The following is a 72,089-nucleotide window of genomic DNA, read 5'->3' as shown; positions in this document are numbered from 1 at the left end:
GCTTCAAGGAGTAGTTGATGACAAAGGCTGGTAAGTCAATTTCACAGCATAATTTTAATTACATTTAAATAAACATTTATTTATTTACACTTTTATTTTAAAGTTGTTGCAGTTACAGAAAACTTAAATCAGAGTCTATATTAAGCTAAATACTTAATATTATTATATAGTAACATTATTAGATACACTATGTGTATGTATATTGTAAAAACATCATTCTATTTTTTATGGTTATGACCATAAAATGCAGATCAGTTAATCTTTGTCTCTAAAATCAGTTTTTTTGTCTTTTCTAGCTTCTGGAACATCAGCTGCAAAATGCCTGGAAGCGCACATGATGCCACTGTGCTTCGTCAATCTGAGCTCTTTCAGAAGGCTCACCTCCTGCCCAAGGTAATGTGTTATGTAAGACAGAGCATTCTTAGAGCTTGTTCATAGTTATGCTACATAATATCCATCTTCTTACTTTATAGGGTGTGAAAAACATTGAGGGAGAAGTCCGACTCCTGGTTGTTGGTGACCCTGCTTACAACTTACTTGACTGGTTAATTAAAGGGTACACAAACTCCCCCAACCTGACACCAGAGCAGGAGTCGTTCAATGTTTACCTTAGCTCACTTAGGGTAGGGGTAGAAATGGCTTTTGGCAAGTTAAAATCAAGGTGGCTAGTACTGCTATATAGAAGTGACTTTCACTTCTTATTCACACCTACGATGATTGCCACATGCTGTGCTTTGCACAATTTTTCTGAGAAGCAGAAAGATGGCATCAGTACTAACTGGCTGGAAGAGTTTAGTGAAAGTAATGAAATCTTTCATCAGCCCGTTCAACCAGTTAATGCATCTACCAGCAACAGTGGCCTCAATGCAAGGGAGGTGCTGACCAAGTATCTAGCCAGTCAATTTCCCCTTCGACAGGGTCACTTACACTAAACAATTCAGAGTAACTGCAGATTTTACATCAAAATACTATGTACAGTCATATGCAAATGTTATAACACCCCTTGGTCAAATTGCATGTTCTGTTAAAACTTTAGATTAAAATAACTACACATCATGTGCAGAGAAAAATAAAGGTGAAATATTCACCTTGAAGTTAATATCTTGTGGAAAAAAACTGTCATGTATCAAAGGTAAAGGGACATTGTTTTATTTTTCAATATTTGAAGTTCAGCGACATCACTTGAATGAGGGTTGTCTAAACTTTTGCGTATGACTGTACATACTACTCATTAACATACTCTGGACATACAAAGTATGCAAAAACAAAAACATTTAAGTGAAAGCACATTTTATTTTATAGCATTTTTTGTGCAACATACTATACCTTAATTTGAGCTATTAAGGCACAGTTATGCTCTTTAACTATAGGAGAACAGTGTGGTGAACAATTTTTGTTTTTGAATGTAAAAAATGTCAGCAGCAACAAATAAATAAAAACTGTATATACATTGTGTAAACTTTTAGTTCAGTTTAAGTAATGAGTACTTCAGCATGTTTTAATGCAAAGCAATTTTGTGCAACATAAGTTTACTGTTTGCTATAGATCTTAGTTCAATCTATTAAGTCACAGTTATGCTAACCACAGTACAACGTGGCAAACAAAATTTGTTTTTGATTTTTTTTTCAACTAAAGACATAAATAAAACTGTAAATGCATTCTGCACGAACAACTCAAATTTAGTTCTTTAAATGTAGAGCAAAAACTTCAGTTACATGAATGTAACAAATACCAGCAGCAAATAAAGACAAAATAAAACAAATAGCAATGCAACCAAAACCTCAGTAGTTTGCTTTAAGAACTGTACAGAACAATATTCTTAGTGTTATTGCCACTGTTGTTTAGAACATTTTTTACTAACCTAACAAATCTGAATGTAAACGTGTGAAATTACTTACTGAAATAAACAAGTATTATGCAGTACCAAAAGGGTGTGTGTTTTTTTTGTTTGTTTTTTTTTACCTATATGTTCATGAAAGTGTAACTGTCAGTGTCGCTGTAGGATGGGTTGTTCTGTGAGCGGTGAACATTTTGGCTGTCAGGGTATGGATGACGTGGCTGGAGATGGGAGTACTGGAATTGTGCAGTTCCTCCCTGGGTAAATGGTGGTGTGCTCATTGTTTGGGAAAAGATGCTACTAAGACCTGATAGTAGTTACCCTACAAGACGCTCATTTGATCGAGAAGTTTCTTTAACTAGTTTACCAAGGAGCCTCTCTTCACGTTGTTGGCTTCTCTCCAGTTGTTTTTCCATCCAAACATTTTGTGCCTCCTGCATCTTTTCCAGAAATGATTGCTGCTCAGTTGACCAAGTGCGCATGGCCTTGTCATTATGAGAGGAAACTCTTGTTCCAGGTCCTGCAAAGACATGTAGTGGACTATAAGCAATTTTGTAAGATAGAAAGTACAAATCCATTACCAGCAGCTTTTACTTTAACTACATATAAACACCCTAAACACTATTCTCTTTTTTTCATGAGATTAAGACTTTTATTTTGTGTTTTATTACAGGGAAATTCTAAAATACATGTGAATGTGCTTAAATGAGCTATAACAGCCACCTAGAATCACTAAGTGTTTCCCACATATTACTGGTCAAAAAGACACTATTACCAAAAGGACAAAATACAAATAAAATTTAAAAGTAATAATTGTTATAAGTTTTTCCCTCTCTACTTTAACATATTTTAAAAACTAAGCTTAACATGGCTTAAAGTACTAAAACCCCAAACTATAAACACAACTTCTCTCATTGCTATGTTTGGCATGTGACAGTGCTTATAACCAGATGTGTCAAACCATGTGTCATGGTTGCTTTAACTTGTTAAATTTAAGCTCTTTCTTTATACACTCACTGAGCACTTAGGAACACTAATACTAATACTGGGCAGGGCATCCTTTTGCTCTAAAAACCGAATTGCTTTCTTCCACAAGATGTTTTTCCTTTGAGATTATAGACCATGTTGATGTGACTGCATGGAATTCCTGCAGATTTTTCAAGTGCACTTTGTTGTTCCTGTTTTACCACATCCCACGGTGTTCTATTGGATTCAGATCTGGTGACTGGGAAGGTCACTTAAGAACACTAAGCTCACTGTCATGTTTATGAAACCGGTTTTAGATGACTTTTGCTTTGTGATTTGGTGCTTTATCATGCTGGAAGTAGCCATTAGAAGATTGTAAAGTGTGGCCAAGAAGGGATGCACACAATCAACAACAACACTCATACATGCTGTGGCATTCAAGTGATGACTGATTGGTATTACAAGTCCCAAAGTGTCCCAAGAAAACATTCCCCCACACCATTACACCACCATCTGAATGAGGAGATACCTAGGTGGTTGTTTTGGTACATTAAGCCATGTTAAGCTTTTTTTCTTATAATGGGTACAACTAGGGAATGAAGCTTAACATAAACATATTATTATATTATTTTTAGATTACAGGTTTGTGTCTTTGACAGTAGAAAGTACTCATAACCAGTGAGTTATGAGAAATTTGATTAGATCTTTGTTTGAGTCCATTAAGCCAGGTTAGTTTTAGAATGTTCCATGGAAGCCTAAACCTAAAGTAATGCTGGAATAATTAAGAAATTAATGTACCTTTTCGTGAAGACCCATTGGTCTGCTCGCTGCCATCATCAGACTGGACGTTGGAGCTGGTTCCACTTGCAAATGTAGATTCCTGGGCAGCGGTATCAGAGTTATCAGAGGTGATCTGGTCCGCATACTCTTCAGAGCTAGAATCTTTAAAAAGATAAAAAACCCCACTATAATCAGGTTCAGTTAAACAGAAGTTAAAGCTAGCTAACTAGACAACTATGCTCATTATGGCTAGTTAATCATATAGGTTACCTAGAGATGCACTTACCCTCGTTAACGTTTTCCAGCGTATCCTCCTCGGTGGGCAAATCTTCAGCAAACCCAACATCAACACCACTTTCATCCATGTTAGCAAGGGGTCGATCTCCCATGAATTCGTCCATAATATCGTAAAACGGAAAATTTGATGGATCGGAGCCACTTTTACCATTCTGGCTTTTAGCTTTGTGATACGCCGATTTGAGAGACTTCTATCTGTTTTTAATTTGCTCTATAGTTCGTGTAAACCCGCTGTCGTTCATTTGCTCATATACTTGTCTGAACAGCTCGTTATTACGAGCTTTACGGCCATCCGTCCTGCTGACAATTTTTAAATCTTTTAAAGTTTGAAGCATAAACTTCGTCTCTCCTGAAGACCAGTTTCTAGCTCCCGCCATGTTAAAACTTTCGCTATGATGCAAGTGCACATGCGCAGAACGTACTTACACGTTCCGATTGGGAATGTAATCGGATACAGGCATTTACATGGCTATTATTCTTCTATTTAACGGATTATTTAGAGGTTTACCCACCTCGCTCAATCGGATAGAAATTGTATTCCGAATGGCCTCAATCGGACTAGACTATTCCGATTGAAGTGTTTACATGGACGTATTCTATTCCAATTGAGCTATTAGTCGGATTATTAACGGATTATCAGGCTGCAGGTAAACATGGCTATTGATTGAAAAAACTGTTCATCCAAATTATTTATTTAGCTTGAATAAAATTAGTTAGTGCTTTGTTCAGAACTTGTAACTAATATTCTTCAGTACAATGTGGACGAAAGTCTGCCAACTTTTAAGGATTGAGACAACGCTGTAAGATGATGAGCTTCTTTCTTTGAAACTGGAAAACACTCTTAAGGTGTGTGAGTGTGTGTGTGTGTGTGTGTGTGTGTTGCCCACAAAGATTGTGCCCATGCCTTGTTTTTAGGTAATAAAACTTTATTGTTTGACTGAACCACTTGTTTTTTTCCTTTCCTGTAGTTTAATCTGATGTGCACCAGAATTTTTCATTTTCATTTTAAAATCACTAAAACTCTGACTGGTGAGGATGCCTCTGATCCGACCTACAGCGGATTGGGTTTTCTCAACTTGTCTTTTTTTTTATTTATTCCTCTCGAATTTTCATGACTAATATATCTGCTTCCGTAGTGTATCCCCATCTTGTACAACCAAAGTTTATAATTTGAATTTTACTCAAGTCCTGTTTCAGTATCTCTTTTTCCATTACTTCTAGACCCCTCCCATCCACCACTGCAGCTACAGGAACCTTCTCGCCAGGAGTGAACAAAGTACAAAACTTCTGTACACTAAGTACGCTAATTGAGGACCCCTGTTTCTAACATTTGTTGAGTGTTAACTAGCAGCCATGGTGCTGGCTAGACTTGTAAATTTAGAATTTCAATGTCCAGAACATAATAATTTATGTTAGATGGAAATCAGCCTCAAAATGGTGGATGAAAATCCAAGCAACGAAAAACCCCTGCAGAATTGCTCCGTAGACCCCGTTCAACTAAGAAGTCAAAATGAGCAAGCGCAAAGTAGTTGGCCCGGTCTCAACTAGGGTTCAGCTACAATTTGTATATTTTGCCAGCATAGGTTATACAGTGAGGCCAACTTTTAACAATAAACTTAATAAAATTGAGGCAATTACTTTGATATAGCTTATGATGCAATTGAAAATGCTGATGTGTTCAGACAGAGAGAGACAATACCAACAGACACAAAGGAAATATGACGATAATCTGACACCTTTATTCAGCTTCAAACATATTAATGTAAAGAGCACTGTTGTTATCAGCTGCTAAATATGCCTCCCAGAAACTGAGGAAACTTTTTCACAACTCAAACCTTTAACTTGATGACTACAGTTAGCTTAAGTCAGTTTGTGAAATTTCTGTCCTGCTAGATCTGCACTTTTGTCAACTGTAAGTGCTATTTTTGTGAAAAGCAAGCACTTTGGAGCAACAACAGCTCAGCCACAAAGTGGTAGAACGCGCAGACTCACAGAATGGGGTAGCCGAGTGCTGAAGCACACAGTGCCTATCCTCTGTTGAATCATTCACTAATGAGTTTCAAACTGCCTCTGAAAGCGACATCAGCAAAAGAACTACATGTTATGAGCTTCATGTAAGTAGTTTCCATGGTCGAGCAGCTACATAGAAGCCTAAGATTAAAATGTACAATGCCGTGCGTCGGGGTGTGCGGACTTTGGAGCAGTGGAAACATACTCTGTGGAGTGAATAATCACGCTTCTCTATCTGGCAGTGTGATGGACGAGTCTGGGTTTGATGAATGTCAGGAGAATGTTACCTGCCTGACTGTATTGTACCAGCTGTCATGTTTGGTGGAGGAGGGATGATGCTATGGGGTTGTTTTTCAGGGGTTGGTCTAGAAACCTTAGTTCCAGTGTAGGGAAATCTTAATGCCTCAGCATAACAAGACATTTGGACGATTATATGCTTCTTATTTTGTGGGAACAGTTTGGGGAAGAACCTTTTCTGTTCCAGCATGACTGAACCCCAGTGCACAAAGCAAGGTCGATAAAGGCATGACTGGGTGAGTTTGGTGTGGAAGAGCTTGACTGGCCCACACAGAACCCTGACCTCAACCCCATCGAAACACCTTTGGGATGAGCTAGAATGGAGACTGCGAGCCAGGCCCTCTCTTCCAACATCAGTGTCTGACCTCACAAACGCTCTTCTTGATGAATGGGTGAAAATTCCCACAGACACACTCCAAAATCTTGCACAGAGCTTCCCAGAAGAAGGGAATCTTACAACCCCATTTCCAAAAAAAGTTAGGACAATGTGCAAAATGTAAATAAAAACAAAATGCAATGATGTGCAAATCATTTAAACCCTATATTTAATTTATAATAGTACAAAGACAACATATCAAATGTTGAAACTGAGAGATTTTATGTGCCCATTTTGAACTTGATGCCAACAACATGTTAAAAAAAAGTTGGGATGGGGGCAACAAAAGGTTTGATTGGCAGCAGGTCAGTAACAAGATTGGGTATAAAAAAGCATCCCAGAGAGGCTGAGTCTTTCAGAAGTAAATATGAGGAGGGGTTCACTACTCTGTGAAAGACTGAATGATCAAATAGTCCAACAATTCAAGAATAACGTTTTTCAACATAAAATAGCAAAGAACTTTTGCTTTTCATGATTTACAGTACATAATAACATTTAAAAGATTCAGAGAATCTGGAGGAAATCTCTGTATGTAAGGGACGAGGCCAAAAACCAGTATTTGCTGGCCGTGATCTTTGGGCCCTCAGGCAGCACTGCATTAAAAACAGATATGATTCTATAGTGGATATCACTGCATGGGCTCAGAAACACTTCTGAAAACCACTGTCTGTGAAAACAGTTTGTCACTGCATCCAAAAATGCAAGTTAAATCTCTAAATCACAAAGAAGAAACCATATAAACAGGATTCAGAAACACTGCCACCTTCTCTGGGCCCAAGCTCATTTAAGATGGCCTGAGGCAAAGGGGAAAAGTGTGCTGTGATCTGATGAATCAGCATTTGAAATTCTTTATGGAAATCATGGACACTGTGTCCTCTGGGCTAAATACCATTTGGCTTGTTATTAGTGCACAGTTTAAAAGCCAGTATTCATGATGGTTCAGGGGTGCATTAGTGCACATGGCATGGGTGATGTGCACATCTGTGAAGGCACCATTAATGCTGAATGATATATACATGTTTTGGCAACGTGTTGCTGTCCAGACGACGTCTTTTTCAGGGAAGGCCTTGTTTATTTCAGCAAGACAATGTCAAACCACATTCTGCATGACTCAACAGCATTACTCCGTATTAAAAGAGTCCGGGTGCTGTCACCACTGAAAACATTTGGTGCATTATGTAAGAAAAAATATGACAAATGAAACCCTGAACATTTAAGCAGCTGAAATCCTGTATCAAACAAGAACGGAAGAACATTTCACTTTCAAAACTACAGCAATTAGTCTCCTCAGTACCCAAATGCTAACAAAGTTTTTTTTTAAAGAAGAGGTGATGAAACACATGCCCCCGTCCCAACTTTTTTGGAATGTGTTGTTGGCATCAAATTGAAAATGGGCATATATTTGTCAAAAAAACATTAAAATTTCTCAGTTTCAACATCTGATATGTTGTCTTTGTAGTACATACCTATCAGCATTAAAATGGGTTGTACAATAGCAGTGAATAAGAGTGTTCAATTTAACAGCAATTTAGTAGGAGCTATTAGTATTTTCAATTTGTCACATTTGTCACATTTGACACCAGTCACAGGTTTATATGTATATATATATATATATATGTATATATATATATATATATATATATATATATATATATATATGTGTGTGTGTGTGTGTGTGTGTGTAAAGGCAAGGCAAATTTAAGGCCAAATTAAATTAGAATTAATAATACTAATAATAATAATAATAATACTAATAATAATAATAATAATAATAATAATAATTTTGTTTTAGTTTTGAATTCAGTTTTTAGGTCCTCTTTTACTCTGTCATTCAGAGCACTGATGCGGTACAGGCGAGAAAACAATGACGGAGGCGCTGTGTTTATTACCAGTCAGTGCGTGAGAAAGAGGCTTTGCGGTTGATGTCTCGAGACGTGTTTCTTCTGAGCATGAGGTCGCCGTCTCTTCTCAAGAAGGATGGAGTTTTCCGAGCACATTAAAACGGCCAATGTGGAAGATGTGGTGCTCAAACTGCCTTTCCAGCCGCTCCTGAGGGGAACGCTGTGCGTTACCGGCCACCACCTCCTGTTCTCGGACAGAGCAGAGGAGAGAGAATGGCAGCTACTGCTGCTCCTCATGAACATAGATGCCGTCGAGAAGAGGTGAGACAATAACGGCACCTCCTTTCAAATTTTGTGGTTTTGGGTCTAACAAAGTCATACAGGTCTGGTTTTGTGGTTTTGGGTCTAAAAAAGGTAATGAAAGTCTAGTTTTGTGGTTTTGGGTCTAACAAAGTCATACAGGTCTAGTTTTGTGATTTTGCCTTACTAGTTGAACAGTTATATTCCTTCCGTGTTAAATGTAGTTTGGCTTGTGCTGGACCTAGTTACTCATTTCTCAAACCGAAGAAAAGTTGTGTAAGATCTCAGTTAATGTGAGTAAGAGCGCATTACCGAACTAGAAAGGAGCATTTCCAAAAGAGGAATTATTAAACCAAACATTCTGTTGCCATTAAAGCAAGCATCAGAACCGCTATGGCGAGTGAGGTAGCAGCCAGCCAAATGGGGGGTATTTCGCACACTGTCAGTTTCAGGAGTTTTGATTTATGGTAGGTCCTGCTGCCGGAGAGAATTCTGAAGAATCTTCCTCACTGCAGCAGTTAATGTTTTTTGTTCAGGCAATCTATAGAACTTTAGTAAGTATTTTATTTTTTTTGGTAGAAATGAGATCTGCTGCTTTTTCCTGAAAATCGGGAATCAGGATCTTACAGATTCTACAGCAGCAGAATGATCTGATCTGATCTGATCTGATCTGACAGGAAAGTCTTTATTCGCCTTTGTTGCTACATAAAATTCTACACTTTGACTGGAAATAAATGAAACATTTGAAAATCTGACAGGTTTTGACTAACAGTCTGAAAGGTGAACAAAGAGGGAAGTCTTGTCAGTTTTATTTTCACTTATATGTCTTCTTTCTTTAGCAGTTTTCGAATGATGAGTGCAAAATGTTTTTATGTGTAAATTATCATTATTTGTAAGTAGATCCATCAGATCCATCTCTAAATTAATGCCTGTTTTAACTCTAAGTACACGTTGAGTTCTGTGGACTGAACCGCTAAGAGCCGATTAAGGAGCGTCTACATATTACGACCATCAAACTCTAAGTACGACGCACCAACATAGAATCTTATGAGCCATTACCGCCTTTCAGCAGAGAGAACATACATGACGGCCAGTCAGATTTTTTTTAGAATATCCTCTGTTTATTATTGTTGAAGAGGGCTCTCTAAAGAAGGCTGACCAATCTTTTTTAACAAATAAGGAAAATAAAGGAAAGTACCAGGAGAGCAGTAAATGTATTGCATTTGATCCTATGCACTGGATTACTCTACATCAATTACGTTTCTTTAATTTTAGAAAGTAAAAGGATGTATTTCACTAAAAAACAAAGAAATCTTACCGATATATTTCCTTTTTTCTACAGCAAACGGGTTTAGGGCAGCAGAAGGCAGGCATTACTGCTAGAGCGTGATGATTGATTGGCGAGCGGAGCAGCTCATTGGCTGTTCGCTCACTGACGTCATGGACCTACATGAGGGGCCGTTTTAAACTCTTATAACTCGAGTTTAAAAGCTCTTAAAATATAACAGCAGTGTTAAAATGTTTTATGCTGTTCTGTGTTCAGGAAATTATTATTATTATTATTATTATTATTTTACATTAAAAATGTTTAAGCATTTATAAACTATGATTTTGCTCAAATGCTCCATCAACCCATTCATTTTGGACTCGCTCGGGAGCGCCCTTTAGCGTTTGACAAACCCGGAACACATTGCAGAGTGGGAATTCCAGAGAACTTGTAGAGAGGAGCATTCCCACTCTGCAATGTCGCGGGCGCCCTCTGCTGTTTAGCAGTCCTGTTTTTGATATAACGGGGAGAATAGGAAGTGGCCAGGCTCCTCATAAACCGGCTCTGGTAATTCTCTTCTCTACAAGTTCTCTGCCACTGTCAAGGGAGACGCAGCTCACGCGGGTGATGACGACGGCACGTAGGTGTGTCCTGCCTAGTTCTTCAGCGCGCTCGCTACAATGCAATGTAGAGCCAAAAGTAATCGGATCGTATTTATATACTGCAACAAAAACTTCAACATTGGTTTGGACATTGATCCGGACTTTCAGCTGTGAAAACGCTCTAGTCTAAGAACTTTTAGTCTCAGTGTACCAATTTTAGAAAAAATCCTGTTTAAATCGCTCGTTTTCCTGAGGAGCAAAGCTTGTTTTCTGAACTTCAAAGTTTGCGTATACATGTCTAAATTATACTGTTATACAAATCTGTCATAAATATTTTCAGATATTGTTCATATATTGCAAATTTCATATACACAGATCCAGTATCCTGGCAATGGTTCTTAATTTTAGAGTATTCTTCAATCACCTGATCTTTTAAAATGATTCCTTATTACAAATACAACAGAATAAAAAAAGCTAAAAAGACATCTCTTCTGTTGAATGAAATTATTAAAACATGGGTTGTGGTACACCGTCGTCACCATATGTAGGGGGACTTGATATCACCAGTAGTGTGAGTGGGACAGAAGCTTTGGGTTCCCCTTCAAGTAACGTTGCACACACGTCCAGGTAAGTTCAAGTGCTCTTAGTCGTTTATTAAGTGTCGATCGCCAAGTAAAAAAGATATTTACATAATTACTGCAGTGTTAGAGGTTTAAAAAGTTCTCAAGGTGTCTCCATTAACTTCCCATTTAATATCCGTTGAGCCTATTGTATATGGATGGATGGACTTCATTATGCTATGACTTCGTTCATAAGTAATGCTTTGATAAGTTATTTAAAATCTTACAGGCCGCCGTGCCAGCTGATTTTATTCTGTCCGCCGCTAACACTGTTTGTATAACGTGAAGGTTTATTTGGGAAAATGGCCATTATGCAGAATTAGTGGTCATTTTGCTGACGCTGATGTGTCTGACTCTATTACCTGTGTACACGCTGTAGTGATGTGTAGGCTTGTCTGAAATGTTGTTGGTTGTGTGGTAGGAGGGCGGGACTCATGCGTTTTGAACCCTGGCCTCTCCATATTTCTCTGAAGTGCACACAGAGCTTGTATGATGATGCGATTATTTGCTAGGAGGATTTGCATTTTGCTTAAGAAATTTTGTTGAGGTGACAACCCTCTCTCTGCTATTTGCTCGTTGCATTTCTAGGGCTGAACTGTCGTCTTAATTTTCGTTTCTTAATTTTTGCAGTACTTTAGGAGGGGACACAGTAAAGTAGGCTGTTTTTTCAGACGTGGGAAAAAGATCAGAGGGCCGAGCTTTAAGAGTCACGGTTTGCTTCTGAGCTGCAAAACAGTCTTGGTGATGTGTCCTGGCCACTGACATCACCACAACATCGCACTGAGTAACACAGATCATATCCATGGTCAAATGTATTATTATTATTATTATTATTATTATACATTTAATTAGTGATGGCCGTTACGAAGCTTTTCGAAGCATCAACTCAGTTGAACTAATTGTGTAGCAAAGTGATTCAGTGTTTTGAAGCATTTGACACCTGGCCCATGCTGCCATCTACTGTCCAGTTCAATTTGCTACAATGAGTGTTTCCTACTGATCGTCCTATATTTCCATTGAAGCTTATTTGCACACACACAAAAAAACTTTATTACAACACAAATGTGGTAGTTAGATCACTGAAGCATATAAATACACCCCTGACATGATTTATCATCTTATATTAACTATGGAGAAAAAACTAACTTTATTTGCCCATTTCATTGGCTTCTCATAGTGCACACACCACTTGGTGACCACCGTTTGGTCACATATCATACATCTCGCTGTATTTTGGCTCTCTAAATGATTCTAAATGAAAAGTGATTCCGTACTTGAGACATATATCTCTGTCCTGAGCCTTCCACGATAGATCTGTTTAATTAATGGACTTGTGATGTTTTCTGTCTAAGTACGTGTCACTCAGTCTTTCTCTTTCGAGCTAGCTATGGGATTCAGTCCCTATGGCATTTGTAAAGCATGTTAACAACAAACTAACGGTGTGTGCGTTCACTTTCTTATACAGTGAGGTTAATATTGTACAGCTCTAGCTTAAACACTGAGTTTTGGAACTTGACATGGATGTAACATGTGCCCCCCCCCCTTGCTGGTGAAGGGGATACAGCGACACATGCATGTAACTAATTTTAATTTTGCATTGCAGTGAATTATTTTATTAATGAGCCATTTATCCTGCTAGTTTTTGAAAGGAACATGATTGAAAGAAGTAAAAACTGATGTTTTATCTTCTTCATTTCCTAATATGTGTGCATATATGTAATATTCAGAAAACAGAAAAGTCACATATTTTAAAATATAATTGTTTACAAGTAATTACACACTTCTCACACCCGAACACATTTTACAATGATAACACATTTTGAACAGGTGAAGTGTGTAAAAAACATTTTTATTCATATGTGACTTTTCTGTAAGTGGTGGGCATTGTGGATTACAATAATACACTGCCGTGAGCATGTAGACTCGTTAGCATACAGATTTGTACTGCATTTTAATTTGAATTACAGTGACTGTCCGGTAACTCTGGTGTTTAATTTGGTATTTCTTGTATGTTTATGGGCTGATTTTCTGTTTTCTTATCTCACTCCTGCCTCTTGTTTTCTCTCTCCTGTCAATAGAGAACGATTCTAAATTCATAAATAGGGCATGTGACAAGTACTGTTAATTTTAAGAAATATGAATCTGGAGCTAATATCGCAGCACATTATTACTGCTGAACCACCTTCCTCTTATCATTACGAGCATTATTGTGACAGTTTAAAAGGTACATTAAAATATTCTTTTAATGAACCAAACGAAATCATCCTGAGCCTGAACTAACGCAGGTTTTCAACTTGAGAACAATAGCAGAACATAGACCAATAATATCAGTCATTAGTATATTTGTTGGAGAGCACACCAAAAAACAAACAAACAAACAAACAAAAAAAAAAACCCAAAGGCCATATGTCACTTTATTTGGAAGGTTCAAAAACGTTATCACTCAAGTAATTAACACAAGCCCAGGCCGCCTCCTGAATCAGCTTCTGAAACGAGTATCTCTTGTTTTAGGTGGTAGCTTGCAGATGTCGGAACGTGTGGAAGAACATTTTATAACGTGCCCTGTGCTTCGGACCCCTTTCCCTACATTCCCTCAACAGATAAATCTGATGGCTATTAGTGCGTCAAAGATATTCAAAAAGAACTCAGCCAAAACTTGGTTTCTCTGTTCACATTATCACATTATATTATATTATAGTGACCTATATGCGACATCAATCTGAATCAGCTCTTAAACTGACCCGCGTGCACAAAAGAACAGCGCTTCATGTTGCTTCACGTGGCGTGAAGGTAACCAATCGTAACTGCCGGCGAACGCCAGTCAGTCCCAAAGGGTTCAGTTTGATCTTCGCTAGGATCACAGGAGCGATCATGAAGTTCCAGTGGTTGGCAGCTGGGCTCATCACCCACAATGTGTTCGAGTTCGCAGTAAAGAGAGCACGTTATTACACTTCTTTGGTTCGTGTCCTCGGATTCTTTATTAACTTTTTTTCGACACTGCAGCGTCGGTCTCCTCCGCATTCGGCCGTTTCGTTCGAAAAAAATCTTCGAACTCGGAGCGGTTTGATGAGTCTCTTCTAATTTTTTAGTACAGAAACATCAGACTAAATGTTTATGAGTCTCAGCAGTGCGAAATTATGACGAATGTCGAGTTGGACTGACGTAAAAGTTGCATGAATTCCGATCTGGCTGTTCAGACTGAGTCGTATTGCCGCAGTTCGGATACGTATCGGATTTCAGTACCACATACGAAAGCGTCTCAAATCGGAATTGAAAATGTCGGATTCAATGCGTTTTTTTTCTGATCGCACTGACACACAGACACACATCGGTGTCACATATGAAGAAAAAGATCAGGTTTGGGTCGCTTTAACCTGCTGTGTGAACAAAGCCTTAGTGAGACTGTCCAAGACCTGCTCAAACAGATGATGCAGATGCTACTGAAGCAATTCTAGAGAAATAAATGATCATGTTTTTTCTTTTTTTAACACCCCTGTAAACATGAGCAAAACAGGCTGTAAAGGGCATTCTTTATTGCTTAACCATTTGAAATTTCATTCAAAATATTAACAAAAATCTGACCTTTATTTGAAGCACAGTGATTGCAAGAAAATGTCTTGTGAAATAAACATTTTTTCTCAAATCTATATTTACCATAATTGTTGGAACAACAATTTTTTTTTGTATTTATCCAATCATAGTTAATGATTAGATTTATCCAATCATAGTTAATGTTTTAAAGTGCACCTGAGCACTTAGGAACACTTACATCATCAGCCATGACTTCCTGTTTAATTGGGGCTTAACTATGAGGTTACACATAGGCTAAATTCCCTCGAGTTATCGATCACTATGAGAAACACTAGAGAATTTTTTTTGTATTTTGCTCCTTGCTCATGGCTGTTTTTCTTCCAAAGGCCCTGGAAATTTGTTTGTATACATAGTATCACAGACATTATCAAGTACCAGCAGAAGTAAAAATCCAAATCTCACTGTTTCAGCCAAGAAGCTCAAACTAGTTTGGATCTTTCAGCAGGACAATGATCCAAAGCACACCTGAAAATCAACACAAAAATTAGTCACTGGCCACAGAAGTAAGGTTTTACCTTGCCTAAACCCCATAGAAGATCTATGGGATGAGCTGATGAGGAGAGTCCACAGTGTGAATCTCAGAATATGAAGAATCTGGAGAGGTTCTGTATGGAGGAATAGTCTCAGATCCTTTGCCCTGTGTTCTCCAGTCTCATTAAGCATTAAAAGCTGTTGTGTTTGCAAAGGGAGGCTGCACAAAGTATTAAATGAAGTGGTGGCAATAATTGTGGCCACACAGATTTGAGAAAAAATATTTATTTCATGTTAAAATTGTGTTTCCCTCTTTTAATCATCATACTTCAAATAAAGGTTAATTACTTATTAATGTTTTGAATAAAAGTTCAAAAGGATAAGCGTAGAAGAGTTTTTACAACCTATTTTGTTCATGTTTATCAGGCGTGCCAATATTTGTGGAGAGTTCACCATCTGCAATGCCAATTGCCATATCTGTTATGTGATCCCTGTTGAAAAAAGACCATCAAAACCATTGGCAATAAAATGGTTTTGCTTTCTAATGGAATTTGGCTTAATGGTTACCATTAGAGATCACTAGATTCCTGCATAGTAGATCTTTAGATCCAATTTGGAAACCATCACTGGCACCTGAAATCAGTCCTGGGTCACCTGTTAAGCTGTTAGGATCCTTTACAAGGTGATATTAACCCTTTAAGTAAAGCCAAAACACATTACAGAACCACCAGGAATGTTTCAGTGAAAGGATTTCATTTAAATAATTGTTTTAGGCCTATTTCCAACAATAAAATGCTGCTTTCAATGCTCCTAATTTAATTAATATACAAGGATTATAAGCTTTTAAACTGTTTAACAGTACAATGTGTTTATGCTTATGAAGAATTTCTCCCAAGAGATGTTTTTTTTTTGGAAATGTATTTTAAAATAAATAAAAGATTAGAATTTTCCATTATTTGGTCTGTTGGCTTTGTATAGTGTTATAACATCACACCAGAAGGTGGCGGTAAAACACCACAGTTCACAAAGGTTTCCCAACAGCAGCAAAGTCCAAATACATCAACTTTACTTGTTAACACACAAGTATTTGGTGTTAGTAACTTGGTAAATATTTACGAAATTGTGTTTTACGTGTTAACACAGAGGTTACCATGTGTTTTGGGGCACCCAAACACTGTAAACCAAAAAGTGATATGAAGGCCGCATGTTACAGTGATTTTCTCATGGTTAAGATACAATGCAAAACTAATAAAATTAAGCACCGCCTTGTGTTATGAAACTGCTTAATTTAATACTGATAAAATCGCCTTAATGCACAGTGTCTAGTGGATTAGTCCATTTTACACCAAACAGTGTATAAAACCATAACATATAAATAGATCACTGATGCTTTAGTTATTCATTGACTTTGTAAACAGTGCATAACACACTTCTCTGTATTCAGCTAAAATAAGGCTTCCCTTCACTTCTAAAGAGAACAGCTACATTTAAGCTACTACAAATCCCAGTTAAAGGAAGACACTCTCCACTACAAGTAATTTAATGTTTTTCCCTCTTTTAGCAAATGAAAAAAATATGAAAAATAAAACGATGTTCAGTGACGGACAGTTTAAAATATGGCTGTAGTTTGTTTTCTGCCCTCAATGGAGAAAGAAAAAAGGCTAAATTGTTTATGTGAATGTTAGTATAAACCACCATAAACCAATTGTTTATGTGAATGTTAGTATAAACCACCTTTACTGCGCTGCATCACTGGCTCATCCACTTATTCCATTAAATTTACATTAGATTAAAACAAATACTGTTTTCTTTTTTTTTCTTTTTGGAGAGAAATAAAATAATGAATAATAATTGTTCATGTTCTCATCTTAAGATGGATGGATTGTGTGCTGAACTGGAAAAAGAAAACAGAAAAAAGCTCATTTCCCTTTTGTCAGTGTCAGGGAACTAGGCTAAGCTTCGCATCTGACAACACCCTGACAGAGAGCTAACCTCTCACACAGTGAAAGGAAGTGTGTGTGTGTGTGTGTGAGTGTACGTGCATGTATGCATGCATGTGCGCGAGTGTGTGTGGTGGGGGTGGGGGATGGGTTAAGGAAGGGTCTCAAAGTTGCCTTTGTATTTCACATTCACATTGTATTTCACATGGCACCAAATGTGCTGCAAGGAAACATTGCTATTTTGCAGATCTGCAGAGAAACAGCTATTTTACAGATTATTCCTGAATTATTACAAACACCTTTAAAAAACAAAGTTCTGCAGGGAAACAGCTATTTTACAGATTGTTCCTGAATTATTACAAACACCTTTAAAAAACAAAGTTCTGCAGGGAAACAGCTATTTTACAGATTGTTCCTGAATTATTACAAACACTTTTAAAAAACAAATTTCTGCAGGGAAACAGCTATTTTACAGATTGTTCCTGAATTATTACACACAGCTTTAAAAATCAATAAAGTTCTGCAGGGAAATTTTACAGCTATTTTACAGTTTTTACAGTTTTTTGCAAAGACTAACTGGACAGAGGCAGAATATATCATGTCTATCAAATTCCTTTGTTCTACTTATTTATAGATACAAGTGAGAAAATCTGTCTCAGGTACATTTATAGACATCAACAATAACAATCAAGCAGTGAAAAAGTTTCACATTTATTTTACCCACTTAAAAAATGGGACAAATTTGTGCCCCCACCAAATAAAGCACTTTAGAACTAGATGAGACATAATGGACCAGAGGTCATAACTTAAACAACCTGTCAGTGTTTGTTGTTAGTTGATGAACAGTCTCTCTCTCTGCACACACACACACACACACACACACACACACACACACACACACACATATACATATACATATATATATATAGATATAGATATATAATGTCTTAATACAAACTTACACTATATTTCCAAAAGTATTCACTCGTCTGCCTTCACACGCATTTGAGGTCAGACACTGATGTTGGATGAGAAGGCCTGGCTCGCAGTCTCTGCTCTAATTCATCCCAAAGGTGTTCTATTGGGTTGAGGTCAGGACTCTGTGCAGGCCAGTCAGGTTCTTCCACACCAAACTCGCTCACCCATATCTTTATTGACCTTGCTTTGTGCACTGGTGCGCAATCATATTGGAACAGAAACGGGCCGTCCCCAAACTGTTCCCACAAAGTTGGGAGCACGAAATTGTCCAACATCTCTTGGTCTGCTGAAGCATTAAGAATTCCTTTCACTGGATCTAAGGGGCCAAGCCCAACTCCTGAAAAACAACCCCACACCATAATCCCCCCTCCACTAAACTTTACACTTGGCACAATGCAGTCAGACAAGTACCGTTCTGGAAACCGCCAAACCCAGACTCGTCCATCAGATTGCCAGACGGAGAAGCGTGATTGGTCACTCCAGAGAACACGTCTCCACTGCTCTAGAGTCCAGTGGCGGCACTTTACACCACTGCATTCGACGCTTTGCGTTGCGCTTGGTGATGTAAGGCTTGGATGCAGCTGCTCGGCCATGGAAACCCATTCCATGAAGCTCTCTACACTGTTCTTGAGCTAATCTGAAGGCCACATGAAGTTTGGAGGTTTGTATTGATTGACTCTGTAGAAAGTTGCCGACCTCTGCGCACTATGCGCCTCAGCATCCGCTGACCCTGCTCTGTCATTTTACGTGGCCGACCACTTCGTGGCTGATTTGCTGTCGTTCCCAGTCACTTCCACTTTGTTATAATACCACTGACAGTTGACTGTGGAATATTTAGTAGCGAGGAAATTTCACGACTGGACTTGTTGCTCAGATGACATCCTATCACGGTACCACGCTGGAATTCACTGAGCTCCTGAGAGCGATCCATTCTTTCACTAATGTTTGTAGAAGCAGTCTGCATGCCTAGGTGCTTGGTTTTATACACCTGTGGCCACGGAAGTGATTGGAATACCTGAATTCAATGATTTGGATGGGTGACTGAATATTTTTGGCAATATAATGTATCCCACCCTAAGTGTAGAAGAATTTACAGTGGAAAACCAACTCCTTTAAAATGCTATTTCAAATATCAACATGAAGACAACTAAAATTTCAAAAATAAACATAAGCATAAAGACTCAACACTGTCACACTGGACCATCCAAAGAAACTCCCTCATCAAAGTATTCTGGACAAATTCGATTGTGTATTTCAAATGATCAGAATGCTCAGAAACAGGGTATAAATGAGCCCATGATGAATGCACTTTCAAGATTGTTGAGCACCTTAATGACCTCTATCACAATGCCAATGTCCCATGGCTCACCATCATTCTGATTACAGTCTCTTCAAATTGCGTAAATCACCATGATTCTGTACTCACATGTCCTTCACTGCATCACCTATGACAGAGGCCTGATCATAAATACCAACACATAATCACCGACAGGTCAGTGAAGTGGACAAGCAGAAATCTGCCTTCTCAAGGCTTGTGTTTTTCCACTTAGCTATTCACCATCATTAGCTCAAATTCAATCAAAATCAGATGTTAGCTGTTGGTAATTTTGAGCCAATAATATTAACAATATATTAAAGTGCTACTTTACTGATGTAATTGCCCAAAATGATCCATCTTTCACTTGGTTAGACTCTGAATCAACTACAGGAAGAATGGCTAATGTTGAAAAACATCTCAAATTTCAATGGGACTTTGATAAGATGAACATGCGGCCACTCCATCAAATGATCCTTTTTAATGCACACTTTCATCAAGTCCTGGCATGTTAGCCTTGTCTGAGTCCCTCTGAAAACCCACAGAGCTTCATTAAAGGGGAACTCCATCGATTTTGCAAAATTAATTAATCATTAATAGTTTAGATGTGAACAAAATCATTCAGAGTAGTTCGGTGTGAAATGCACTTTTCTAGAGAAATTGTACACCATTGTAGTACTAAGAACCAGACGTCCATATGTCTATATTACAAATATCGCCAATTTATCTGCCATCCAAAATGACCCGTGAACTTACATGTGTCTGTAAGTTTTTCTATGTCACGCTGATAATAGTAAAATACTGCAAAATTAAAAAAAAAACCTTTTCTTTGGGCACTATTTTTTCCTTACAACGAAAAGATTCACACCCGCAGTTTCACTCCATCAGAAACTGGAATCCATTTAAGAAACGTTCGTGAGCAAAATATATTAGTCGTCATTAGACACCGTGCAAATATCACTGTTAGCCGTTAGCTTAGAACATACTGTCTAACGTGGGCCACGCCAGACAACAAAAACTATCTACCTCGCTATCCTACCTCATAAACTGGTGTGTGGAGTAGCAAGTAGTTTGTTGTCGCCCTGGGTTGCTCTGCGTCGGAGCTTTTAGTACAAGAGCTCGGGGTCAGCCATTCATAAAAAACGCTCATCTGTACTCACACTCTAAAAAATAAAGCATTGGGTCAACAAAAAAATTAAGGCAACATTTTACATTAGTCTTTTTGAGTTATGGCAACTGCTGGTAGAATTACATTGATCCAACACAATATTTTAAGTTTGGTGGATTAGCTTTTCAGTCATAGTAAAAAGCATTTTTAAGCAACATGAACTTAGTCATTGTCAACATGAACAGATATTAAGTTGAATTAATACAAAAAAAATAAAGTTATCAATGTAAAAACTATGTAGATATAAATTATATTATACAATTTGGTTGTTTACAATTTTGGATTTTGGTTCCCTCAACCACAATGATGGCAATCTTCATCACGTCTTTTGCTACACAAACATTGCAGGGTAGACAAGACAGAAAACAAGGTTTTATTAGCTTACCAGGGAAATTCAAAGCCAATGCAAATCCAAATATTTTCAGATATAAAATTATTCCTTTTTACTCAAGATATAACATCTATTGGTATGTCGGTCCATGCCAGTAAAGATAACACTATGGCTGGCTGGCTAGCTAGCTAGCTAATCTGCCTTGTTTCTCTCTGCCCCTTTAGTAGTTCATGTCAGAAAAGCAAAATACCCAACTATATGGATTATAAATGTTTGTAACGGGTAGAACACTCACCATGCTTATGAAAAACTTTCTCCTTTTTTGTGCTGTTTGTGCCGCACTCAAAAAAACGACTCTTTGAATTTACTTAATTGTTTTTCGTCAAAGTGTTGCAAGAAATTAAATGATCTACATTCAGATATATAATTTGAGTAACATTTACTCATTACCTATAAGCAATGTCAACTTAACTATATTTTGCAGGATTTACTTCAATAACTTCAGTAACTGTAACTAAAATGAATCATGTTCTTTCTACTTAAGCAAATTATGTAGATAACTTTTTTAGTTAAAACAACTCAAATTTGATGCCTTTCTGATGAGATTTACTCATTGCTTGTACGTTTTGTCAGCTTAATTATATTTTGTAAAATTTCCTTGGTGTAATTTTAACTAAATTTAATCATGTTCATGCTATTTCATTAAATTAGTAGATTAAATTATGTAGATTGTTAAATAACGTTTTAGTAAAACTAGTAAATTTTGATGTATTTCCAAATAGTTACTCATTGTTTATTATGTACAACAGCTTAATTATATCACAGAGCATTTATTAATGTACAATTTTAAATGTTAATTTTCACAAATTAAACTACACTTAATAACGTTCCGTCTATTTAAACACCTGGTCAAGACAATGACTATCATGACAATAAAAAAAATTACAGTGACTTTATTAAGATACATCAAATGCACATGCATATTAGGATCAACTAAAATACACATTTGCTTTAGCACTATAGAAAAACACTGAATATTAAGTAGTAAAACAAGACTGTAGACAAAATAAAGCAGAGTAGTAAAAAAACAGACTAAATACTTCTCTAAAAGTGCACTGCTATCAATACATTATTGCTTGTCTTGCAGGCAACACAAGCTAAAATGCAACTTTACGTACAACAATAAGCTTCAAACAGAATACTGCAATTATGAACGCATTCACCTAAATGTGAGTGCCTTTTATTACAATTAATTAAGTCTTCAGTAATGGCCCAGAATTTGTGAAACAATGAAGTAACATTCAGGAATTATGTAATGATAACACCAACCTTAAGTTCAACTTTACAACAGATATTTAAAACAGAACAGCACAATAACACAGTATTAATGTTATACAACTTTATACAATATCCAATTGTCATCAATGATCAAAATAATGCCCCAGAAATAGTGCCTACAGAGTACAGCCTTCTTGTCAAACCTCTAGTTAGCACAAACTTATTTTGCTTGTTAGACTTTGCAAATTTGGGGTGAAAATTTATAGAGCTCAAAGTGTTCAAAAGGCTACTTTGCACAGTGTTAGCAAAAAAGACTCAAAAATTTAACTGCATGCTGTTTTAAGACAAATTGTTCTTAAACATGGCCAGGATCTTGACATGTTGTACAGAAAATCATTGAAATGTCATTGAATTTTAAAAGAGATGTTGACAAATACAGCCATTCTTGTTTCATGTGGCTTAAGTGTTGTTCAAAAGTTCATTGCTTTTCAGTCAAAGCAGAAGCTAGTGTGAAAAGTTCCATATATTTCCAGAATGGACAGCCTACTTTGACTATCCCAAGATTTTGTTTTTCAAACCAAGCACTTTAGGGGAGAGCCTTGCACCATCCTTTGGCATGAGGCATGTACAAATTCATAGCAGCACTACTGCCCATTGTGGTGAGCCATATTCAGGACATAGATTACTCCAAGCATTACTGCAGTCTGGTGCAACTGATTTGATGTTTCCTACAATGTTTCCATCAGCATCAATGTCTTCCTATTCTCCAAGAGCTCCACCCTCTTCTGATGACATAAATGTCCATTTCAGTACTGTGCTGGTCTCTCAAGATGTCTTCACCATGAATGTCCTACAAATTAAATCTTGTTATTAATACTATAAATAAGTTCAGTTTATTTCTCATTTGAGCTCTTCTAAATACTTCCAGGCACCTCCGACAGTTTTTTTTAATATCAAATACTTATTTTATGATGAATCTAAATAAAATCAGCCCCCATCTCCACAAAACTCCATTCAGTGGTAAACTACACATTACAAAACGGATAGTTCTAGTTCACCCTTCTCACACTAGCACCGACAATCTATGGTTAGTGCTAACATACTAACACACCAATGCCGCGTTTCGATTTGGATTTACTATACAGATGAGAGGGGCTGATTTTATTAAGCAAATGTTATTAGCAATTGATATAAGAAATGAGGTGCCTGGAAGACACACACAGTATTTAAAAGAGCACAAATATGAAATGAGATGAATTTACCTTAGTTAGAAATTAGAAGTGAATTAGAATGATGGTGATGTGCTCAGGTCACATACTGACTTACCCTGTACTCCTTGATAAGAAATCCATCATCATCATTCAGGTGTGGACAAAGCTTTTATGATGGCTTCTCTTTTACGGTGGACATTCTTCACCTGCACATATTGATTGCATATTCTTGTTAGAATATACCTTCAACTGTTTAAAATAAAAAAATAAAAAAAATGATACATTAACTTGACAAGCATACAAGGAACAGATAAAAGAAACATATGAACATCAAAATCCCGATCATCTTAGAGACTGAAAAATGATCACTAATTTGAAAAATAAAATAAATAAATAAAAAGTAGCTTTACAAAACAAATAGCCTCATAGTTAAATATCAAATCTGGATCATAAAAATGCACTTACCAGAGACTTAGAACATGCCACAGAATCCTTTAAAACATGGCACTCAACAACCTTGTTAAGCCTTAACCTATAAACAAAGAGGACATTTACATAAAATTTAATAAAAGCCCATGTTAACATTTTATCTTAAACATAAGCTTTACTTTAATGTTTTATTGCTTTACCTTAATGTTTTATCTCACCATGTGGAAGAACATAACTATGCATTATTTTGGCTGAAATTTAATAGTCTTACAATAATATACATTATTTTACTCATATTTTGTTTTAATCTTGTTTTTGCACAGATTTAGTGAAAAATGCTTATTTTGGTAAATGATTAATTTCTCAAATTACATAGCATTTAACAATTTTGACCACTAATTTGTAAATAACACTTGGTGTAATTTTCACGGGTATCTTATTTATGAGGTACTATACAACAGTTAGTTCCGGTCACGCAAGCTGATTGGTTGAGAAGCGTTCTAACCGTTATTTCGCCATAACAGCGCGTTTTTTTCACAAATACTGTATCGCTCCGCTGAGACGCCGTTGCTAAGCAACGACTTTAATAGCTGTAGCTGTCAAGCAATTTGAATATTTTTACTTCTTACTTTACGCACAAACAGAAAATGGACACTTTTAAGATCACATTTGATCGACAGCCGATTTGGTCAGACTCTGAAGATCAGACGACACTAAATTCCCAAACTGTCACAACATTGTGTTCATAAGAAGCTCTTTGTGTATATGTGTTGTATTGATGAAGGAGTTATTTTTTTATCGAACAAATACAGTTTTCGTTTGCACGGCCAAGTTTGGTTTCTGTGCACGCAGTTGTGTGAAGTTTTCAAAGTGCAAAATATACATTTTTGTTAAAGGCATTTTTTTAAAGCAGGGAAAAATAATTCAATATAATCTAATCAAATATAGTGTAAAATGGTACGGAGCCCCGCTGGTGACATCCCATGTAAATAAAAATAATGCGTGGCCGCGAGATAATTTTGATTTGATCGGACCACACACACACATTTATATGTGTGTGTGTGTGTGTGTGTGTGTGTGTACAAATGAAATCTCTGGATCTTAACTGGCCACCACTTCCTAAAAGTTCAAGCTACCTTAAACACTAAGCACCAATATACACGTATATATTACAGATTACAGTGTTCTTTTCTCCCCCTGCGCCGGTTTATTGACAGCACCTTCTTGAGAATGCCCAAAAAAGGCCATATGAGCAGGCAACTACATCATACCGTTGTTTCTTAGACTACCTTCATACAGTCAGGGGATATGTGTGCTTGGGTGTGCATGTGTGAATAGTGTTACCAAGAGACACAAACAAAGCGGGGTAGGGCCGAAACACATCTTTCCTGAGATCAGTGGCTGGTTGCACCGTTTGTGCGTCAGTTCACAGCTGTAACGTGTTTTTATCCATCCCTAAATCAGAACGGGCTGCAGCGCACAAACTACAACTAGTTTTAACGTTGAGCTTAGTAGTTACAGTAAATATTTACACCTCCCCCCTGAGCAGGCGTGGATTTGGGGGAAACCATCAGAAACAACACAGAAAGCACAAAAAGACCAAAATCATGACTTTTTTGGTTAAAAACTCTAAACTCCATACGCTGTGGTTTTACACAGCTCTAATCATCGTCCTGGGTTAAACTCCAAGCATGAAGCTAAACACTCACAGCTCCAGGTCAGTGAGACTAACGGCTGAACCGTGGCTGCTGTTGTGTCGGTCAGCCAGAAACCGTCGTTTAAAAAGCTGCACATTTGGTTTCTCGAGGAAACATTAAAGAATAAACACACAGTGGAATTAGATAATGAGTTTTATTTGTTCTTTTCTATGCTGTATATTTTTTTTCCAGTGGAAAAGTCAGAGCTGCTGCGCTGCAGGACTGGGTTACACCAGGTTTGCGTAAAGTCTTTACTAAGTCCTTAGTGACACTAGTTAGTTTTAAACTATTCTTTTACTAAATTTGGTTGCACCGCAAATCCGTGAGTCATGTCTTAACCAGTAACTATTAACGAATGTGTGCATCGCTTTAACATGACGACAACATGTTCAGGGCCTATCAGTAAACCCACTGCTACAGCTTTTCAAAGGAAAAAAATATCCAATGTAGGAGAGAACGACGTGTACAAGTTAAACTTACCAAACCCAATTATCTGCAGCCTCTGTCTGCTTATTCTTTATTTTTCCCTTAGACAACCAAATACGCAGATTTTTAATCGACGGTTTCTGGCTGACCGACACAACAGCTGCCTCATTTTAGCCGTTTGTGCAGCAAGAGCCCGGGCCAGAGCTCCACTGAGCTACAACGGAAGACGCTTAGCTGTATTCCCGGACTACACCTCTAGCGTCGCCCAATCCAAGATTCTACGGGGACAACACGGAGTTCGCTATGGCCTCCTCTTCCCTGCCCGACTGCGGATCTCATACAACAATGAGCAGAAGGAATTTCTGGATCCTGAAAATGATTAGTAATATGTTAAGAATGGAATCATTTCAGAGACGGGGAAGTAATGAAACACTTTTCCTGCCCGCATTATAAGCAAGAGTAAACACATATGAACACAAATAATAACGTACAGTCCATCCCTGTGGCGTACTGAAACGTCCCAGACGCTTAAAGGTAATCCGGGCAAGTGTTTTGTGAGCAGTTTTTTTTATATGCCGTTCTATGTTTTGAATGTAAAAGATCTTGCAGGAGTCTGAATGACGCCTGATACCTTTTATATCTCAGCACACATACAGTCGAACTCAATCTAGACTGTGCCCTTTACTGCCTGCTAGCTTTTCGGCCCGGGACTAGGCCCCTTCTCCTCACAGCGAATTCAAATCTTAACAGTTTTTCTGTTTTACTAGTTCTGATCCTAATATTCCCCCGAATCATGCGTTAAGAATAAGGATCATAAGACCACCTCAATGTTTCTTTACCCAGGTTTTTAAACGGACTTTTCTGAAGACGGGAATAATACAGTTATACCGACTAGATTTTTATTTTTTATTCAAGGCTCTTTTCATGGCAGGGAAATATACTCACAGTTATACAGTTCCATCGCTAACAGATAAAGGTATAAATACAAGCAACTGAATTGTCAGATAGCATTCTTACAGGAAACCGTCTCTCTGATGATGAACATGATAAGCTTAAAAAGTCTTGGGCAGATAAAGTATACTATTCTTCAAATCAGTCAGGGAGGTTAAGTGGAGTATCCATTCTGATACATAGACAAATAAATTTTACACCAACATTAATACATAAAGACACTGAAGGGAGATATATACTGGTAAATGGATCAGTTGATGGTAATGAAGTATCATTTATAAATGTATATGCACCAAATGAAGATAAACCTGGATTTATCAAAATAATTTTGGACAATATACAGCATAACACTGGACTTTTATTGATGTGAGGGGATCTAAACTGTGTTTTGTCACATGTATAGACAACCTGAATTAAAAGCTCCCCTCTCTAAAATGCTGCTGCTGCACAGACTCGAACTATTTGATTATAACCATTGCTTCACCTGTTTTTCCCTGTTTCTGTATTTTAATATTTTATACTAATGCTGTTTGCTATCCAGTGTCCAGAGCATGGGTTCCTTTTTGAGTTTTGGTTCCTCTCAGTGTTTCTTCCTCTTGCTCGTAGGAAGTTTTTCCATCCCACTGTCACCACTGGCGATGCACATGGGGGCTTGGACCCAGATTTTTCTGTAAAGCTGCTTTGTGACAACACCTGTTGTAAAAAGCACTATATAAATAAATTTTGCTTGCTTGTTTGATAGTTGGCTGCATATCCCTTGCTTGCAAGAACTGCATCAAGCCTGCAACCCACTGACATCAGCAACTGTTGCACTGTTCTTTTGTGATCCTTCCCAGGCTTTTAACGCAGCTTCTTTCAGTTTGTTTTTAGGGGGTTTCTCACTTCAGTCTCCTCTTTAGGTTGTATATTGCTACTCCACTGTGTTTAGGTCTGGCAACTTGGCAAGTCTAAAACCACTGATGAAGTCCTTGCCTTACTGTGTTGCTGTTGTAAAAAGCGCTACATAAATAAACTTTGACTTTGACTAAAATGCTTAAATACTAATCTCTCGAGTTGGGCCTCATGGATGTTTGTAGAAGTAAATTCCCAAGAAATAGAGACTTCACATACTATTCATGTAGGCATGCATGCTATTGTAGGATTGATTACTTTTTTAGGCCTAAGTCAGAGCTGCAAGGAGTAATGGACATAGAAATATTATTTATTACTATCTCTGACCACTCACCCATTGAACTTAAGTGGGATATAGGCCATAGACCAATAACAAAGGAGACTTGAAGCTTCCCTCCTTAACGATAAAGAATGTACCACCTTTATCTTAACAGAGCTTAATTATTATTTGAATACTAACATCTCATCAGAAACTTCACCTCTTATATTGTGGGACAGTGCTAAAGCGTACATCTGGGGTTGTACCATTTCATATACATGCACTTAGTACAGGAAACAGAATGCTAAAATTGGAGGATAAAATAAAGGATTTAGAAAAGCAGCATAAACAAACCACTTCAGCTAGTCTTAACTCCTAACGCAACCTGCAGAGAACTTAATAGCTTGTTATCAGAGAAGGTTAAAGGAAGTTTAAGATTTACTAACCATCAATATTATGAATATGGTAAAAAGGCAAGTAGGTTATTGGCATTAAGATTGAAAAAGCAACAGTCATCTAACAGAGTGCACAAAATAAAATCTAAGAAGACTAAATTTTATACTAAACCAGATGAGATGGCAGAATCCTTTGCAGAATTTTACGAATATCTATACAAAACTCTGATACTTGTTCTGAGGAAGTACAACTTGAAACATTCTTGAAAGATATAAATTTGACAGAACTAACAGAATCAATGGCCAAAGAATTAGATGAACCAGTCGAGGAATGGGAAGTTAAGCAGGTGATCTCAAATCTGAAAAATAATAAAAGCCCAGGACCAGATGGATTTACTAATGAATTTCACAAAACCTTTGAAGACATCTTATCTCTTCTGTTACTAAAAACATACAATTATGTGTTTGAGTTTAAAGTTTTAGCCCCCTCCTGGAGAGAAGCAACCATAGTGGTAATGCATAAAGAGGGCAAAGACCCCCCTTACCTCTCCCCACCCTTGTTGTAAAACATGATGAAAAATGCAATAAAAAGTTGATCACAAAAAAAGAGGGCAAAGACCCTATTGAATGCCAATCCTATAGGCCAATATCACTACTGAATGCAGATTTAAGTATTTTATCAAGCAATTTTAGCTAGACATGTCAGTAAGATTATTACCCAAATTATCCATCCTGATACAACTGCTTTAATAACTATTTTTATTTCCAGTTTTATTACTGGAATATGCTATGGAGATAATATCAGAAGATTACTTAATACACTGTCGTATCAAAAGGATAAAGAAAAAGAAGCAATAATTACATAATTGGATGCCCAAAAAGGCCTTTGATCGTGTGCCATGGCAATATTTATTTCAAACATTAAAACGATTTAAATTTGACAAAAACAGACATTATGGATATTAATACCACAAAGTATAATACTCCAGAGTGGACTCAAATGGCCAAAAGATGGTATTAAATGTCTTGGCATATACATCCTCAAATCTGCACAAAAATTTTATGACATTAACTATAAGAAAATAATTTGGTGTATTAGTAAAGATTTGGACCGATGATCCACACTCCCTCTATCTCTGCTAGGTTGTATTGAAAGTATACGTATGAATGTTTTGCCCAGGTTGCTTTATTTATTTTAGATGTTACCCATTGAAGTCTACTTTTGATACATATGGCAAAGACAACGTCCAAGAATTAGGCTTAAAACATTGCAGCTATCTAAATCAGATGGAGGGCTTAAACTGCCAAACTTAAAATATTATTTCTGGGCTGCACATGTCTTACCATTTGTGGATGCTGCTTTAAAAAAATGGGACAATGGACTGCAGTTGACTTTAAAATATGATAAAAACCCATCAGTATTCGGGCTGCCCAAGACAATGTCACTATTAACAAGCATTTGATATGGAAAAAAAACCTTTATGCCTAACAGTTTAGATACAGGGTTTGAAAAAATGGTCATAATATGGTTTAACCGAACTTTAGAAAAATGAATTCACTCTCCCCAAAACAGACTTCTGAATATTTGCAATGGAGACATTTTCACATGGTTTCACAAGTTCACATATAGAATGGGGAAAACTTATAAAATCCACACCTAAATTTATTTCATGGAATTACAAACAAGGAATGGAGGGTGTTAATTGCTAATTGCAATATTCTAAATGCATAAAGGAGGGCATGAGACAAGTACTGTTAATTCTTAGCTTTAAGAACGTTATCAATCAGGTAATTCACACAAGCCCAGGTCGCTTCTTGAATAAGCTTCTGAAAGGCAGCAGAGAGAACCTCTCTTGTTTCAGGAGTTAGTTTGCAGATGTCCGTTAGTTGCTCAGGACTTTGGCTCAGGACCCCCGCCATCAGACCTCCAGCAACAGCACCTAACAATTTACACACAGAGTTCAGAGTTTAAAGTAAAGCTCAGGGTTTCAGTGATTTTATATGTAAACATATACAGAGCTGAGAAACTGTGCTGCATACCTCCACTAAAACCTCCAGAGCCCCCAAAATACCATCCAACTGTGCCCCCAATGACTGCCCCCTTTGCAGCGTCCATCATCGCTCCCTTCAGTTCTTCTCTTTCTGTGAAGACATATAACATCTGCATGATTTCATTTGTGGATGATGTGACTGTCCTGCCTGTAAAACCAGGCTCATGTAAAACTGCACATACAGAAGTGTTGATCCTCAACTGAAATTAAAGCTGCATCTCCTAAAACAGTCCTACAGTGAACTTGGCTGAGCTCTACATCTGCGGGGCTGTAACTACTATGTGTGAAGACATCACGGCACCCTGGAGCCGTGGTCTTGCTTGTCATTTCGGTGCCGATGTTAAGTGGTCACCACTTTCACATAGGCTGTGCGTGCGAAGCGCCAGAGTCTCAAACGCCGCACTGAAGCGCAGCAGAGTGTTTAGAGAATAGACCCTAAACTAAATAAGCCATGAAAATCAATGCAAATTGAACAGAAAAACATATACAAACAGAAAAAACGACGAAAGGCTATTTAAATACTATGTGCTTGAAACTTTTTCCTCATCACAAGTCAGAATGCTGTCCAGGACAAACAAATATACCGTGTACATTTATAAATTATATTTTTGTCTAACAGACCGACTGATGTGACCATTTATCCGTCTGGAAACAGGAATGTCTGTATATCTTTCTCAAACGCTGCGTATGAAAGTCCAACGCGTTCGAGCAGTAGCGCTCGCGCTGCGCATCACTCACACCACGCAGAGGCAGCATGCGTGCATCAGGTCTAACGCTACTCCGAAAGGGTCACGGTGTTTTTTAGCACTTCGTTCTTCAGCCACTAATGTTAGTGTCGTAATGTTTGCTAGTTTACTCGTGGGAAAACAAGGTCTCATGGATTGTGTTTCTACGAGACGCTATTTCAGTTATGTTAGCTAACGCGTGGGAACATCACCTCAGTGAGGGCCTGCCTCGCGCCAGAGCACCTCAACATGCTCACGTTCCTGCACTGCAATTTAAAGCTTTTGTTAAGTATTGTTAATAGTTATTTTGGACTGGAAGAAGTTTTTTTTTTAACATGTGAAGCCTTATTTGAACCTTTGGACCTCCAGATCCAGCAAGAATTTGTATAGGATGGACTATTTTTTACTTTTACGTACTTGACTTTCACTTTAAGCAAACTTATTGCATAGTTTGCTTTTGACTTGCAGAGTTACGACTTCTGCAACTTAACAGCCCAGTATGCTGGGGCAGCGGCGGCTATTTTGAATTACGTTTTTACACATTATCTTCATTTGAAAGCCTTCTTGCACCTTAATTTATATTATTAAATTCGTTTATTTTACTTTTATTATGGTTAAATGTATTAATGTTACAAACCCATTTAATTAAGCGGTCAAGCAGGTGAGGTAAAACAGGAACAGGAGCCACGCCCACAGGAAGCAGAGATGGAGGGCGTAACAAAAAATAATCGTTGACTTATGGACTAATCGAAAAATATATTAATCGACTACCAAAATAATCGTTAGTTGCAGCCCTAGATTCAAACTAAAATAATGCTCAAAGGATTAAAACAAATAGCCAAATATGAGTAAAATAATATTATTATAAATAATGTTATATTATTGTATCATTATTAAATTTCAGGCAAAATAATGCATTGTTATGTTCTTCCATTTGTATTTAACTATGAGGTTGTTTGTTTTCTAAAGCTACTTTTAATTTATTTTATTGTTCAAATTAGTGATCATTTTTCAGTCTCTAAGATGATCGGGATTTTGATGTTCATATATTTCTTTTATCTGTTCCTTGTATGCTTGTCAAGTTCATGTATCAGTTTTTTTAAACAGTTGAAGGTATATTCTAACAAGTGCAATAAATACGTGCAGACGAAGGATATCCACCTTAAAAGAGAAGCCATCATAAAAGCTCTTTGTCTTCACCTCGATGAGGATGATGGATTTCTTATCAAGGAGTACATGGTAAGTCAGTATGTGATCTAAGCACATCACCATCAAAATACAAACCTCAGTAAATATGCTAAAGGCTGAAGATAGATATTCTGTGTAGAAAAGTTTGAGGACACCTGTTTGTAAAGTAATTTCTAATTTCTAACTAAGGTAAATTCACCTTTTTTCACATTTGAGCTATTTTAGATACTTGTTTTGTGACTTCTAGGCACCTCAGTTTTTATATCAATTGCTTATAACATTTGCTTAATAAAAGCAGCCCCCTCCCATCTGTATAGCTCTATTCAACAGTAAAAAATGCATATGGTACACACACTCCTTGGCTAATACAAAAAAGTACTTTGTAGTGAATTTATCGACACTCTTATTTGAAAAGGCATTCTTGACAAGACAAAAACATGTTAATTAACTGGCTTTTTTGTGCTTCAGCCACGTTTAAAAACTAGATGTGTAAAAACTAGACTTTTAGGAATGCATTTTCATTATGAGATAATTTTTTTCTATCAGTTGAGGTGTGTGTACAGAGTATGCATTAAGGCAACGGAACACGAGAGGGACTGTGTTTCAATAAACAGTTACTCCGCAACATAATGTCTTATGCATGTTTATAGTAGCGCGTCGTATGACACTTCTCAAAAATAAAGAGCTGAAACTCTGGCGTTCACTTTGCCATTCATCACTATTGCATATAACTGCAAGTATAGTCTCTCATGTTACCATTTCCTCATGATTTCCTGTATATCTCCACACCATTCTTACTTCCGCTCTGAAGCTGCCCAGTAAAATCAAATCGAAACGAGGCGTTGGTGTGTTAGTATGTTTGCACCGTGAAGGGTGAACTAGAACTATCCATTTTGTAATGTGTAGTTCACCATTGAATGGAGTTTTGTGGAGATGGGGGCTGATTTTATTTAGATTCATCATAAAATAAGTATTTGATATTAAAAAAAACTGTCGGAGGTGCCTGGAAGTATTTAGAAGTGCTCAAATGAGAAATAAACTGAACTTACCCTTTATGGAGCAAGAGTACAATGGAGTTTAGTATTAATAACAAGATTTAATTTGTAGGACATTCATGGTGAAGACATATTGAGAGACCAGCACAGCACTGAAATGGACATTTATGTCATCAGAAGAGGGTGGAGCTCTTGGAGAATATGAAGACGTTGACGCTGATGGAAACATTATTGTAGGAAACATCAAATCAGTTGCACCAGACTGCAGTAATGCTTGGAGTAATCTATGCCCTGAATATGGCCCATCACAATGGGCGGAAATGCTGCTATGAATTTGTACATGCCTCATGCCAAAGGATGGTGCAAAGCTCTCCCCTAATATTCTTGGTTTGAAAAACAAAATCTTGGGATAGTCAAAGTAGGCTGACCATTCAGGAAATATATGGAACTTTTCACACTAGCTTCTGCTTTGACTGAATAGCAATGGTCTTTTGAACAACGCTTAAGTCACATGAAACAAGAATGGCTGTATTTGTCAACATCTCTTTTAAAATTCAATGACATTTCAATGATTTTCTATACAACATGTCAAGATCCTGGCCATGTTTAAGAACAATTTGTCTTAAAACAGCATGCAGTTAAATTTTAGAGTCTTTTTTTACTAAAGCTGTACAAAGTAGCCTTTAGAACAGTTTGAGCTCTATAAATGTTCACCCTAAATTTGCAAAGCAAAATAAGGTTGTGCTAACTAGAGGCAGTGCTTTGACAAGAAGGCTGTACTCTGTAGGCACTATTTCTGGGGCATTATTTTGATCATTGATGACAACTGGACATTGTATAAAGTTGTATAACATTAATACTGTGTTATTGTGCTGTTCTGTTTTAAATATCTGTTGTAAAGTTGAACTTAAGGTTGGTGTTATCATTACATAATTCCTGAATGTTACTTCATTGTTTCACAAATTCTGGGCCATTACTGAAGACGTAATTAATTGTGATTAAAGGCACTCACATTTAGGTGAATGTGTTTATAATTGCAGTATTCTGTTTGAAGCTTAATGCTGTATGTAAAGTTGCATTTTAGCTTGTGTTGCCTGCAAGACAAGCAATAATGTATTGATAGCTGTGCACTTTTAGAGAAGTCTATTTTTTTATTAATCTATTTTATTTTGTCTACAGTCTTCTTTTATTACTTAATATTCAGTGTTTTTCTGTAGTGGTAAAGCAAATGTGTATTTTAGTATTTTAATATGCATGTGCATTTGATGTGCCTTAATAAAGTCACTTTAATTTTTCTTTTGTCATGATCGTCATTGTCTTGAGCATGTGCTATTCATTTTAAATAGATTGAACATTAATAAGTGTAGTTAAAGTTTAATTTGTGAAAATTAACATTTAATATTATATATTAATAAATGCTCTGTGATATAATTAATCTGATGTATCTAATAAACAATGAGTAACTATTTGGAAATACATCAGAATTTAGTAGTTTTACTAAATGTTGTTTAACAATCTACATAATTTAATTAAACAGCATGAACATGATTAAATTTAGTTAAAATTATACTTGAAGGAAATTAAAAATATATATATATAATTAAGCTGACAAAACTTATAGGCAGTGTGGAAATGTCATCAGAAAGGCATCAAATTTTGTTTTAACTCAACAGAAGTTGTATTTATAACAATGTAAATAATTTGGTTAAGCAGATAGAACATGATTAATTTTAGTTAAAATTACACTACTGAAGTAAATTCTGCAAAATATAGCCAAGTTGACGATAATGAGTAAATGTTACTCAAATTATATCTCTGAATATAGATAATTTAATTTCATGCAACCCTTTGACGTAAAAATATTAAGTAAATTCAAAGAGTCATTTTTTTAGGATCAAAATTTTAGTGAGGTCCATTTTGCAGAAATGTGCCCTACATCTCAGTAAAATAACAGTAAAAAAAAACAGGGAAACAACTGTCAAATATGAGTGTTACACCAACTGTAAGCCTCTTGTTTTTTTTTAACAGAATCATTTCTCCTTTTTACCTATAACTGTTATGCTCCTTCTCCCCATTCCTCCCTACTGTTCCACACACTAATTTGACTCCTAAAACTTTAGGTTTATTTAAATAATCATTTAACTGTTTATTTATATGTTTATTTCAGCTGAAAAAGCGTTGAAAGCTAATTTAACTAAAGCGTGATCATTTAGCCAACAACATTGTGAGTGCTCCACATAAAAATGAATAATCCATTTTTCCATTTCACAAGCATAATGTGTAATTATACTCATAAACTCCTTCATGTTTACCACAGCGATGTTATTTGTTAGCCTATAGCATGTATGCTGCTACCTAAACATCTCAGGAAGTCAAAGTTACTCTGGTACAGAGACAAACAGAGCAGGCAGTTTAGACCAGACAAAAAAACACTGCCTCAGGTGTGCCTCTGCGCTGTTTCTATCTTTAGTAGAGACACAGTGAGGGGAGATGTGTGTCGGTGGGTGCGAACGAAGAAGTTCTAAGTTGGCTTTAAATTTCACATTCCAAAATCTACTGACCTCAAAAAAGACCTTTTCAACAATGCCATGTTTCTAAATTTTATATGACATTTATAAGAGGATTTTTTTTCAGAGCTGCTGCGCCAAGTTCGTTACTTACAGGCACAAAATTAGTTCTAATGAAACGAAATTCTCTTTTTTGTCAAATTGTGGATTTTAAATTTTACATATTTGTGGTCTTAACGGTAACATCTGGCAACTGGACCATCACTGTAAACAGTTCTGCAGCTTTTAAACTTAAATAACCGGGTTAACTTGAAATGCTGATTTCAGCGAAATTTAAAATTATAAGTGATCAAATCACACATTATTCTTCTGTAAACCAGGTTACTTACTTTTTTAAAGATTAAATGCTGCATGTTTTTACAGTGATCCCTGAAGAAGACTTCTTCCTGAATGGTTGAACCATCACAGAGCGTTTTATTAAAGAGAGAAAGCTGAATATCAGCTGAGTCTGTGTTCAGACGGTGGAGGGTGCGGAGAAGGAGCAGAGTAAACCCTCCTACTGTACAGACTCTCCTTTCACTCATTTCTCTCTTATTTTCGTCTTTTTCTCGTTTTAATTGTGCTCTTGTGTTTAACTGGGTAACAGACTCGCTCAGAATAAAACAATCAGATCAGAATAAAACTCTCCACCTGTGAGTAGCAGCACTAAAAAAAAACTAGTCTTTTAACATAAAAGCCATTTCTACATTCTGAACTTCTGAATGTACCGTAATGTCTTATAAAGGCGGTCTTACCTTTCTTTTCGTTCGTCTCTGAAGATCCTGTGAAGCGGTGTTTGCCTGTTATGGTAGAGATCTCTGTTATCTGCAGGGCAGTGTGCGATTTGTGTCGAGGTGATATTTCCTGTTAGATATATTAAAGCAGTCAGTCTGTGCAGAGTAGCATAACACACACACACACACACACACACACACACACACACACACACACACACACACACACACACAGATCATCTAAATCGCTTATCCCAGCTGTCATTGGGCGGAAGGCAGAGTACACCCTGGCCAGTCCATCGCAGGGCAGACAGACAGACATATACATTCACACACATATTCATACCTAGGGGCAATTTAGAATCTGACTGCATGTCTTTGGACTGTGAGGAAGTGGAGGACTCAGGAAACCCACGCAGACACGGGGAGAACATTATCATGACACGTGTTGCCAAAAAAAAAAATAAAATAAATAATATCAATTATGATCAAATGTTTCAGTGCCTGTTTCAGCAATGATAATTTTAGCTAATTCTGAGCCAAACTCAAACTTACACACTACTGAGTGTTTAATCCTTTAGTGTGTCCTACACATTCTCATGCTGTTGTGTTTGACCATCACTGTCAGTTCATTCTCAAAAAAAGACTTAGACTATTTGTTATTTGGAAGCTTTAAAAACGTTATCAATCAGGTAATTTACACAAGCCCAGGTCGCCACCTGAATCAGCTTCTGAAACGATTTACACACAGAGTTCAGAGTTCAAAATGAAGCTCAGGGTTTCAGTGATTTTATATGTAAACATATACAGAGCTGAGAAACTGTGCTGCATACCTCCACTAAAACCTCCAGAGCCCCCAAAATACCACCCAACTGTGCCCCCAATGACTGCCCCCTTTACAGCGTCCATCACTGCTCCCTTCAGTTCTTCTCTTTCTGTGAAGACATATAACATCTGCATGATTTCATTTGTGGATGATGTGACTGTCCTGCCTGTAAAACCAGGCTCATGTAAAACTGCACATACAGAAGCGTTGATCCTCAACTGAAATTAAAGCTGCACTATGTAAGCCCTGACCACTGCAGCCAGTGTGGTGGAAATGTGGAATTGCATCCAACTTGTGGAAGAACATTTCTGACTTGGTTAAAATTAAGACAGAGAGAGAGAGAGAGAGAGAGAGAGAGAAAGAAAAGAAAATGCATGATTGAAATCTCTTTAAATAAGGCAAACATGCTTCACTGTACACATTCTAAAAGTTTTCTAGCCTTTCTGCAGACAGTTAGGGGAGACAGGGGGTGGGGGTCCCAGATAAAATGACCTGTTCAAAAATGTTTTATCCTAAAATTTACAGGGCATTTTTAAAAGATTTTTTCAGAGCTGTTGCGCCATGCTTGTTACTTACAGTCACAAAATCAGCCGTAATAAAACCTGAAATGCTGAATTTAACAAACTTCCAAGTAATATTTTAACAAATTGAAAGTTTCAAATTGATTTTATTTCATTTACCACCCTCTCTCTCGCTCTCTATCTTTGCTTGTTTCTTTTGCATCTGTTTTCACTAATGACTGTAAAAACACACATTAAACATTATGTGTTATAAAAGGCTGTCTTTACTAAACCTCAGCTAATGGGAAAGACAGGTACTCATACAGTTATTGAGACAAAATACAGTCTAATGTACCTGCTAATTTCTTCATAATGTAAGCAATGTGATGCTATTCTAGTTAACAGTGAACTTTTTCATGCTGGTTGTAGTATGTCATTAAAAGGTAACTTACATTTCTCATCTAATCACTAATATAGCCAACTAAGGAGGCTGTAGCCTAAACCGAGCAGTTAAGGCTACTGGAGCTCAACTACAACAACCTGTTTTATCTAGCAACATAACGAGCAGTCAAAACAAAAGAATGAAGCATAGGATTTGCAATTTTAACGTGTTAATTGCGCTCATAAACTCTTGGCTGGCTACATTTTTACCATAGCGATGTTATATGTTAGCCTATAGCATGTATGCTGCTACCTGAACATTTCAAGAAGTCAAAGTTACTCTGGTACTCAGGGTAGCATAGCGTCTCATACAACAAACAGAGTAGGCCTGCTCACTGGGTAGTTACGTCTCTTTTTTCCACACTGAATCTCATAAAATCCTTCAGAAACTTTGGAAGACCTCGGAGTTCCAAAGCTAGTGACGAACATGCTGTTAATGTACTGAAGCAACTGCGCACAGCAGCAGTTGCTAAGCAGTTATTGGAGGGTTTGGAAAAATAAGGCGGAGCTTGGCAGATTTTGTTTGGCCATAATACAGTGACAGAGCTCAAAGAAAACAAATCACATTTCATTATCATGAAAAATAAAGCATAATAAATGTTCTGTCCCCACTTGGGTATGTCTGTGACACCATGGTTGCGCCCTTGAGTAGACTACTGTCTTATCATAACTGCTGTGTTTTTACGGTTAATCTCATGAATGGAGAAATGTGAATAAAAATATCCGGTAACACTTTATTTGGATAGTCCGTTTTTAGACACAGTCAACAAACCATCTACAGACTGTCAACAACCTGTCAGTTGACAGTCAACCAGTTTATCAATTGATTCTCAACAACATGTGAATAGATCTTTATCTGTCTTTCAACAAACATGTCATTAACTCAGTCAATTGACTACATGTTGTCTCTCAACTGAGAATACAAGAAATTTTAATATGACTGTCAACAAAGTATCTACAGAGTCCATACAGACTGCAGAGAATTTATCAACAACTGGTCAATTAATCTAGATTTATTCAGATACAATTATGTTGTAATGTAAATCAACTATCAGTAGGCATTCAATTAAATATCAACTAAAGACCACTCAGCTTATTATCAGTGCACAGTTCAAAAGCCAGTATTTATGATGGTATAGGGGTGCATTAGTGCACATGGCATGGGTGACTGGCACATCTGTGAAGGCACCATTAATGCTGAACGATATATACATGTTTTGGCAACATATGCTGCCATCCAGACAACGTCTTTTTCAGGGAAGACTTTGATTATTTCAATACAGATGCAATACTAGAAATAATTGAATTGTTGTCCCTGGGCTCTATGTCAGTGCTGATTACAGCTACTTTGGTTACAATGTCCTCTCATTAAATGGCTTTCCAACATCAGACAACCACTTTTTCATATCATTGAGAAACTTGTCATTTTTAGCCACCCTGTCAATAAACCAACTTGCCTGCCTATCATATTCCTCCTGGGGCAGTGGTATTTCCATAAAAGAGTTATGAGTTTAAGTGATGTCATTTTACAATTTATTAAATCTTTTAAAGAGGGTTTGAATATCAGATAGTGTTTTTTTGAGATGTTTTGAGAGCAAATCATTCACCTTTTGTTTAATTTTGTTAGCTTGATTTATTTTTGACTTCCTTGTTTTTTGAAGGTTTTCATAGAGCAGAGCCATTCTTTTTTCTGTAATTTTCCTCAACCTTTTGCCTGATGCCTTTTCAGCAAACTTACAGTGTTCAGCAACATTTATAGCATTTTCAACGACATTTGTAGCCTTTTCAGCATAGCATTCGTTATGTTTTCAGCAGCATTTGTGATATTAGAAGCAGCAGTAGAATATATATTTAAAACATTCTTAGTAATACTAGAAACAGTTCTTTTGTCTGCATTCATGGTGAAACTGTCGATTCACAGCATAACAGGCACTGCAACTCTGGCAAAAGTAACATTGTTCTTGAAACAACCCACAACAGTAACATCGTTAAAATCCAAATATTAAATAATAACTTTCAAAAGCTAACAGACTTCCAAGCGTAGTTTACTTCAAACCAATGAATGAGTGACCAGCACCAATGCCAGCTGCACACTCTTCAGTTTAACAATTACTTAATTGTCAGTTGAATGCTGTTCACACAAGCTTAACTGAATCAGAAAACCTTACACCCACCGGTTTCATCCACTTATGAAGCTTCCTGAAGGAGTTGCAGCATGGCATTGATCACCCATTTCACTGGACATTGTCATCATTATCCTCATTCCAAGAATCTGCATCTCAGCCAGGTTGCAGGTGATTTACACTCTTCTAGGTGAAGGAACCTGCTCCTTTTGAACTTCACATTGATTTTCAGCATGTCATGGCATCTGGGAATAGGGTTCTTACTTTATGTAGTGACTTTCAGAGAACTAATTTCTTAGTCACCTGCTTGGGTGGATAAAATGTTCCTTGACGCCCATCCAATAAACACATGTCCAAACCAAAAACTTACTGTTGGGTGGTGTTTATTGAGACTAGAAACAAACTTTTTACCGGATAAGATAAAATATGGTCACCAGTGATGAAGATGACAAAACTTGAATTGCAGTACTATTATCCAGTATATGCATGTCAAGACTTTGTTTCTTACAGCAATTGTGATAAGAAATGTATGTTAAAATGTCTGGCTGCCGTGCAGTTAGAGTTTGTCCCAGTAGATGAGAGGGTCGCCTCAATGCAAATTAAAATTGCAGGGAGAAGAACTCTGACTGTTGTCTGTGCTTATGCGCCAAACAACAGTTCAGAGTATTTGGCCTTCTTGAAGCAAGTGGGTGGGGTTATGGAAAGGGCCCTGCCTACAGACCCCATAGTCTTGCTGGTAGACTTCAGTGCTCATGTTGGCAATGACTGGGAGGATGGCAAGAAAGACTGATGGTCAGATCTGGTAGGCGCCAGCAAATAGTGAGGGTGTGCTGGGAACGATGCCCCTGTTTGGAATGATTTTCTTCCACCTGTGGAAGAGTTCTTCTCATGTTCCAGCAGAGGTAGGGGACGTGGAAGAGGTGAAGAGGGAGCAGAGCCATATGGAAAAGCTCTCAGTTTACCGGTCGGTCTACATCCCAACCCTCACCTATGGTCATGAGCTGGGGGTAATGACCAAAAGAATGAGATCGCGAATAGAAGCAGTGAAAATGAGCTTTCTTTGCAGGGTGGCGGGCTACATTTTACTTGTCAATGTGACGTCCTAGGACCTGCTGGAGGGATTATATCTCCAAGTTGGCCTGGCAGCGGCTTGGGGTCCCCTTGGAATGAGCTGGAGGAAGTTGCAGGGGACAGGGTCGCCTGTGATTCTCTGCTCTCCCAACTGCTACCGCAACCCTATTTGGATTTAGCAGTTAATGATGATAATACTGATGACTTCCTTTGTATGGAAGCAGTATATCTTTCAGATTTGAAAAGTGAAACTACATGCTACTGTCCAGATGAACTCATAAAAGAACCAGTGGTAGTAAATTCAGGTCTAGAAAGTAAAAATCGTCCCCATGTCTGTGGACAGTGGACCACAATTTAGTGGGAGTCAGTTCAAACATTTTGTTATGTATTATGATTTTGTCATATTATCACAGTATCCTTCAGTAAAATGAAGAGGCTGAATGGGTTTTTTGAACAGCCAAAGAAAATCCTAAGACAAAAGGATCTATACTGATAGATGATCTATACAGACTCAACAAGACATTTTAATATCTGATCGACAACAGAGCTCAAAACCGGAACAATGGCATTCCTAGTCAAACATATGTAGGTGTCACACAGACACAGAAGTTTACCTTAAAAAAGTAAATAACTCTACTTTCTTGCAAATTTTGAGGCAGATCTTCATGAGCAGGGTTGCTGACCACTGTGCAAGACCTACTAAACTAGTTAGCTTGCTATCATTAATAAACTAGGCTACAGCATTAGTGATTTTAATCAAGAGGAAAGCTACAGCCTGCAGTGGATAACAACCTCGCAGTATCTTCATTATTACATGTAGCCTGCTTAGTTTACCCTTATTTTTAAACATTTTTTGTGATCAAATTTTGTATAATTTTGTTCACATGTTGAAATTGTTGACCAGTAACAGTAGGCAAACAGTAGACAAGGGAAAAAATATCTATATATCTTTATCTCTATACAGATATAGATACATGCGTACTGAAATGTTCCTTAGTACAGTGAAAATAGTACATTAAGAATGCTTATAGCAAACTGCAGATGCCATTTCAGTCCCAGCTTATATGGTCTTTAAGTCATACCTTCAAGGGTCACAATTCTGTCAAGCATTCTGCGAAAAAGTATGTTTCTAACTGTTTTGATACTGTTAAAAACACTGATTCTCTATATGAGCCATTACTGTGTAATTGATTGGTTGAGCCTGTGATCGAGCGGGAACCTAGAGAATGCACGTTTAGCTTGCATCACTTCTAAAGTGATGCAGCTGTGAGCAGTACGCATCGTGTCCTGTGTTTGCTCTAAAACTAATATTCTCCATCATTCCCCCTCTCAAGTACGAAACAGTTGTAGGAAAATTGCAAGTATGGTGTTTATAGAAGAAGCCTATTGTGATGTATAGATTTGTTGCTCTAGTTTATGTGTTCAAAATGTGACTGATATAGAGTTAAATTAAGGTATATGGAGTTCAACAGCTTTAAGTACCAAGTTAATTGGATACTATCATTCTGTGTAAGTGAAAATTGTGGGAAACATGGGGAAAGGACTAAAATTCTGCTACTTGTGATTGTGCTAAGCCAAAAGTGAGTAACCATACTATGAATATGTAGTTGAGAGCTTCTATATTTACTTTGCATATTCCTTTCCTTTGAAAAGTTGTGAAGTGAATGTATGTGTGTTAGCTCAGCACCTTAATAGAGTATGCTTCTCTAATGCGCTATGAAGAGAGCTTAATATAATGAATCCTAATCCAATGCATAATATCAGATCACTTCTAAAGTGATGCAGCTGTGAGCAGTACGCATCATGTCCTGTGTTTGTTTGAAACTAATATTCTCTATCATTCCCCCTCTCAGGGGCGTAAGATAAGAAATTCTCCATCATTCAGTAAACAAAGAGCCAGATTTGGGATGTAAATAAGATTTAGCACTTTCACTAAAGTAGTATTAACATAGAGGCTCACATTCCCAGAACATATGTAGAAAAGTGCCAGTTGTATGTCCAGATTGCATATTGTAGCGATCAGCTATTGGCTGGCAGACTAAATGTTGTTGGTAAGGTTGTTATCTGTTAGTTAAAAGGTGTGTGAGGTGTTATATGTGTTATTCTGTAGCAAGGGTGAGGGTGTTTGTGTGTTTGGATGTCATGGTAGCATGAAGTGTGTGGTTGGTGGTGACCTCTCCCAAGATTTTGCTGCATGTGTGTGCCTTTCTGCCTGGAAAGTTTAATAAAAAGGCTGTTCTCATAGCACGATCATGGCTTTATCTGAATCGTCTTTGCTGTATTTTATTCCGTATGAGTTGACACCTACATTAAATAAGGTAGCTAGCTGACAGATACTTCCAATAAAACATGTGCAACAGATTTTAAGCTGTATAAATATGCTGTTGTAAAACAACAAAGTAAGAAGAAAATAGTATAAGAAAACAGTACATGTTTAACTAGGATTAACTTGCACTGCTAATAGTAGTTTATTAGAAATTAACTCAAGTAAAAGTACTGTGATTTAATTCTACTCTAAAAAGTACCATTACAGGGGAAAATGTTCCCAAGTACTGTAATGAGAAAATGCCATTCTTTACTGTCCACATCTAATTTTCTGACATAACTTGCACATATAATTTTTTTGTATCATGACTTGTAATATGCATTGTCATATCATTTAATTCATTTAACACTGTTGAAAGAAGAAGATTTGTGTCAATTTACCTTTTTTTGCTTACTAAAAATCAGTATTTCTGCATGGTGGATTTCTTATTTTGTTCAAGATATAATCTAACACATCTGATCAGCTAATCAGAGGTCAAATATGAACATAATTTCCAGTCACAGAGCGTAGAGGAATATATGTGGGGGAGGTTTTGATTTGGCCACACAATGTCATTTTTCACAATCATTTTATTAACATGTTTGTAATGTCCTCAAGTAAGACTACAGAGAAATGAGGATAATAAACTGATAATGGCCATTTTTCTTGACTATTAGAAGAAGACCCTACCAAATGGCAACACCAGCTGTCAGCTTCTTAAGGATGTCGTTTACACTTGGTGTAGAAGTTGTCTCGCCAAAAATGCGACCAGAGTTCCAATAAAGCCACCTAACAATTTCAAAATATAAGTTCATATCAGTAAATCCAGCACTTAGGAGTTCAAATGATTTTATATAAAAACACAAATACACACACTCACTCATTCATGCTTATTTTCTCATGCACCAAGTGTACCTGCCAATATTCCAGGTCTTCCGGTATACAATACTCCAGCAACAGTGATGACTGCTGCTGCTGTTGCTGCTGTTATAAATGATACACTGGTCACATACATGTTTGATGTCAGTGTCCTGCCTGTTAAAGCAAGATCATATGAAATGACATTCAATAACATTGAAGTAATACAGCATAAGCCAGATCAGTATGGCACACACTAATATTTCAGTACAGCTTAATGAACTAGGAGAGCAATAACTGCTCAGTTCTGGTTACCCAACAGAAACTCTTTTTTGATTAACATTGTTGTGTACTTACAGAAACAGATAATTTCATCTAATGTGGGATTAACAATGGGAGATCAACTCTCCACTTGTTGAAACAGTCTATATGTTTTAATAGCAGTTTGCACTTCCCAAGTTATATCAATTACTCATCTAATCACTCAATTTAGAGTGTTTTTAACATAGTGTTCTTACCTTTATAGGCTCTTGGTCCTTTGTGTGAGTGAACAAGGTTCTCGTATCAGCAAGCTTTTAAATGTAACTGGAATCAGTCTCCAATTTAAAGGAGCTAGTCATCCAATCAAACAAGCACACACAGTCATATGCCAAGGTTTGGGCGGCCTTGGTCAAATTACATGTTAATTTTCTAAGTGAAAATAAATTAACACATCCTTTACAGAGAACAGACTTCTGCGCATTTCAATGCACAATTACTGTTTATTGCTTAATTTAACATATTACACTGTAAAAAACGGTTCGTCAGATCTACTTAAAAAAATGACTTCATGTGGTAACAAGCAATTTAACTAGTTTTATTCAAGTCAAAAAGATGCATTAATTTTAATTAATACAACTAATTTCACACAACCTAAAATATGTAAGTTTTGTTAAAGTAAAACCTTCATTCAGTCAAAGTTAACTTCTTTAAAATTCAAAGGAAGTCTGTATTTCAGTTTAACCTAGAATATTAGGTAAATATAACCTAGTCACTTGAGGCATATCCAAGTTAAAAATCTTAACCAGACTTACCCATGTGCTTTTCTTCAATAGGTAACAAGCAAATAAACTGATTACTTTCAATAGACAAAATTACTTTGTTTCAAATAATGGCAATAATGACACAATTCATTGGTTTCATTTATTCGTTTATTTATTGTATAATTATTGTTGTATTTTTAGTATTGTAAACCAGAAACTCAGTGCAGTTTAACCCAGGATATCTTGATTAGTGGTCATTTTTTGCTTCCTCTTAACTAGAACATTCAGATGACTTACATAAAACTAGTTAAATCAACAGGCCGTTTTACCCAAACAAGTCTAACAAAAGAAACAAAGAGACAATGTCATTAAACAAAAAGGTCTTGCTTTGATGACAGTTCATTCTGAATAGACAAACAGTTTAACTGTGTCACTAAATGAACAGTAGTTCATTTTGAACAGACATGGCAAAACATTGAATGTCACTAAACAAACAGGTCTTCTCATGCTTTAACATCAGTAGTTCATTTTGAAATGATGTAGGAAAAAGTTTAAAAGTGCTGACAAAAAAAAAATACTAAAGATCTGTTGTTTGACAACAGCTCACGCTGAACAGGCATGACAAAAAGTGTAAAACAATGTCACTGACTTATAAGGTCTTCCCTTGCTTTGATATCAACCGCACATTTCTAGTAGACATGGCAAAAAGCATGGCAACAACAGACAATGACACTAAAGAAAGATATCTTCAATCCTCTCTCTCAATCCATAGGGTTTAATATGATGTCGGCCCACCCTTTGCAGCTATAACAGCTTCCACTCTTCTGGGAAGTCTTTCCACAAGGTTTAGGAGTGTGTTTATCGGAATTTTTGACCATTCTTCCAGAAGCGCATTTGTGAGGTCAGACACTGATGTTGGACAAGAAGGCCTGGCTCGCAGTCTCTGCTCTAATTCATCCCAAAGGTGTTCTATCGGGTTGAGGTCAGGACTCTGTGCAGGCCAGTCAAGTTCCTTCACACCAGACTCAGTCATCCATGTCTTTATGGACCTTGCTTTGTGCACTGGTGCGCTGTCATGTTGGAACAGGAAGGGGCCGCCCCCAAACTGTTCCCACAAAGTTGGGAGCATGAAATTGTCCAAAATCTCTTGGTCTGCTGAAGCATTGAGTTCCTTTCACTGGATCTAAGGGGCCAAGCCCAACTCCTGAAAAACAACCCCACACCATAATCCCCCCTCCACCAAACTTTACATTTGGCACAATGCAGTCAGACAAGTACCGTTCTCCTGGCAACCGCCAAACCCAGACTCGTCCATCAGATTGCCAGATGGAGAAGCGTGATTTGTCACTCCAGAGAACACGTCTCCGCTGCTCTAGAGTCCAGTGGCGGCACTTTACACCACTGCATTCGACGCTTTGCATTGCGCTTGGTGATGTAAGGCTTGGATGCAGCTGCTCGGCCATGGAAACCCATTCCATGAAGCTCTTTACGCTGTTCTTGAGCTAATCTGAAGGCCACATGAAGTTTGGAGTTCTGTAGCTGTTGACTCTGCAGAAAGTTGGTGACCTCTGCGCACTATGCGCCTCAGCATCCGCTGACCCCGCTGTCATTTTATGTGGCCTACCACTTCATGGCTGATTTGCTGTCATTCCCAATTGCTTCCACTTTGTTATAATACCACTGACAGTATATATATATATATATATATATATATATATATATATACTGTACAATAAATATACATATTTCTTTTCTTTTTCTTTTTTTCCAATTCATCTTTTTCTACAGTTGCTATGCTACCACGCTGTAACAGCTGCCATTGCCTGTCTCACCGTGTAGCTTTGAGCATGATAAACTAATCTGACATCTGAGAAACTGTCCAATCACAGCTGAGCGTGCCTTCCCTGGTTAAATTTGAAAACCCGTCTGTTAGAGGGGGTGTGTTGCTGCTGCTTCTGCCACTCGGTCGGTCCACAAGCCATGGCTGTTACCTGGATTATTTTACATGTGCTTGTCAAATTCTTTCATTCTTTTATTCTTTTTTTCAAATTTTGAATAAATTTGAGTTGTGGGATGTCAACAGAGAACAAAAAACTGGAATACGGACAGAGAAGAGTGTCAGATGGGAGCTGTTTGGCAATATCAAGTAAGAAAATATTCTCTGTACTCTCCGTAACAGCTGAAAGTAACGTTAGCTGTGTTTTGTGTTCATGTCCATCATTTATGTCCATCATTTATGTCAAAAATGAAGTTAGCTGGACAGCAGCACTTTCTCACTTGTGCCTATAAATAAAAAAGTAGAACAAAGGAATTTGGAAGACATGATATATTCTGCTTCTGTCCAGTTAGTCTTTGCAAAAAAGGCAAATGAAGCCAAAAAACTGCAAAATAACAGTGTTTCTCTGCAGAACTTTCAGTGCTATTGTTTTGTAATGGTGCTTGTTATAATTAAGAAAAAGTCTGTAAAATAACTGTTTCTCTGCAGAACTTTTAGTGCCTTTACTTTATTGAAGGTGTTTGTTTGCAGTAATTTAAGAAATGTCTGTAAAATAACAGTTGTTATCTGCAGCTTTGGGGTTTTTTTTTTTGCTATCACTTTATTGAAGGTCTTTCATCATAATATTTTATGAAAAATCTGTAAAATAATTTTTTTTTCCTGCAAAATCTTTATTGAATTTCTGTAAAATTGTTTTTGTACCTTTTCTTCAATTAGGATATTTTACTTTAATTTTACATTTTTTGATTGGCTGTCTTTGCTACCAGTCATTCGACAGTTTCACTTAAAACAGCGCCCCCCTTCCCAACATATATATATATATATATATATATATATATATATATATATATATATATATATATACACACACATATATATATATATATATATATATGTGTGTGTGTGTGTATATATATATATATATATATATATATACACATATATATATATTTATATTTATATATATATATATATATAAATATCTCCACCTCAACCAATCATTCATAAAATGCCTTTTTAATCGTCCTTGCTGTCCTGGTAGTTGAAATCTTTATGTGCAAAAGTCTATATACTTAGTCTTTATCCAGCTGCCGCTGAAACCCCCTGCACAGCTGTGTGAGCTCACTGCTACAAAATCCAATCCAAGAGGTTTCACTACATACACTAGAAACCCCATCCACATAATCTTCATTACTCGCTAGGTCGATCGTGATGGTTTTCCACCAGCATTTCTGATGGTCTTGGACTCTTGCCTGGGCATCATATAAAAAAGAAACAAGAACTGTTTCAATCAAAGAGCAAGCAAAAAATGAACCAGTTATGTCTAAAACCCTGAAAGTGATCACTTTTGATAGTTTACACACAGAATTGCCAGTTCCTTGAACTTACGCTCACAGGCCATTTTATCAGCTAACAAATAGGTGCACCTTGTACATTTACAGTTATCAACTGTACACTCTTAAAAAAGATGGTTCTTCAAGGGTTCTTTAGTAAAGAAAATGGTTCTATACAGAACCATGAACACTTAAAGAACCTTTTGCATGATTTAAAGGTTTTTTGCATCATGAAATGGTTTTTCATTCATTCATTGGGAATGTGCTGTAGATGGTTCTATATAGAAACCTCTTGAAAGGGGTTCTATATAGCGCCAAAAGGGTTCTTCTATTGATACAAGCTTGACATCATAACAGTAGCAGAACATTTTGTGTGCTATATAGATTTTTTTAAAAAAGGTTCCATATAGATCAATCTACAGCACATTCTCAATCAATCTGAAGAACCATTTCACAATGCAAAGAACCATTTAATCAAGCAAAGTGTTCTTTGAATGTTCATGGTTCTATATAGAACCATTGTCTCACTAAAGAACCCTTGAAAAACCATCTTTTTTAAGAGTGTAGCGCATTTGTTGCTGTACAATTTAACACACTCTACCATGTTCATAATTGGAAAGGGAACACCTTAAAACTTCTCAATCTCTCTCTCCCTCTCTCCATCTCGCTCTATCTCTCCCTCTCAAAAAAGCTGCTTTTGCAGATTATGACAGTGAAATGATACATATAAATTATTATAGTGAAATGTATCTCTGTTGTATCCTGATTTTATAATTGTGAAGTCCAGCACAATAGAGAAAATCCGTTCCATCTAATTGAACCTTTAGAAACAGATCTGTGGCTAATGTACTTCACAGGTTGACGGTATTCAGAAACCTCTTAAGTAGTCTATTGGTATTGGTGTCAAAATATCACTCCTCTCTATCAGGAGGTGCAAAAACACTGCTTGGAATAAAAACAATCTTAATGGCTCTACCTTAAAGATTTGTGTCATCAGTTACTTATGTGAAGACAAATGTAACTCTCACTAGTGGTTTGTGCTGCCATTGCTTATTAATTTTATTAACCTCCTCATTCTAAACATCCAATATACTGCAGTTTTTTTCCAAAGTATTGTAGCTCTATAGAAATAGGTATGTCACCACTTTCACCTTTATGTGTTTCTACAGAACTACAGTTTTTCTAGTGGTCGATCATTTAATATAATGTTTTCTTATTTTAATCTCATCATAAGCAAAAACACCTGTGGCAGCTGGCATGATAGATGCTCAGCACCTCCAAGACCAAATGAAATAAATTTGAGATTGAAGTTTAATGTCCAATAATCTGGAAATTGTGCTAATCAAATTGTGATTTGATTAGTATAATAGACATTCCAAAACACAGTCATTCAGTGTTAGTTTTATTTTTCCATCAGTCACTTCAATAATTTAACCAATTCTTCATTGTAGATATAGTAATGTAAATCAGTGTATGTGCTTTGTGTTAAAAAGCTCTTTATTTAATATTATGAAATAAAACTTATTCAAAAAAATATTTCAATTTTTTGGAGCCATTCATGCAGAAGTCCAGGTAGTTCCAGGAGTGCAGAACCTTTCTCATGCAGCTGTACTTACAGGACACACAGTGTGTTTTGTTATGTTGTTCATAATTAATGTTCATTTTTCAAAAACTCACATTTCATTCAAGTCCATACACTGGACAGTACATGTTCTCAGAAAACAAAAAAACATGTAGTTTGTTATTTAGTACACACAGACATGTTTCATAACAAAACGTGCTTGTTTTTAAACTGTCCAGTCTCGGGACTGAGGAAGCTAATGAAGCTAAAAAAGTATGCTAGGATATCAAGGATGTAAAAAGTGTACTCAAGGCACATTGACCATAAAACGTATGCTCAAAAGGAGGTCGCGGGGTTCGATCCCTGGTGATGCTACAGGCATCCAACAGAGCACAATTGGCCTCGCTCTCTCAAAGTGGGTAGGATGCCTCCCCCCCCCCTTTCTCCCCCCATCACTCAACGCGATGCTAGTCAGCGCAGGCGTCTGTTAGCTGATGTAACAGATCTGGCGGTTGGCGCTTCGTGTGTGATTGGGGTCATAACTAGTGGGTGGAATTGGAGACGACAAAATTGGGGAGAAAAAAAAAAATATGCTCAACTCTTAACAGAAGCTGACTCTGATGAAATGATAAACGATGGCCACAACGTTTGCGCTTCCTCTTAACCACATATCTGTTTAGACATCATGTGTTTTGAGTTCAATGGTGCCAGCTAAGTTTAAAACAGGCCTTCAGCTGCGCTACTGAAAGGATACTGAACTGACACAGTTTTTATTGTATATCCTGCCAGTCACTTTACAGAATTCAGAATAAAATTCATAACAGAGCTTTCTATCATCACTTCCTGTTTCTGTTTACTGGAAACTACAATTTTATAAACGGTGATGGCACCCCTTCACACACTTCACACTTACGTGAAGCATCTTGTCACAGAAGGAGCTACCCAGTGCTGCCGGAGTCTCAGTCTGGGGGGGTGAGAGCTGTTCTCCAGCATGGATGCTAGTCTGGCTAACACCCTCCTGTTTCTCATCACCTGCACTGGGTCTATGGGGCTTCCCAGGACAGAGCTGGCCCTCTTAATGAGTGTGTCAAGTCTCTTCCTGTCCACAGTTGAGATGCTGCTACCCCAGCAGACAAACAAAAATACAGGAAGTTACTCTAACTCCATGCTTAAAAGCAGGAGAAAAGATAACCAAAGTTTACAGTTCACAGATCACAGTGTTTCACAGAATATAACCAAAATAGTTCAAAACAGAGCAGAGTGGAGTAAAGATGCCTTAAAATGTCTGAGTACCCTGTGCAGTACCCTTTGCAGGGAACTATTAGGGCGATCATCTCCTCATCTTCCCCCTCCCATCCTCACTATGTACTATTCTACAGGGGGACTGTGGAGAGCATCTTGAGCAGCTGCATCATCGCCTGGTTTGGGAATTGCACCGCCTCCGACTGCAAGACCCTACAGTGCATAGTGAGGACAGCTGAGAAGATCATCGGGGTCTCTTTTCCCGTCCATCACGGACATCTGCACCACACGCTGCATCCGCAAAGCCACCAGCATTGTGGACGACCCCATCCAACCCTCACACGGACTTTTCTCACTGCTGCCGTCTGGCAGAAGGTACCGGAGCATCCGTGCTATCACTGCCAGACTCTGCAACAGCTTTGTCCCTCAAGCAATCAGGTTTTTAAACTCACAATGACTGAACTGAAAGCCCCCCCCTCGCACACATACTCTACACTCACACACACACACACACACCTCTTTCGATGCTCTACTTGAACTATCTGGAACTTTACTACTAATACAGGGTTTACAGTTTGTTTACTCAAGTACCGTGTATATCATACCCCAGGAACTGCTGTGCTCACGTATGTTATCTGACTGCGTAACTCACAGATCACAGCATGTTAAATAATCTTTGCACCTTATTACACTACCTCAGGCTCAGGAATGAGTGCTGTGTCGGTGCTGCACTGTCCTGTCTGTTTACTGTGTCTAATGTCTGTTTTATTCATCGTATTTATTGTATTGTTTCTAGTCTAATTTTTTTGCACACTTACGTCTGCACTTTGCACTTTGTACTGTCTGTTTTGTTCCATGTTGCACCGTGTTGTTCCTGGAGGAACGTAATTTCACTCCACTGTGTATTTGTACATAGATGGAATGACAATAAAAGCCTCTTGACCTGACTTGATTGGAATGCACCTATATTGTCAATGTAGATTCTTTGGCTGTAGGTATAAAACGATCTACTCTGGTGTTTCCTGAAGTGTGCTGCTGCCTCCTGCTGATGTATTACAGCTCCACACAGGGGATCTGACCTGCACACCGAGATTTCCTGCAGTTTTACACCAAAGGCCACCTTTTCATTTTACATTTACCACTTATTTCCATATACATGTATTAAAAAATCCCATGTGTTTCCACGTAATCACATAATTCACGCATGTGAACACATTTTTCACGTGAAGTATGCAAAAAAGCATGTTTTTATTCATATGTGACTTTTCTGTAAGGGGTGGCCGTTGTTGATTACAGAAATGTGCTGCGGTCAACATATAGTGTTGTAAAAATGCAGTTTTGTGCTGTATTTAAAAATATAGTACAATGTCATTATTGCAAACAAACATTACAGTATGAGCACTGTAAATATGAATTACAGTAGCCTGGCAACTCTCTTTAATCAGCTAATGCCTTTCTATATATTGTCTATCTAGGTTTCAAAATCTTGCTAGTTTGTCTCTCAGTATTACCATGCTAGTGTCGTAGATTTTATCAGAAAACAACCTGCATTCAAATAAAAATAAAACAACCAATCAATACACCAGTCCTGGCAGAAAAGGAAAATCCAGTTTTATTAAAGATTAAGGCTTTACACCACAAAACACCATTAATCTGAGTTAGTAACACAGAGCAACTAAAAGTCACAAAGAACTGTTTCAACTTTTATACACAATTCTGAAACAAAAGAGGAGCCCTCAGCACCTCTTTTGCTCCTCCCCTATTATCATATCATATGATATCATATTACTTTCATTTGGACATCAATATTTCTTCACTACTATAACCCTATTGCTCACCTTTAACTTTCAATATTTTCACCTTCAAAATGCCCCCATTATTTCCTCTGACAAATCTTAATCTTAATCTTAAAATTTAAAAGTAATAGTTAACCGAGGCCAAGGTTTTAATATTTAGACTTTTTAAATTGCTTTGCTTTCTTATTGCTATTGTAACAAGCTTAACATCATAACAATAACTGAACCCCTTTTGATGCTATGTAGAACTTTTTCGAAAAGTTCTATATGGGACCTTTCCCTAAAGAACCCTTGAAGAACCATCTTCTCATCATGATTATTAATGTGACAGTTTGAATGGTACATAAAAATGATTTTACCATACTTGAAAACTGATCTATTACCATATTTGTTGGAGAGCACACCAACAACAAACACCATATGTCACTCCTTCCAGCATATCAAAGGATTATCAGTTGTCCATATACACCAGGCATAGCATTCTGACCACCTCCTTGTTTCTACACTCATTGTCCATTTTATCAGCTCCACTTACTACATAGGAGCACTTTGTAGTTCTACAATTACAGACTGTAGTCCATCTGTTTCTCTGCATACTTTGTTAGCCCCCTTTTACCCTGTTCTTCAGTGGTCAGGACCCCCATGGACCCTCACAGAGCAGGTACTATTTGGGTGGTGGATCATTCTCAGCACTGCAGTAACACTGATGTGGTGGTGGTGTGTTATTGTGTGTTGTGCTGGTTAGAGTGGATCAGACACAGCAGTGCTACTGGACTTTTTAAACACTGTGTCCACTCACTGTCCACTCTATTAGACACTCCTACCTTGTCAGTCCACCTTGTAGATGTAAAGTCAGAGACGATAGCTCATCTGCTGCTGCACAGTTTGTGTTGGTCATCCTCTAGTCCTTCATCAGTGGTCACAGGACGCCGCCCACAGGTGCTGTTGGCTGGATATTTTTGGTTGGTGGACTATTCTCAGTCCATCAGTGACACTGAGGTGTTTAAAAACTCCAGCAGCACTGCTGTGTCTGATCCACTCAGACCAGCGCAACACACACTAACACACCACCACCACATCAGTGTTACTGCAGTGCTGAGAATGGTCCACCACCCAAATAGGACCTGCTCTGTGAGGGTCCATGAGGGTCCTGACCACTGAAGAACAGGGTAAAATTGGGCTAACAAAGTATGCAGAGAAACAGATGGACTACAGTCTGTAACTGTAGAGCTACAAAGTGCACCTATATAGTAAGTGGAGCTGATAAAATGGACAATCAGAATAGAAACAAGAAGGTGGTCATAATGTTATGCCTGATCGGTGTATCTTATAGTATGTCACACAGGTTGCATTTGATTACATACAGCTTGTTTTGGAGTGATATCATCAAACGTTCAAAAACTATTGAAATTAATTCATAAAGACCTATGACCACAGGCCAGCAAAGGTAAAGTTACTTATATAAGAGGTTGTAGTATGTCATGGTGGTTAGACTTAATGAATTACAACTTGTTTTGGAGCGATATTGTCAAACATTCAAAAGCTATTAAAATTATTTCACAAAAACACATGCTAGCAGAGGTTAAGGTCACCTGTATAAGAGGTGTAATGCCTGTTTAAGGTCTTTCCACAGCACCTCAATGGGATTCAAGTCAGGACTTTGACTGGGCCACACCAAACCTTAATTTTGTTTCTTTTGAGCCATTCAGAGGTGGACTTGCTTGTGTGCTTCAGATCACTGTCCTGCTGCATAACCCAACTGGGCTTGAGCTTTTGCCCAGGGTCTTTTTTATTGTGGAATCGTGTACATTGACCTTAACTGAGGTAATAAGGCCTGCAGCTCTTTAAATGGTTGTCTGGGTTCTTTTGTGACTTCCTGAATGAGTCGTCGTCTGTTGGTGAAATTTTGGTAGGCTGGTCACTCTTGAGAAGGCTCACAGCTGTTCCAAGTTTTCTCCACTTGTGGATAATGGCTCCCCCGCGGTGGTTCTCTGCGCCTTAGCAACGGCTTTGTAACCCTTTCCAGACTGGTAGATTTTAATGACTTTGCATCTGTATTTGAATCTATTTAGACTGTGACATCATGTGCTGCTTTTTGAGACCTTCTAGCCTGCTTCACATTGCCAGGCAGGTTCTCTTTAAGTGATGTGTAGATTCAGCAGGTCTGGCAGTAATTATGCCTGGGTGTGGCAACTGAATTTGAACCCTGTTGTCAATTGAATTTGTTTAACTGATTGTTTGAGTATAGCCAAGGGGCAATTACTTTTTCACATAGGACCAGGTAATGCAAAACAGAATTTTTCCTTCAATAAAAAAAGCATAATTAAAAAACAGCATTTTTTGTTTACTTGGATTAGCTTTGTCTAATATTAAAAGTAGTTTGATGATCTGACATTTTGAAGTGTGGCAAATATGCAAAAATGGAAGAAATCAATAAAACGGTCTAAAACAATAAAATTGTTTTAGACCATTCCAATCAAACATTCAATAGTTGTTGAATTTTTTTCATAAACATACATACTTTGTATGTTTTGGTGAAATCAATTTCACCAATTTTTACAATTTTTTAATGTTACATTTTTTTAAAGCTACTGCAATCAGGGGTGGCAGGGATGACTTTTCCACACCACTCTATATCATGTACCTAATTTTGACTTGCTGTGCTGTAATTCATTAACTGTATTTACAACTTTGCTGTCTTGAGATCACAAGATAATTAACTCGTTATCTCAAGATAACAATTCTGTTATCTTGAGATCACAAGACAGTTAACTCATTCCTCAAGATAACAACTTTGTTATTTAGAAATCACGAGATAATTAACTCATTACGGAAACATGGTGACTGGTTGAGTATGACTGGTTGAGTGCTGCCCAGCGAACTTCACTTTCAGACTGGGCTACATAAATAAAGGACATGAGCATAAAACACAGCTAACGTTACGTTAGGTTGTTAGCTACAGAAGATAACAGGGAGAACGTATTCTTACCTGATATTGCTAGATATCATCTAACCCTTCTTCTATATTCATAGTCCAGTTTTTTGTTCTCTGTTAACATCCCACAACTCAAATTCGCTCAAAATAAGAATCTGACGGGCAGATGTAAAATAATCCAGGTAACAGCCATTATTAGTGGACCAACCGAGTAGCAGCAGAAGCACCCCCACTCTAACAGATGTATTTTCAAATTTAACCGGTGAAAGGCATGCACAGCTGTCATTGGCCAGTTTCCTGAATGATAGTCAGATTAACCAATCATGTTCAAAGCAACACTGTGAGATAGCCGATAGCATTTGTTTCAGCATGGTAACATAGCAACTGTGGAAAAGAAATGAAATTAAAATTAGAAATTAAACAAAAAGAAAGAAATGAAACATGGGTATTTCGATTTATTTGTGGGCTCTCCGCACCCTAGAAGGATAAGCAGCTTAGAAAATTGTGTGTGTGTGTGTGTGTGTGTGTGTTTTCATTGCAGTGCATGAAAAAATTAATAACATGTGGTAAGGTTTTATTATTATTGGCTTATACATGCAGACAAACACACACACACACACACACACACACAGACATGGTACAGTATGTACCATGTATATTTCCACACTTAGTAACTTTAAGGCCTGCCAGGAGGGGCGACGATTGGTCATTCCATTCCTGAGTAGGTCTACCAGTCTATCAGTCCATCTTTTTCTCCGTCTGTTTTTACATCAGAACTCCAACGCACTGATCCATGTTCAGTATTTCCTCTACATTTAGCCTACTTAGCACAGGTAAGTATAGTCCCCGTGTTTAGAAGTGGTTCTTTAAACAAAATCAAGCAACTAAATATAAAAAAATGTTTCACTTCCATTTCCTGCACAATTAAAAGATGGTTTGATTGATGTCATTGAGACACTTATGTGACCCATGGAATGACCCTCACTTATTTTAACAAATCCTTGACCTTACCTTTAGAACTCTCATACCAAAAAGCCAACTGTGCACATATGACAATGACATTTTTCCCTTACTGTGTTACACAGTCGTTTAGGCGTAAGCCTCTGCTAACAGCAAGATATTTGTGCCAACATTGCCATAATTCCATGCAAGTTACAATATTTCTCTTCAGGCTTTTATTTAACTGCGTGGAGGAGTAAGTCTATTGCAAAGCCATTTGCTCCTCTTCATGTCTTTACTGTTCTGCCTGGCTCTGGGCTGGCCAGGTCCAAGATGTCAACTGCAGTTGTTAGGCCATTAGCCATCCTTCTCACTTAGTGACTGTATTTAGTGCATTTTAGTTATTGATGGAAGCAAAGAAAGTGGATGGACTTTCATATTCTTGCTTCTATTACTTTCTGCCTGGAATATTGAAATGCCTTGTTTTCCACACTTTGCCTTTATTTATTTTGCTTTTGTCAGATTCATTGTCACTTGTGTGCTTTTGCTCACTCAGACATCACTGATTGGATGTGGCCAGAGCCACAGCATGCCTGAAAGTTGCAACCTTGAAAGTCGTGGCAGTGTAGCTTTGTATTCTTTAAAAAATGACTATGGATTCTGTTTGATGTAGTGAAAAAAGTTAGCTAAATTTATATCTAGAATTACAGGGTTTCAATGAAAAAGTACACAAAAATATAAAACTAATATTAAGAGTAACCTTAAAAGTACAATGAAAAGTAAATTATAAGTGTGGACATAAATCCATATATTATTTATATTATATATCATTATAATTATTGTCATTTTACATAAATGTGTATGTAATTAAAAAAACATTCAAAATGTTTAAACAATCTAGTATTTTTTCTGTAAAAAAAAAGAAATAATTAATAATTTGTCATTATTACCATAATCCAATAATGGGTTGTTAATTTAGAGATATTATCCAGAAATTTACAGAATTTTGTATATAATTAAAAAACACAACAGAAAACGACTATAAAAAATTTACATTTACTTAAAATGGGGACTTTTTTTTACAGTGCACCCATGAAAACACCAAACCCAGCACTGCATTTTATTTACAAAATTTTATTAGAAGCAAGGCTTTAGGATTTAATAAAAGAAAAGATGCAGCCTAATGTAACACATATGATATATTATTAGCCCAGGTTAATGAACATGGCCTGACTGGGACTAGCTTGAAACCTTTTATATGCATTGTTAAAATAGCAATCTATATAAAACTGGTAGGTCATAATGTTTAAAAAGAGTCACTTGTAGCTTGGCTTAGCACCAGGGACACTCCCCCATTTCTGCATAGCGCTGCGTCACATAGCTAAATATCCTAGTTGTGACAGGGCTATAAAATACATTTAGGATTATTTAATACTTCCATTTATTGCTCTGGCACTATCAGTTAAAATTAAGTTGAGTCAAAGAACAACCAGAGAATGTGTAGTGAAGAGAACTGCCACTCAACCATGTCTTTTTGGTGTGTTAAACACTAGAGGGCACTCACAAGTGAGTCCAAAATGAATGGGTTACTATGGAGCATTTGAGCAAAATCATAGTTTATAAATGCTTAAACATGGAAGAATGCATTCTTTTCCTGAACACAAAACAGCATAAACACTTTTTTGAGCGCCTTTGAACTCAAGTTATAGGACCATGTCTTATGTATGTTTATGATGTCACTGAGTGCAAACCACTTCACTCAGCCAAAGAGCTGATCAGCTTGCCAACCAATTTTGCACTCGGAAGCAGTGATGCCAACCAATCAGCTCTCAGTAACAGTAATGCTAACCAATCAGCACTCAGTAGCAGCAGTAATAATCAATCAGCACTCAGTAGCAGTAATGCTAACCAATCAGCACTCAGTAGAAGCAATGGCAACCCATCAGCACTCAGTAGCTGTAATGCTAACCAATCAGCACTCAATAACAGCAATGCTAACCAATCATCACTCAGTAGCAGTAATGCCAACCAATCAGCACTCAGTAGCAGTAATGCTAACCAATCAGCACTCAATAGCAGTAATGCCAACCAGTCAGGACTCAGTAGCAGCAATGCTAACCAACCAGCACTCAGTAGCAGCAATGCTAACCAATCAGCACTCAGTAGCAGTAATGCTAACCAATCATCACTCAATAGCAGTAATGCTAACCAATCATCATTCAGTAGCTGTAATGCCAACCAATCAGCACTCAGTAGCAGTAATGCTAACCAATCATCATTCAGTAGCTGTAACGCCAACCAATCAGCACTCAGTAGCAGCAGTGCTAATCAATCAGCACTCAGTAGCAGTAATGCGAACCAATCAGCACTCAGTAGAAGCAATGGCAACCCATCAGCACTCAGTAGCAGTAATGCCAACCAATCAGCATTCAGTAACAGCAATGCTAACCAATCATCACTCAGTAGCAGTAATGCCAACCAATCAGCACTCAATAACAGCAATGCTAACCAATCATCACTCAATAGCAGTAATGCCAACCAATCAGCACTCAATAACAGCAATGCTAACCAATCATCACTCAATAGCAGTAATGCCAACCAATCAGCACTCAATAACAGCAATGCTAACCAATCATCACTCAGTAGCAGTAATGCCAACCAATCAGCACTCAATAACAGTAATGCTAACCCATCATCACTCAATAGCAGTAATGCCAACCAATCAGCACTCAATAACAGCAATGCCAACCAATCATCACTCAGTAGCAGTAATGCCAACCAATCAGCACTCAGTAGCAGTAATGCTAACCAATCATCACTCTGTAGCTGTAATGCCAACCAATCAGCACTCAGTAGCAGTAATGCTAACCAATCATCATTCAGTAGCTGTAATGCCAACCAATCAGCACTCAGTAGCAGCAATGCTAACTAATCATCACTCTGTAGCAGTAATACCAACCATTTAGCACTCAGTAGCAGTAATGCCAACCAATCATCACTCTGTAGCTGTAATGCCAACCAATCAGCACTCAGTAGCAGTAATGCTAACCAATCATCATTCAGTAGCTGTAATGCCAACCAATCAGCACTCAGTAGCTGTAATGCTAACTAATCAGCACCCTGTAGCAGTAATACCAACCATTTAGCACTCAGTAGCAGTAATGCCAACCAATCAGCACTCAGTAGCAGTAATGCTAACCAATCAGCACTCAGTAGCAGCAATGCTGACTAATCAGCACTCTGTAGCAGTAATACCAACCATTTAGCACTCAGTAGCAGTAATGCCAACCAATCAGCACTCAGTAGCAGTAATGCGAACCAATCAGCACTCAGTAGCAGCAATGCTAACTAATCATCACTCTGTAGCAGTAATACCAACCATTTAGCACTCAGTAGCAGTAATGCCAACCATTTAGCACTCAGTAGCAGTAATGCCAACCAATCAGCACTCAGTAGCAGTAATGGGAAACTCACACATTACACGCACAGGAGCTTTTATGACGTCCCGTTCTAAATGCATAGGCATTAACATGGAGTTGGTCTCTAGAACTGTATCCAAAAATGTGCCCTATTCACTATACAGTGCACTATTTTGGGGTTCTGCCATTTTGTAATGGTGTCTGGAAACATAGTGCAGACTATCCAGTGCAAAAATAAAGTAGAAGAAATAAAGTAGCCAAACTTAGAACTTGGTCAGTTATCCTTGGATAACTCAATAATTGCTTATGTATACACTCTAAAAAAATTCTACAATTTCTACAACAATGTACTGTATAATGTACTGTATATGTTTAACAATTTTATACAGTATCCCAGCATGCTGACTTCTGGGAAACATTAACAATGCAGGCAGATTATATTGTATCAACTTATTATATGCCTACTGTAATATCATTATAACAGTATTAAAATAATACATCGAAACATAGAGTATCATCAGCTAGACTTACCTTTAAGACTCCAAATGATCTGAATGCATACTGGACGAATCATGCCTCTCTATCTTGCAGTCTGATGGACGAGTCTGGGTTTGGCGAATGCCAGGAGAACATTACCTGTCCAACTGTTTTGTGCCAGCTGTAAAGTTTGGTGGAGGAGGGATGATGATATGGGGTTGTTTTTCAGGGGTTGGTCTAGAACCCTTAGTTCCAGTGAAGGGAAATCTTAATGCTTCAGCAAAACAAGACATTTGGACAATTATATGCTTCCAACTTTGTGGGAACAGTTTGGGGAAGAACCTCTTCTGTTCCACCATGACTGAGCCCCACAAAGCAGCTCCATAAAGTCATGGCTGGATGAGTCTAGTGTGGAAGAACCTGACTGGCCCTCACAGAGCCCTGACCTCAACCCCATCACACACCTGTGGGATGACTTAGAACAGAGATTGTGAGCCAGGCCCTCTCGTCCAACATCAGTGTCTGACCTCACAAATGCTCCTCTGGATGAATGGGCAAAAATTCCCACAGACACTCTCCAACATCTTGTAGAAAACTTCCCAGAAGAGTGGAAGCTGTTATAGCTGCAAAGGGGGAACAACTCCTTATTAATGCCTATGAATTTAGAATAGGATGGCATAAAAGCTTCTGTAAATGTAATGTGTAGGTGTCCCAATACATCTGTACACATAATATATATTGATGTTAATAGTGGCAGGATTTTATGGGTGTTAGCTCAGTTGAGCATGTTGGGTGTCGCTGCACTCATGGCTCTTTTAATGTGATTTCAGAGATCATCCAGTGTTGTGGAACCAACGACGAACGCTCTGAGCTGTTGGAAGTTCACTGTTGCTGAAAATCATGGTGTACAGTTATGACAGATTCACTCTTATTGAAGTGGAGAACACAGAGCGCTTTCTGCTCAGGGGTCACATCCCCTCGCAGACTGAAGGGAGCCGTCTTCCAGTGACAGTCTGTAACTCTATGACCCCCTCTTTCAATTGGTATGATTGGTTCCTAGGCGCCTCACGGTTGTAAAAATATGGTGCTTTGAAATCAGATGAATCTTTTTGAATCACCCTGTATATATATTTAAGCATTTAAGCATTTGTCCATAAAGGCCTGATTTACACAGTCTACTCTGAAAAGCTGTTGAGATGTTGAGATGTGTCTGCTACTTGAACTCTGTGAAGCATTTACATGCACTCTGATCTGAAGTGCTGTTAATTTGCAGTTTCTGAGGCTGGTAACTCTAATGAACTTATCCTCTGCAGCAGAGGTTACACTTGGTCTTCCGTTCCTTGGGCAGTCCTCACAAGAGCCAGGTTTTCGTGACTGCACTTGAGGATACATTCAAAGTTCTTGCATTTTACCAGATTGACTGACCTTCATGTCTTAAAGTAATGATGGACTGTTGTTTCTCTTTACTCAGCTGAGTAGTTCTTGTAGTGTAGACCTGAGTAGTCAAATAGAGCTATTCACTGTATAGAGCTGTGTACCAACCCTACCTCCACACAACACAACTGATGATCTCAAACGCATTAAGAAGGCAAGCAATTTCACACAAATTAACTCTTGTCAAGTCACATTGGTTAATTGAAAACCATTCCAGGTGACTACCTCATGAAGCTGACTGAGATAATGCCAAGAGTGTCCACAGCTGTCATCAAAGCAAAAGGTGGCTACTTTGAAGAATCTAAAGTATAAAACATATACTGGTTTGTTTAACATTTTTTGTTCACTACTTAATTCCATATGCGTTCCTTCATAGTGTTGTTGTCTTCAATATTAATCTACAATGTAGAAAATAATAAAAATAAAGAAAAAACATTGACTGGTACTGGTATTCAATATTTGGTCTGTTGGTCTCTGTTATTTGAGAAATAACGGCACACCAGTAGATGGCAGAAAAGCATCATGGCTCAGAATGGTTTCCAGCAACAAAGAGGTTAACATTCAGTCAAAGAACTTTATTTAAGGCACACTTGAGTTTTGGGTCTTTGTCATACAGTATTCCTTCACTCTCAATTAGTGGGATCAATTAGAATTTCCTAATCATGTAATCCCTAATTTCAGGAGAGAACAATGTGACAATAGTTTGCCACAAGCAGAGTTTGTTCAAGGCCTTTGAACAGCAAAGCTGCTAATACTTACAAAATAATTAATAGTATTGTTGGTAAATTGTCTTTTGACATGACTGGTTTTTGCTTGTGTATGTATGTGTGATGTACTGTAGGTATTCCCCAAATATGTGCTTGTGATAACAAAAATAAATGATCTATGTGTTAGCATGCAAATATTTGACGAGTTAACATGAAATTACGTTTATGTGTTAACGCAAACGTCTGCCGTACGTGTAGCAAGTGAGTGTAAAATATATCTTTGTTGTGAGGTGCGTGTACACTGGAAAGTATAATCCAGCCAAAGAACTTACATTGAATGCACTAACAGGCACTTAATACTCTGATTCAAATTGTCATGTAAACAGCACACTCCGATATCTTAGATCGGAGTGAGGTCTAGAAATTCAATAAAGAGCTGGATTTTAGCTCAGCAATCAGATTTTTCAGTGCATTTCACACCTTGTTCATTAGTAATGAGTGACTATGTATTTCACCGTATAATGTTGCTCCAGATAATTTTTAACTCCTAATGAAGGAAATGCTACATTCATTATCTAACACATTTAAACACATAACACATTACTGAATTAATTAATCACTTGATAAGGTTTACAAGACATTTCCCAAAGAATTTAGAAGTAGGACACGGTCACATACACGCACATATCATTTTGAAGCATCTCTTCAGTTGACCCTGCCCTCAAGAGAACTTGAAAGGATATCTGTTGTTCTGTTGTGGAAAAAACACCACTGGCACGCAAGCTCTTGCAGAAAGGAATTCTCTTTCTCTTCTAAAAACAGAGGCAAGCAGACTGTTCTGATACTGTAGCATTCCAGCAGCTGTCCCATTTGCAGGCCGATATGCAAACTGGTTCACTCTGCCAAATACAATGTTTCATTATTTTTGGGTGCTGAGCAAAACAAACACATGATGGACACTCAGTACAGTGTGCCTCCTGCCTCCTCTGGGGATACCAGTTTCTGTTAATAATAATAGAGGATATAATCATTAATACACCAATACTGATGGAATATGCTGCACCATTTAGTACACTCACGTGCAAAAAAAGGGATAATACTAATACTAATGGTTTTTACTGATGATTTTGGCCCAGTCAGAGTCTAGATTTACACCCTACAGAGAATATTTGGTCTCACATTAAACACTAGCTGGGTAATGTTTTTTTTGGCTATTTGAAGCCATCAAGCAATCAAGCCATGTTGACTGGAACAATATTGAGTCTTCTTTCTGTAAAAGGCTGTCTGCAAGTTTACCCACAAGACTTTAACATTTAAAGAAGTTGTAGGGTAAAGCTACCCCATACTGAGTAACTTAATGTATTTGTTTAATGATTTGTTATTAAGACCATTAAAAGCTTAAAGGCTTAGTTGACCAAGAGCCTTTAAAGACTCAGGTAATCAGTAAATAATGAGTATTAGGAGTTATTATGAGTTATTATAGGAAACCATAATTAGTAAGGAATTCTCTGGAAGATATGCAAGACTTAGTAGTTATTGTTTAGTTAATGGTGAACTACCTTGATCACTGGTGCACTATTACCTAGTGAGTAATTACCCAGTACTCCTTGGTAGTTAACAGTAGTTACTGAAATGTTGATGCAGCACTACTCATTCACCCCTACATAGTAACATTTTAATAAGAAACAGTATCATAAAGTATTACCCACTCGTTTATTGATTCAATGTAGACAAACAGACTAGAAGATGGCACAAGCAAGATTTGACCAATGAAACGTGCTGCATAAACAAGGAAGGAGCTAAGTGGAGATAGAAATCTCCAGAGATGCTCGGGCCAGTCAAACATTTGCAAAACAAACTCTTCAAGACAGATTGCGTGGCAGGCGAAAGGCAGGGACCTGAAAAACTTTCCATGCAGGAAAATGTGTTGAAAAGTTGAATGAATTGAATTGTGGGGATATACTGGGGCTAGCATTTAAAATTATACAACAAAGTTTTACACTAAAGCATTTATTTAAGACCATAGTACCCATAATAGTCTTCAGTCAAGTGAATTAGATTATGTCCATCTGTGTAGAGCTCTGTTCTGAATTTTCTTCTGAATTCTGTAGAGTGACTGGCAGGATGTACAGTGAAAACATTCACTTCAGTCTCAGTTTAGTGTTGTTTCAGCAGTCCAACTCAAGACCAAGGCCTTTGTCTCAAAGTTAACTGAGATCAGTGAACTCAAAATGCTTCCTCATGATGTCTAAACAGATAACAAGTCTGTGGTTCAAAGGAAGTGCAGATACCATCCCAACACGTAGTCTAAAGTTGATGTGCCCAACTAATTGCCATTATCTCTCATTTCATCAGAGTCAGTTTCCTGTCAAGAGTTGAGCACACGCTTTATGCTCACTGTGTCTCGAGTACATTTCTCACAGCTTTGATATCCTAGTATACTCTAAATCTATTTTCCTGTCAGTCCTTTGCTCTCTCTCCTGCAGTGGTATTTAGGCGAGAATTCAAGTTTCCATCTGTTTCCCTCTTCATGCTCTTCCCGAAGCCACTCCAACATATACAGAGGTTGCTTCATGATCTAATCTAGACATCTGATCCACTTGATCATAAAAGTCAAGAACATACAAACATTAGGAGATGTGTTAAGTTGGGGGTAAAGCAAAACTTTGTGGGAAGATAGATTTGCAGAAGGAGGTTTGAGCTGTGCTGTTAAGTAGATCCACAACATTATTTGCAAACAAAAGACAACCACATAACTGTTATCTGTCACAATCATTTTATTACCACACCAGCTTATAGTGTCCTCATAATCAAACAAGACTAGCTACAAAGTAATAATGCTAAAATATTTAGAAACACCATGACCCAGAAGGATAAGCAGTTTAGAAAATGTGTGTGTGTGTGTGTGTGTGTGTGTGTGTGTGTGTGTGACACAAGATAAGAGATAGACTAATTTCACTCAATTTTTGACAGCATTTTGGTGTTATTAAATATATACCAGTCTTACCCACTACAACAATACAATATTCCTCTGTGAAAAATGAAATCAAAAGGTCCTCTTAATTTTAAATCCGTGTTGCAATGTGATATATGAGGTTATATAGAGGCTATAAAAAGGGTTAGTACAAATGTACAAAATTGTACATTCGTTGAGTACCTGTTACTCTAAGAAGAATGGCTATGAGTATATTTGTTGGAAATGTTCAAACAAGCAACCTAAAATTACTAGTTATAGAATTAATTTTTAAATGTCCTTTACCCCTCAATATAACAATGAATTAAGTTCTGACTGATGGCTTCTGGGTCAGTACTCTTCTTGGTTGTTCCCTTCACATTCTCATGATTTATTTTCTGAACGCTCATATGACATGAACTGAAAACATTTCGAATGAACTCAACAATTCGGTTGCTTAAAGCTTTGTTTGACAAAATTTGTGAAACAAGTTCAACAGAGAAAACCAAGCGACCAAGCAGCCTGCTTACTCCAAGACGGAGGAGGTCTCTCTTTTCAAATGTAAGTGTGTTGAGGATGTCAGTTAGACTTGTGTCTGAAGGAAACTCTGAAAATGAAGACCAAAGAGCATTCTAAGCAAATTAAAGACACAATTATAGACAACATATACTGTTCTGATACCTGCAACACAAAAAAGGCTTGGACAGTATCATATTTACCACTGTATTACATCACTTTTTAATACACATACATCTAGTATTTCCATGATAAATGAAGAATTGGTGACTTTTGTGCTTCTCTGCTATTGCTTGTTGAATAAGTGCTGTCCTACACTAATTATGCATCCACACAGTTTTGTCCGTCATACTTTAAACCCCCCCCCCCCACACACACACTCATACACACCTCTTTTGATGCTCTACTTGCACTATCTATCTGGAACATTGCTGCTAATACTGTGTTTACACTGTGTTTACACTGTTTTTACTACCTCAGTAACTGTTTTACTACCTCAGTAATTGTAATTGTTTTACTACCTCAGTAACTGCTGTGTATATGTATGTTATCTGACATAACTTACAGATCACATCATGTTAAATATGTCTACACCTTATTCCACTACCTCATGTCCAGAAATCTGTGCTGTGTCGGTGCTACACTGTCCTGTCTGTTTACTGTGTCTAATGTCTGTTTAATTTATAATATTTATTGTACTGTTTCTAGCTCAATTTTTGTTTGCACACTGTCTGCACGTTCGCACTTTGTAATTTTGTACTTTTGTACTTTTTGTTCCATGCTGCACCGTGTTGTTCCTGGAGGAACGTAATTTCACTCCACTGTGTACTTGTACATAGATGGAATGACAATAAAAGCCTCTTGACTTGACTTGACTTTCACTTTTACTTTATTTAAAGAAGCAAATGCAGCTGACAGATCCATAAAACCCGCCTCTTCACATGTGCTTATTTGATTGGTTGAGCAGCTCCTATAAATTGGAAGACTGATTCCAGTTGAGGTTAAAGCTCTCTGACACAAGAACCTTGCTCTCTCAGACATAAGACCAAGAGCCCATTAAGGTAAGAACACCTTCCAGCACATGCAGATGTACCAAAATCAGAATTTAGGACAATCTCTTTTGTGTTAAAACAATTTACATTGAGTGATTATAATATTAGAAAAGTCTAGGCTAGAAAATGAGGAGTGTTCCGATAAGTGCACAGTTGAGCTCTAGCAGAGTTTATTCAAAGCCATTCGAGTTTTCCTGTGATATTACTGTGTGTCATACTGACCTGGCTGGACAAAAGCACTAACCCTTGGTCGAAGCACTAACCTATCCAAACAGATGACTGGGGTGATGTGGTATACAGCAAGAGCTGATCATGCTTATCTTTGGGTGAAAATGTATTACTTCAATTGAGAATAAATGCTTGTGTAATTATTATTTTGTTTTTGTAGACAGGAAAATGGAATCAGACTTGGCCGATATCAGGCAAATGATATATGCCTTGGCTAGACGTCAACAAATAAAGGTAGTGGTAGCCAAGGGAGCAGTCATAGCAGGGGCTTCCACTGGTGTTGGGATGCTTCTAGGTGGCCCTGTTGGATTAGTGGCAGGTATGTTACAGTACATTTCACACATATAAATAACCTTGGAGTTGTGTATGTACAGTTAGCAAAGGTTTGATCTGCCATTTATGTGTGCATATGTAAAATCACGTGAAAGAGCTACTCTGTTCTGGAGTCAAGAAGCTGCTTAAAGGCTTGGTTTGGACTTCCCTGGAATGTCTGCTTGAGCATGTTTTTAAAGATACAATTCTGAAGAAGCAAATTATTAATTTCATTAGAAATTTCTTTCAGACTTTAGCATAAAAACTCTGGTAAAATTGATTGATTCAAACAGAAGCAACCTGTCAGAAAATTCCTTGTTAAATTGATGGGGGAAAGCAGACAATGTGGGTTAAACATAAAAAAAGAATTAAAATCTACAACTAGTGGTCTTGAGATATTTTAAACTCATATAAAACTCTAATACTGGGAGCATGAAGTAATCTAGAGATGGAGAAGTGATATATAGCCTTTGTTCTTGTGACTGCAATCCAACATGTACTACTATAATAAACATGTAACTCCACTATTGCAGTTATGTACCAGTTCTTTACATGATTTACACTATACATAGCAATCATGATGATAAGGGGAAAAAATGAATATGCATTTTCTTTGGTTAATCCATTTGTTGCATAATGATATGCTGTTATGTTGACTGCAAAAATTTGTATTTTTTATATGAACAAACTCTCATTTTTGTATACATAATTAATATGAATCATAATTAGAAATGGCATTATATTATCATTCTTGTTTTTATTCAAAATAAAAACATGCAAAAATAAAAATGAAAATGTCTATTTTATTATTTTTTTCATAATGTATTCCTAATAATAGATAATAATCATTAATTTAATTTTATTTGTTCACTAGTGGTAAAATAAAAAAATAGAAATATAAAATCCTGCAAAGACATAAATGTAAAAAGGAGTATGATAGCTGTTTACTATTATTATTTAACAATAAGTTTAAAAACATAAAATAATTAACAAATACACTTTATAATATTTAAATGGATGCATAATTAATTAAAAATACTAAAACTATAGATTAATGAAAAACAAAGTTTGTAAAAATGTCTTAAGCTGCAGTGTAAAAATTATGTATTTTTGTTTGTTGTATGCATGAAACAGCAACATCAAACATGACATTTTAATGAAATTTACATTGTAATGGTTCGTTACTATTATTATTATTATTATTATTATTATTATTATTATTAAGCAATGTGTTATATATTATTAATAAAGTTCTACTTCAAACACTGCAGCACATTCTTTTAAGTCACAGCCTTTTCACATCATTTTTAATACTGTAGTAGAAAAATAATAATTTTAAAGTTGTTAACTGTAATAGAGTGGAGCCCCTACTGGAAATTACAAGAAGTCCGGCTATTGGTATGAATGTAATCTGTGTGAACAGTGAAGTATTCATGAGGGTTACATACCCATACATCAAACTGTCCAGTTTGCTGTACTACAAGATTGTTGTGCAGGTTCCGTAGCACATTTCAGTTCTCAACATATTGTCCAATAGAAACATTGAATATTTTTCTTAGTAATTAGAATTTTAGCATTTCAAGGTAATTAAAAAATGTTAAACACTAATTTATGTTGATAAAAATGTCTTCTTACCAATGGGAAATTATATACTACATGCTGTAATATAATTCCTACAATAAAAAGGATAATATTAAGATGTTATAATTATATTAATTATAATATACATAATATTATTATTATAATAGACATCTTTTTTTGTATCAACATTTTCTGATTAAAAAAAAACTTTGCTTCTTGACAAAAACTTCTTTACCAATCAGTTTGTCCCTTAAAATTCTTCCCTTAAAGTTTGTGACTCTATGACCTAACACATTGCTCCATAGTACCTTACACACCGTCTTTTATGACCTAACACATTGCTCCATAGTACCTTACACACCGTCTTTTATGACCTAACTCATTGCTCCATAGTACCTAACAGTCTTTCATGACCTAACACATTGCTCCATAATATCTTACAGTCTTTTATGACCTAACACATTGCTCCATAATACCTTACACACCGTCTTTTATGACCTAACACATTGCTCCATAGTACCTAACAGTCTTTTATGACCTAACACCTTGCTCCATAGTACCTAACAGTCTTTTATGACCTAACACATTGCTCCATAGTACCTAATAGTCTTTTATGACCTAACACATTGCTCCATTGTACCTAACACAGTCTTTTATGACCTAACACATTGCTCCATAGTACTTAACACAGTCTTTTATGACCTAACACATTGCTCCATAGTACCTAACAGTCTTTTATGACCTAACACATTGCTCCATAATACCTTACACACCGTCTTTTATGACCTAACACATTGCTCCATAATACCTTACACACCGTCTTTTATGACCTAACACATTGCTTCACAGTACCTAACAGTCTTTTATGACCTAACACATTGCTCCATTGTACCTAACACAGTCTTTTATGACCTAACACATTGCTCCATAGTACTTAACACAGTCTTTTATGACCTAACACATTGCTCCATAGTACCTAACAGTCTTTTATGACCTAACACATTGCTCCATAGTACCCAACAGTCTTTTATGACCTAAGACATTGCTCCATAGTACCTAACACAGTCTTTTGATCTAACACATTGCTCCATAGTACCTAACAGTCTTTTATGACCTAATACATTGCTCCATAGTACCCAACACAGTCTTTTATGACCTAACACATTGCTCCATAGTACCTAACACAGTCTTTTATGACCTAACACATTGCTCCATAGTACCCAACAGTCTTTTATGACCTAACACATTGCTCCATAGTACCTAACAGTCTTTTATGACCTAACACATTGCTCCATAGTACCTAACACACAGTCTTTTATGACCTAACACATTGCTCCATAGTACCCAACACAGTCTTTTAAGACCTAACACATTGCTCCATAGTACCTAACACACAGTCTTTTATGACCTAACACATTGCTCCATAGTACCCAACACAGTCTTTTATGACCTAACACATTGCTCCATAGTACCTAACAGTCTTTTATGACATAACACATTGCTCCATAGTACCCAACACAGTCTTTTGGTCTAACACATTGCTCCATAGTACCTAACACACCATCTTTTATGACCTAACACATTGCTCCATAGTACCTAAAACAGTCTTTTATGATCTAACACATTGCTCCATAGTACCCAACACAGTCTTTTATGATCTAACACATTGCTCCATAGTACCTAACAGTCTTTTATGAC

This window comes from Colossoma macropomum, unplaced genomic scaffold (genome assembly GCF_904425465.1).
Source record: "Colossoma macropomum unplaced genomic scaffold, Colossoma_macropomum, whole genome shotgun sequence".
In the NCBI taxonomy this organism is placed as follows: Eukaryota; Metazoa; Chordata; class Actinopteri; order Characiformes; family Serrasalmidae; genus Colossoma; species Colossoma macropomum.
Note: the sequence above shows the minus strand (reverse complement) of the source record.